At 34.4% G+C, this 72,089-nt stretch overlaps 1 long non-coding RNA gene across 1 annotated transcript; it reads left to right on the top strand.

The window, feature by feature from the left end:
• The first annotated feature begins 20,554 nt into the window (after nt 1-20,554).
• LOC141500429 (uncharacterized) lies at nt 20,555-62,061 on the top strand. The gene is made up of 3 exons (XR_012471924.1): nt 20,555-20,628; nt 58,809-58,865; nt 61,873-62,061. It is a non-coding gene; the product is annotated as an uncharacterized LOC141500429 (long non-coding RNA).
• The last annotated feature ends 10,028 nt before the right edge of the window (nt 62,062-72,089 follow it).

The following is a 72,089-nucleotide window of genomic DNA, read 5'->3' as shown; positions in this document are numbered from 1 at the left end:
TTGTACTTATCCCTTTCCTTTTCTCTTATTCCTCTTCACCAAAGTTTTATTACCTTTCCCTTTTGACTTGTCTTTTAAAAAATTAACTTTCAGTTTATTTTCATTTATATCTTCCCTTCCTTTTTATCAGTCCTTTCCTCCTTTATCTTTCCCTTTCCAGTCCTCCCCCCAATTCCCTTTAGATTAAATTAGATTTTTAAACCCATGTGGAAATGTATTTTATCCTCTCATTGGGCTAAATCTATTGAATAGAATTTACTCCAAAAAATGTGAAAATATCAAACAAATGCTTTTTAAAATATCCAACTGACTGCTGTAAGCCTGTCATGTCACACCCTGGACTTGGTTTTAATGGGTTAGGAATTTGTTATCATTAGAAATTCTGCCAAGTTCTTAAGAAGTTTTTTATAACTATCTGTTATTTTATGACCTTTCAACATTGATGAATAATATTGATTTTATTCTTTTTTTTTTGGTTTTTTTTTTTGCAAGGCAAATGGGGTTAAGTGGCTTGCCCAAGGCCACACAGCTAGGTAATTATTAAGTATCTGAGACTGGATTTGAACCCAGGTACTCCTGACTCCAAGGCCAGTGCTTTATCCACTACGCCACCTAGCCACCCCTGGTAGGATGCTGTCTTGACCTGCCATGTACTTTTGATCTTATTGCTGTTGAAGACCAGCTATCTGTCACAGGTGATGGGAAAAGCACACCCAAAATATAGAGAATAGTGATACAATTAATTTAAGTATAGAAGTGAGGAGAAAGGGTAAAGTTTTGGGGAAAAGGCAAGCTCCAAGATGACTAGGTTGAGTTTGCAGTTACCACAGGATTATCTGATGGACCTGTCAAGTCATCAGGCAGAAATGATGGACCAGTGTGGTACTGGGTTTAGGGGTAGAGCTGTAAATTTGGGAATCAATGCCAGCCAATTTTCTAATGATTTGATATTTTGGGGTTGAAAAATAGAGCCAAGAGTATGAATTGTCATGTTCTCTCTGACAACATTTTTGGACCAAATGTACTTTTGCTTTAATATGTTTCTATCTTTAACCCGTTATCTTCTATTTTTATTTTATTTAGTATTTCATTTTTCCCAGTTAGATGCAAATTTTTAACATTTGTTTAAGTAATCTTTGAGTTCCAAATTCTCTCCCATATGAGAAGACAAACAATTCAATATACCTTTACATATGTAGTCATGTAAAACATTTCCAAAATAATCATGTTGTGAAATAAAATATAGAACCCCCCCCCCCAAATCTTAATAAGAATAAAGAAAGTTAAGAAAAGTATGCTTCTGTCCGTATTCAGACACCATCGGTTCTTTCTCTGGGGATGGATGGCATTTTTTTAAAATCATAAGTACTTCAGAGTTGTCTTAGATCATTGAGAATGGTCAATATTTAAGATTTTTACAGTTGATCATCTCATAATATTATTGTTACTTTGTACACAGTACATTTAGCTTTGTATCAGTGTATCTAAGTCTTTCCAATTTTTTCCGAGAGCATCATGTTCATCATTTTTTATAGAAAAATAGTATTATATCATAATTGCATAGCACAATTTTGTGAAATTTTAATTTAAATTAGTTAATTTAATGTATTTTTATTTTAACTAATTTTATTTAAATTGATTAATTTTATGTTTATTTTTAAATTAATTTCAACTAAATAACAAGTAAACTTATTTAGATATTTCTTTTTTATCTTTGATGTTGATGTCTTATTCACAGGCATCAATACAAATAGTTAAAAAATGAAAATTTAAGTAAATATATATTTCTTAACCTCTCTAAACCTCAAGTTTTTTTCATCTTAACGAGGAAATTATAATATGCCTACTTTTATAGATTTATTCTGTTTTAAATGGGATCTTATACACAAAACATTTCAATCCAATTAAACTATATAATATCTAAAGGATGTTATATATATATTTAATATATAATATAATGAAATATATATATATATATATAAATATATATTTTTAAGGATATCCATTAAATCCCTCAAAATCAACAGCTGTGAAAGTGGAGTCAGGATGGTTGAGTAAAGGAAGGGATTCTCCTGAACTCTTTAGCTATTTATAAAGACTAAAACTGGAGTTAGCTGTGACATGTACCAATTAATTAAATACCCTTCCAAAAACATAACAGTACTTTTACAAAGGGTTGAGTTATAATTCTTTTTTCATTAAAATATTTTGAACATTCATGAAAAAATTGAGTTTTAAATTATTTCCTTTCCTTTATCCCTTCTCTCATTCATTGAGAAGGTAAGTAGTTTGATAGCCATCATGCATGTGAAGTTCTCCATTTCTATATTAGCCATATTGCAAAAAAGGAAAAAATATAAAGAAAGTGAAAAACAATATGCTTTAAGCTGTACTCAGAGCTCATATATTTTCTCTTTGAATGTTGATAACATATTTTATCACAGGTCCATTGAATATTGTCTTAGATCATTATGTTGAACATATCAGCTAAATCTTTCCCATTTGATCATTATTATAATATTATTGTTACTGTGTTATGATCTCCTGGTTGTGCTCACTTCATTTTATACCAGTTCAGATAAGTCTTTCTAGGTTTTTCTGAAATTATTGCACTCATCATTTTTTATAATACAATAGTAATCCATTACAATGATATATCACAATTTGTTCAGCATTTTTTAATCAATTGGCCTCCTGACAATTTACAATTCTTTGTTGTTATAAAAAGGATTGCTATAAACATTCCTTTTTCTTTGATCTCTTCAATATATAAACTTAGTAACAGAACTGACAAATGGTAGGCCCAGTTGGATAGCTTTTTGGGAATAGTTTCATATTGTTCTCCAGAATTATACTTTTTAAAACACAACAGACACTATTGCAATAGAAAAATTTATCTCAGATATGTTTTGTATTAATGTGGTGTCAAATTTAAATTCTCACAAATCTCTGTGTTTTTATTTTCTCATATGTGAAATAAAGCTAATAATATATATACTAACAACCTCATAGACTTATTGTAAGAAAAGTTTATAATATGAAAAATTTATATTGTCTTCATTCAGCTAACCAATCAAGTAAACAATCAAGTACCTAGTTCTAAGGATAGCTGACTTTTAATAAATATTTATGGCATGATTGCTCAAGATCACATAGCCAACACATAAAATATCTGAGAATAGAATCCAAATCTGATGGGTCTTCTTTTGAGGTGACTCTTTCCACTTCACCATGTTGCCCCCCTGCTTTATAAGGGCCAATTTTTATTTAGCATATGCAAAACATGAGGTTCAATAAATTGAAAAGGATTTACTAGGCTTAACAGTATGAAAAATCCTCAATGAATAGAGACTTGGAAAATGTTGAGAAAATGGTTTAGGTATTCAGAAGTGTCATGTACCTACCTTCCAGTTCTCCTTTATGTGTTGTCTTATCCATTACAGTATAAACCCCTTAAGTATAGACACAATGTAAGATGTTTGGGGGAGTGCAATGAAAGTCTGAATCTGGGCAAGAAAAGGTGAAAGCTTAACAGAGCTTCGGGGTTCTACCTATAGAGTTTAAGATTTTGGTGTGGAGTAGGTGGAGATGATGCCTGAATGGAGAAGGAATAATATGTAGAGGGATCAGTTATACTTGGGAAGGTTATTTTAGTAACCATTAAGCAGATGAACTAGAATTGAGACAGACTGGAAGAAAGAAAGAAAGAAAAAGAGATAGATGGGAAAGATTCTTTAGAAGAAGAGCTAATAGAATTTGAGAAATGTTTGGATATGAATGAAAGATATAGAATTGAAAGATGAGTCTAAGGTTTTGAATATAGTTATCTGGGAAGTTGGTAATACCTTCAACAGAGACAGGAAAGGTAGAAAAGGGGTAAGTTTAGATGAGAACTGAATTCTGTTGAGTTTGATCCAGAAAGATATCTAAAATGTTTTTAATGAAGGTGGAACTGCTCTGTTTATTCAGTATTTATTGAAAAAACTGATAGATAAGCACACTTTACTGGGTTAGGTTAAAATATAGGAATAGTTACTGAAGTTAATTTCACTCTAGGAAGGTAGACAAACACACAAACAAATCAGTATAATATTGGGCAGACTGAGAAATCATATTAAGAAGAGTATAAATTACTGTAGGTATTCAAAAAAGAAAATGATCTTTTAAACTAAGGTGATCTGAGAAGGCTTCATAGAGGAACTAGTCTTCCACAGAATCATAGAATTTGGAAGGAATCTCAGTAATCAAATTCAATCTTAATCTAAAATATGAATACCACATTCTTTTGTTGCTCAGTTGGACAGTAATTTCTGACTCTTTGTGACCCCCTGAATCATAGCATACTTTTATCCTCCACTATCTCTTGAAGTCTATCTAGGTTTATGTTAATTGTGTTTATGGATGCTATTCATCCATCTCATCCTATGCCTTATTTTTTTTTTGCCTTCAGTCTTTAAGAACCCCAATAAATGGCATTCATCCTCTTTGAAAATTTCAAATGAGTGCTAACCCACTACTTAAATCAGCCCATTCTACTTTTGGACAGCTCCAAACTAATTTATGAAGTTTCTCCTTATATTAAGTCTAAAACTAGAAACTTCAACCCATTGATCCTAGTTATTCCCTTAGGGATCAAAAAGAATAATTTTAATTCATCTTCAGTGATTTAGCTGGAATTGGGAAGGGAATCAAGGCAGGGAAATTGCTTTGTAGATTATTATAAAATATACCTTTTGATAAATGAAAATAAAGATCATAGTCTTTTCAAAACTTGTTTGTTAGATACATAGTTCTTTCAACTAATACCTTTAAAGAATGATTTCTAGTCCTGTTTATTATCTTTTTCATTCTCCTCTGGAAGTTTTCCTGTTTCTTAATACTTCATAAATGTAATGCACAGAATTGGGCAATATATTATAGATTTGGTCCAGCAGGCTAAGTACAGTAAATTCCCTTCTTTTGAATATTTTGCTTCTATCATTGCAGATTAATATTGCATTAACTTTTTTCTTCAATGTCATAACACTGCATTAAAATTAGCCTGTAGTCTATTGTAATTCCTAGATGTTAATGCTTTGGGTATAAGTGTTGATAGTATGTAGGTCTCTAAGTGAGGATCAGTCTAGTTAAGTTCACAGAAATTCATCTTCCTATTGTTAGCTATTTTAATTTTAAATTTTATTCAGCTGTTACAAATTTGATTATTCATTAATAAAATATGAAGATTTCAGTCTATAGAGGAGAGAATCCTATACCAAAATTATTATGGATCTTAGAAATATTGAGGTAAGCACATATTTTGTTAATTTCAAATCACTCTTTTGGCTTATTGAAGACATCTTAGTATTTCAATTCTGTTATTTAATATTAGCTATACTGTTTTATGTGACTCACTAAGTTGATAAACATTGAATCTATTTATTAATTCAAGCCACTGATAGAAAAGACACAAACATTTCTTTTGAACATTTTGGACAAAACATGGCCAAAACAATGCCTTATGATAGTCTACTAGAGATGCCCAGAGAATTGACATCTATTTATTAATCATCATTTTTGGAGGTCTTTCTTTGTATTAAAAATGTTCTGAGTCTTTCTTTGAAGTTTTTTTGAAAGATAAGGAGAGTTTTGATAAGTGGATGGAAGGAGAGTGGGCATTCATGTGAATGCAATTGCATGGACAGAATTATAGAGATATGAAAGGCAGAGGTATGATCAAAGAAGAAAGAATTATACAGTTTGACTGAAGGAAAGGTTCATATTTCAAAGCAATGGAAGATAAAGCAGGGAATGAAGGATGGGTGTAGAAAATGGAGGATCTTGAACAACATGCTAAGAAAATCAGTTAATTCTTTTGGAAATGGGAAATTTTCAAAGGCTTCTAAATACAGGAAAATATAATAAAAATGTTACTTCATGAAGGTGATTCTGGTGATGGTATGTACAGTGATTTGACTGGATTTGAGAAAAGGAAGGAGGCAGGGAAGCCACTTTGTTGGTTATTATAAAAGTTGAGATGTTAGGAAATGATAAGCTGAACAAATGTAGCAACAATGAAAATGGAAGAAATGGATGGATATGGTCAATAGAAAAAATAATCAGAAATATTTGGTGACTAATAGAATGAAAGAGGGGTGAGAGGGAGGGATCAAAGCTAATTTTGAGGTTTTTCACATGACTAGTAGAAAAATGATGCTCTCAGTAGAAATGGGTAATTTAGGTGGAAGAATTATATAGGGGCCTGGGAATGAATAGGGAAAATGATAGTGAACTCTGGTGGTGAATAATTATCTGTATGTGTTTGGTTATAGCTGTAGGGTTATGGTTTAGATTCTACACAAAATATGTGTGACGGCTAAGCCTAACATCAGAAGTGTGTGCTGTGATTTGTGATTATTTAATCTAGATGCATAGTTGGTCTAAAATTTTTACTGAGGAAAAAATCAATGTCATTCCTTACAGGAGCAGACCAGAGTGGTTCATCAGCTGTATTGCTTTTCAGTTATTCATTTCTAGGAGACTTTATGGAAGGAATGCATCTGAAAGGCCATAATATTCTAGGTTCTCTTTCTAGAGACAGTGAGGCAGATATAGATCTCTGGAGACTGTATCTGGTGTATGTGGTGTATTATATGCTGTTTTAAACTATTATAACAGTTTCCCTTCATCCAATTAATACTAGTTGATGAAATAAAGTCTACCCATTACACTGTCTTAGCTCATTTGAGAACCTACCTGCCCTGACAATTTACCTATCATTAGGAATACAGAATTTCCATTATTGATTATTCAATGTACTTCCAAAATTATTTTTTTGGGGATGAAAATGTCTATGCTTCATCTTAGCCCAAATGAAATAAAAAAAGTTAGATTTCTGGGGACCAAGGAATTTCATCTGCATTTGACTCATAGGGAACTGAGAAATGGCAGGAACTTAAAAATTGTAACTTTCCATGTGGCTTGTGCTCACTGAAAAAGAATCTCTTGGCTAATTTGGAGGAAAGAATGTTTAAATAAGGAAGTTAGAAGTGAATCAAAAATAGCATTTGAGCATGAGAAGTCTGAAATGCCCACTTCCTTTAATTATGTAACGTCTTCTGTTGACTATAAAGTATTGTAAACATGTATTATCATTGTCAGTTACATTGTGCAGTCTTAGGCTGATGGTTTAGGAGATTCTCCATATTTGGCCCCAATTTCTGCAGCTGTGGAAATACTAAGTAACAATAAGTGGGGAAATGAAAACTAACTTTCATTGTCTCTCTCTTTCTTTCTTCCTCTTTCTTTTCTTTCTTCCTCTTTCTTTTTCTCTCTCTTTTTTCTTTCCTCTCTTCCTCCCTCCCTCCCTCCTTCCTTCCTTCCTTCCTTCCTTCCTTCGTTCCTTCGTTCCTTCGTTCCTTCGTTCCTTCCTTCCTTCCTTCCTTCCTTCCTTCCTTCCTTCCTTCCTTTTCTTCCTTCCTCTCTTTCTTCCTCTTTCTTTGTTTCTTTCTCTCTTCCTCTCTTCCTTCCTCCCTCCCCCTCTTCCTTCTTTCCTCCCTCCCCTCCTCCCCTTCCTTCCCCTCCCTCCCCTCCCCTCCTCCCCCTTCCCTCCCTTCCTTCCCCTCCCCTCCCTCCTTTCCCCTTCCCTCCTCTTCCTTCTCTTTCCTTCCCCTCCCCTCTCCTTCCCTTCCATTCCCTTCCCAGTTATCCTAGGATCAACCCAGCTAAGTTTGGAGAAGCTCATTATTTTGGTTGTCATGGAATGCTGATTTTTTTGGGGTCCTAGAACAAATACCCAACTATGGTTTACTAAGCCATAGAAGAATTGTGATTTGTATGGGTAGAGGGAAGACCCCATATTGATGATATTACAGATTCTTGAAGTATTTAAGTAAACAGGTTATACAGGGTTTGCTCTTTTGAAGAATTACATCAGGTAGGTGATGCAGTAGATACTGTTTCCCATACACTGGTATTCAAAGAACATTTTGGTGAAAAAAAAAACAACAACCCAGACTTCTAATAGGTTTTTTCCTATTAAGACATTATACTTATGTGCATGTGACATCCCATCAATCATTATTTCTCCTAAGAATCTTGTGCTTCCTTGAAAATTTTACTCTGAAGCATTTTTTTCCCCTAAAGAATGTACATATCTTGGTCAACTGCAGTCATTTCAGGTAAGTTTTGAGCTACTTGTATTTTATGGTTGCACCAAATCTCCTCTAATTTATAAGACATTCCTTCACACTCCCACAAAGATGTTTTCTCATTTTTGAGTACTCACAGAGCAAAGAGGATGTCACAAAAATGGGTATAGCATCTTAATAATAACTTCATTTGGAGTGAGTGATTTATTTATGTATTCAATTAAAAACTACCCTTAGTATAAAATTTAACTATCCCTTTCCATTAGAAAGGCACAATTTCGGGGCAGCTAGGTGGCATAGTGGATAAAGCACCAGCCTTGGAGTCAGGAGTACCTGGGTTCAAATCCGGCCTCAGACACTTAGTAATTACCTAGCTGTGTGGCCTTGGGCAAGCCACTTAACCCCACTTGCCTTGCAAAAACCTAAAAAAAAAAAAAAAAGAAAAAAAAGAAAGGCAAATTTCATGTAGGTTTTGGTTTTTCTTTATTTCTCATATCTTTTCCTTGGTTCTATTCTATTTGCTTTAAACAATTACAATATTTATATATCTCTTTGACCTTTGAGGACCTAGATAAGTTCATTTCCATTTTTATTGAGTTTTCTATAGAAAAAAGATTGGAATCATTTTTAAATGGAAGCATCTTTTCCAATTTGGCCGTAATTTACAATGAAAGCTATTTTTTTCATGCTTATTAAAGTTCTGTGTTTAGGATTGCATAGAATAGAATGAAACATTTCTAGCCAATATTAAGTAGAACATGAATATTTTACTTCTATTATCATCTTGTATATATGCTTTAAATTTGAGGCCCAAATTACAGTACTATTCTGTGTTTTGGTTATGTTCTTATCCTTCATTATTGAAGACCAAAATGACATCACTATATTAGATTACAGTGTATCCAACTGTGGCTGATCAGACCAATCAATATGAGCTCAGGTCCTGCACAAATAGTCCAAGTGAGCACATTATGTAACTCGTATTTCCTTTGAGCTGCTTCAATTCTGCCTTATTCACAAATGTAGCATCCAGTATCTCCCATGCTGCACGATCAATTCTAAAGTTCTTAAGAGAGACCTTCAAGGTGTCCTCATATTGCTTCTTCTGACCCACTTAAGAGTGCTTGCCTTGTATGAATTTTCCATAAAATAGTAACAATGTACCAAATGCATTGCAGTTGCATTTAGTTGCATTTTCTGTAGTAATGTTTGAATGCTTGGAAGTTTTAACTCAAGAAAGGACCTCAGTGTCTGGAATCTTCTCCTGTCTGGTGATCTTCAGCATGTTCCTAAGACAATTTAAATGGAAATGATTCAGTTTCCTGATGTGGTTCTTAGACTGTCCAGGTTTCACAAGCATATAGCACTGAGGTCAATACAATGACTCTGTAGGACTTCAGTTTGGTGATTAGTCCAATACCTCTACTCTCCCACTCTTTTATTTGGAGCTTCTCAAATACTGAACTAGCTCTGGGTATGCATATGTCAATCTTATTGTCAATGTGTACCTCCCTGGAAATGACACTGCCAAGGTAAATGAATTTATGCATGGTATTCAAAACTTATTCTTTGCTGCAAGCAATAATTTCACCTATGCATAGTGTGGTGCTGATTGATGGAGCACTTGTATTTTCTTGTTATTGTTAGATCAAAATTAGCACAAGCAACAAAGAATTGATCCATACTTTGTGGCATCTCAGCTCTAGAGAGTGCATTGAGTGAGCAATCATTGCAAACAGAAGACCATGCACCAACACTGCCTCCACTTTGGTCTTGGCTTGTAGCCTTTTCAAGTTGGAGAATACCATCAGTGCAGTAGATGACCTTGAGATCATGTTTATCCTTAGTGAAGGCATTTGATGACATAATTGAAAACATAATGCTAAAAAGCATGGGAACAAAGATACATTACATCCTAGTTTCACTCCATTGGTGAATGGGAAATACCAAGAACATCATCCACTATCCAGAACCCAGGCAAGCATTTCATAAAAAAACTGATATATAATAACAATAACAATAACAATAACAATAACAACAACAACAACAACAACAACAACAATAATAATAATAATAATAATAATAATAATAATAATAATAAACTTTTCTGGGCAACCAAATTTTGACATGATTTTCTGTAAGCCTCATGACTTATGGTATCATAGGCTTTGGTCAGATTTACAAATGTTGTATACAGACCTCTGTTCTACTCCTGCTTTTTTTCCTGGAGATGTCAGGCAGTAAACACCATATTGACTATTCCTTGACCCTTTTGAAGCCATACTTGGCTCTTAGGGAGGTGACCATATTTCAAGTGAAAGATCAACCTATTTAGGAGGACTATAACAAGAATCTTACCAGCAATGACTAAAAGAGATATACTCTGTGATAGTCACAAGATAATCTATACCCTTTACCTTTATTGAGATGGATGATGGAACCATCCTTGAATTCTTGGGGGGTTAACCTCTTCATGCCATATAACCTGGAAAATTTCAATCAGCTTTTGGATATTCTTTTATCTCTATGCTGTATATACTGTCATCATCAGCCATGGTTTTCTGCTGAGTCACTACCATACCCTAGTTAATATTTTATCTATGTATTCTTGAAGATCTGCAGATGATAACCTGGCCTGATAGCTCTCTTTAGCAATATATCCCTGAAACTTCTATGATTACTTTTTTTTAATGAAAGTCAGTTTTAATTTGAGGGATATAATTCTTCTCAGGAGTTCAGTGATCAAGGACAATCCTAAGAGAACTGTTATGAAAAATAATTAGTTAGTAAGAGATATTAGACCAATATCCAGTTCTCTTGGTTCTCATTCCTATTATTATAGCTACTAAATCCATTATCTCCTATCACTTGATTTCAACTGTTGAATTGAAAAAATGCTAATGAAATGCTTTGATTATATATATTATAATAAGAATCATTTTTTTTGGTGATTCTCCTTGTGAAATTACTTTTATTATAAAGCAATGAATTTCTAGGACTATGTCATGTAGTTAGTTAAAAATTCCTTTTTTGTTTGGAATACTTAGGCTAAATTTGGAGAAAAATGATAATCTAATATTTTTTCAGGTTAATTTGTGAATTTATATGCCTGTTTAATTCCAAAATCAAATAGACTGTCATTTGACTTCATGGTTAATACTTCAAACTAATTTCAGTGGGAATGTCTGTCTTTTGATTATATTATTTGATTATAATATTGATTATATTATATTGATTATTATATTATAATATTATAATATTATAATATTGATTATATTATATAAGTCTAACTACAAAAGTATTTGCTAATAATTATCTAGAGTATGACAGGCAATCAGCTCATCAAGCATTAAATTTCTATGAAGACCTGATATAAGTTCTGGAGAAATAATTTTCAAATCTTATTTCACTTAGACTTTCTTTTAAAATATTTTAAAATTTCATGAAGGTTAGTTAAAAGGATAGATGGCATTCCCATCACATTTGTATATGACACAAAAATAGGAGGGCTGATATAGTGGAAGGCAGAGTCAAGATCCAAAATGATTTTGACAGACTAAAGGACTGGGCTGAATCTAATATGATACTGTTGATGTGGTTAAATATAAAGACCGAAATTAGGTTCAAGTAATTTATTTCCTATATAAGATGATGAGATGCTTAGATAGCAGTTTATCTGAAGAAATTATAGTCTAATTAGACTATAATCCAGTAGGAATATATGGTGTCAGATGGAAATCTCAAATGCTGAAACTATACCCATGCCATTAAAAGAGGTACTTTTGTCAGGAAAAAGGTGATGACCCATCTGGAATATTGTACTAACTTTTAATACAATTTAGAGTGTGGCCCACATTTAAAGAAGAAACTGGTAAGCCAGAGAATGTCCAGAAAAGGCAACTGAAATCTTGAATCTGCAAACTATGAAAATCAGCTTAAGGGACAAGGGATATTTAGCATGGAGAAGAAAAAAATTCAAGGAAAACATAATAGCCATGAGGGTTGAGCTTTCAAGGGTCCTATGGTGGCAGTTTGATCAAAAATTTTTGTTGACTATAGGTGCTACAGTTATATTTTTTAAAAACTCAGAAATGAAAGTTCTTGTCATCAAAGTCTATGACATTTTCAAATTGTCTAATATCAAAAATGAATTTGATTGTATCAATGGAAATGACATTAAAGAACAGGCATTACCATTCACTTTGCTATTGCAGTTTAAGGATCATGGAACCTTCTCATTTAACTTGTAATTTGAAATCTTCCACATGTTTTTTTCTCCCTGATAAGAACACGAACTCCTTGAGAAGAGCGAGATCATCTTGCTTTTCTCTTTGTATGCTCAACATTTAGCCCATTGCTTTTTACATGCACTTACTATGAACTGAAAATACTTCATTCATTCATTCATTCCACTTATTCAAGTATTATAAAAGATGTCATGCATAAGAGGAATTAGACTTGTTTTATTTGGCCATAGAAAGCAGAATCAGGCAAAAGCTGGGGTTGTGGAAGTTACAAAGAGATAAATTTATGTTGTATACCAGGAAAAATTTACCATAACATTTAGAGGTATCCAAAAGTGGATAGGGCCAATGCAGGAGATAGTGGATTCCCTTTCAATGGAGATCCATTAGCAAAGCCTGGATAATCATTTGATGAATTTATTATAATAAAAATTCTCTTCATTTTGGGTTGAATGTGATTACCAAGTCAGAACTTCTCACACTGATATATTTATATCAACTGCTGGATAGAATCCACAGTTGCTATGGTAGCTAAGGACAATAGTGTTAATTATGGGCAATCCTGTTACAGAACAGATAATGTCATTAAGCAGTCTAGAGGACCTGAATACAAATTCAACTTTAAGCATTTGCTGTGTGACCCTGGGCAAGTCACTTAATCTTGTATGCCTCAATTTTCTCCTCTGTAAACTGAATTGGAGTAGAAATGGCAAACTACTCCAATATCTTTGCCAAGAAAACTCCAAATGGAGACATGGAGAGTCATATATGAATGAAATGACTCAACAAAAAAAGTATTAGTAATATCTTTCCTTATAAATATAATTCAAGAAAAGTTGGACATCTAGACTTACTTACACATTGCTATACTGCAAACCCAAGATCCACAAATGCAAATTGAAATTTTCCTGATTTTGCTCAATACCCTGTTGCTTATGAAGAACTAAATACAGCACTCTTTGCTGAACCATTTTCCCTGCTCTCTTCTAGTTCAATTAGAATAATGGACAACTGGCAAGTTAGTATAGGTAGGAGTAGGGGAGTATTAGAATATACTGTAAGAAAAGCCTTACAACTGATATTTAAATGTGATTCTTATGTTAAAGTAATAATGAGATTCAAAATATCTAGGTATTATCCATAGGGCTATTTTTCTGTCACTTTTTTTATTTGTGACAAGGTTTAAATGACTAAAAGACAAGCAATGTTGACAACTCTTTGGAATGGGACACACCAAAAAAGTACATAAATCCCATCAATGTCCCTAATCTGCAGTTAACTAACATGTACTTTTCTTCCCTTGCAATGATATTATTTCCTATTATTTCCTAGCACTCCGAAAAATACTGGCTTCAGAAATGAGTAGGTCATTTTGGACTGAAAGCGGAAGAAACACAGAAACACAGTAGAAGTAGTGACTCAAAACTAAATAAACAAATGGAAGAACACACTCATTGGAACACACAGGGTGTATGAGGTAATGGAGAACACATTTCCTGAAAAACATAGTCAATGGGACCTGAGTGTTGTAATCTGAACCATAGATACCTGATTTAAATTGTTTTTGTTGGAATTTCTGTATTCCAAGTTTTTGTATACCTTTACTTTGATAGATCCATGATTTCATCAGTGTGGTTTGTTCCTCCATCAACACACATTGTAACTCTTCTTAATCCCTTAATGGTTTCCATGGCAAAAAAGAAAATTCATTTCAGAATTACTGATGACCCACCTCTGGTATGATCCTTTCCTCTCTTAATTAGCTTGGGCTGTGTGAGAGTCTAGTCCCATGCAAAACCTTTTCCAGTGTAGCATTTTAGACTCTCCAGAGCTTTTTTTTTTCCCACTGGTAAAGCCTATTAGAACCTGTTTTGCTTCTATGACAGAAGGGGTATCAAAGCAGGGATTCAATTAAAGTTAGTAAAAGTAGATATATTTATATTTAAACATATATATTATGAAATATTATCACATGTGATGTCACTACCAAATTTTAAATGTGTATGTAATTAGATACCTTTGACATTAGGTGGTGCATAAGAAGAGTATCTTAGTTTAAGATAAGAACTTTCCTTTAATGTGACTAGTCTCTTGGTCATTGAGCATTTATTAAGTGCCTGAAATCTGCTAAGTACTAGAGAGACTAAGAATGGCAAAAATAGTCCCTATCCTTGAGTAGCTCACAATTTAATGGAAGAACTAACATGCAAGCAATTATGTACCCAGGCTAAATGCAAATTTCTTTGGAGAGAGAAGGCACTAGAATTAAGAAAGTTTGGAAAATGTTTCTAAAAGATGTTAGTATTTTAGTTGTAACTTGAAGGAAGTCAGGGAATCCGGAAGATAGAAAAGGGAAGAGAGAACATTGCAGAAATGGAGGCAAGCCAGAGAAAATTCCCAGAATGAGAGATTTTGTATTTTATACTGGAGGGGAAGCCACTGGAGTTTATTGCTATTTTTCATTGCAAGTTTCTTTTTTAGAGTTAGCTTTTATGCCCAGAAGCAATTTTGATCAGTTTTGTCTTTTTTAGTTATTTCTACCTCATATCTGCTTCTGATAAAATCATAGATATTTTGTTTATTAATAATCGATATTAATTGCTCATTATTTCAAAAACTTAATCCATGCCTAATTCTTGGTGGTGCAACATTCATATCATAGTCTTCAGCTGCATCTGTTTCCTAAGGTTGATCCTGGCCTCTCCTTCTCTTGCTTTCCCTTTCCTATTGTTCTCCCTTTACATTTAATCATTTTGCATTTATTTACTTTATGTTCATTCCATGTATATTTATATGTGTTTGGGTATTCCCCATTAAAATTCAGTCCTCTTGAGGCAGTGTAGTGGATAGAGCACCAGCCCTGGAGTCAGGAGACCCTGAGTTCAAATGCAACCTCAGATACTAAATAATTACCTAGCTGTGTGACCTTGGGGCAAGTCATTTAACTCCACCTGCCCATTGCAAATTTTGTATTTTTTTATATTCCCAGTGCCTAGCATGTTGCCTGGAACATAGATGATGCTTAATAAATTCTTGTTGATTGACTGATCATATGTGCAAGAACACCCCCCCCCAAAAAAAAAATAGAGGTCCTATCCTCAAAGAATTTAGTGGAAAGAGCACTGGATTTTGAGTTATAGAACTCAAATACTATCTCTTAGTTTTGGTAGTTGTGCAGTTTTGGGCACCTCACAGCCTGTTTAGGTTTCACTTTTCTCATCTATAAAATGAGGTGTTTAGATCAGACAAAATACAATCCCAAACTTGCTGCTTCACTACTCGATAAATTCCAGTGATTTTCTTTTACCTTCAGGATCAAATAGAAAGTGCTCAACTTGACATTCAAAAACTGTTATAACCTAAGTACCTTTGAAGTTCTTATACCTTCCTAGCTAACATATAGTTTTCAATGGTCTCCTGGTTGTTCTGTTCTACGAATAGCAAAAATATGCTCAGCATATTTTCTCTGGCTCTCCCTCTTAATCTTCATCTAGTGACTTCCCTGACTTCCTTTATGTCTTAACTAAAATATCATGTTTTACTGGAATCCTTCTCCAATTCCTCTTACTTCCAGAGCCATCCTTCTGTTAATTATTTAGTATTTATCCTATAAGAGAGCTTGCTTTGTATATAATTGTTTGCATGTTGTCTCCCTTATTAGGATATAAGCACTTTGAGAGCAGGGACTGTCTTTTGCCTTTTTTTTTTTAATCCCTGGCATTTAACTCATATTTATTGATCAGTTGAGGTGGTATCTGACTCTAGTTCTATGATCTTTCTTATGAGTTATGGTTCTATAATCTAGTAGTTAATGTTCATTTTTTGGATTCTTTAATATTTCAGTTTATGAATCAGTTAATAGTCTTCCTTTTTCCTCTTTTTCCCCCTCCTGGATTTCCACCCCTTATCTCCTCACCTCTTTCAGCATTACTTTGTCTCCACTCTTTAGAATGTAATCTTTTTAAAGGAAAGAACTATTTTTCTTTTTGTTTATATTCAAATTCCCAGCCCTTAACACAATGCCTGAAATCTCAAAAGTGCATAATAAATCATTATTAACTTAATATTGCAATTTGTTCATACCTTTTTATTCCCATTTTTTTGTTTTTTCAAGTCAATGATGTTAGGTGACTTGTCCAAGGTCACACAGCTAGGTAATTAAGTGTCTGCGGCTAAATCTGAACTCAAGTTCTAATGCTCTATCCACTGTGCCACCTAGTTGCCCCTATACCTTTTCATTCTTGATGATTCTTGTTCATATTCTTCCATAAATCCTCTGCAGAAAAAATACCCAAAGTGCTAGAAGTCTTCCAGCTTTTTTGTTCATTTTTAAAAACATTTTGAAGGCACCCAGAGGTACACTTGCAGTGTCTTTCTATTATCCATTATTTGGGCCCCATAGTTGAGCCAAATTTTGTCATCATCCATTTTTTTTTAAAATAATTTTTTAAGACAATGGGGTTATGTTACTTGCCCAAGGTCACACAACTAGACAATCATTAAGTGACATATTGGATTTCAAGTCAAGTCCTTTTGACTCCAGGGCCTGTGCTCTATCTACTACGCCACCTAGTTGCACCCCCCCCCCATTTCTTTAATTTTATTTTTTTATTAACAAATTTTTCCTTAATGACACAGGACAATTTTTATTTCATGTTGAAGAAAATTTAAAAAAACTCATGATTCATAATCTCAATTTAATAAAGCTCAAGAATTCTTTTAATAAACCATTTTAATAACATTTTAATCTTTTAATAAACATTCAAAAGGTGACAGTTTTATTTCTTCTTTATATGTATTACCTCAATTTTTTTGCTTATTTTTTTCTATAACTAGCATTTAGTATATGATATAATAGTAGTGATAGTCATAATTTGCTTTGTCTGTTCTTATTAGAAAGTTCTTTAATATTTCTCCATTATAGAAAATGGCAGTTTCTTGCTTTTGACAGATATTATGTATCAAATTAAAGAAAGATACATTCCCCCCCAGGGTTTTTAATTTTGGCATTAAAAGGATATTATAGCTTGTTAAAAAATTTTTGTTGCATCTATTGAAATAATCATGAATATTTTTGTTTTTATTTTTAATATGGTATATTATATTTATAGTTTTTCCAGGATTGAACCCTAAATACATGGAATTAATCAGATTTGGGCATAATGTATAGTCTAACCTTGTCATAGAATACAGTCATCTAACCTTATCCCTGAATACTCTTAGATTAGTTCCAGGAAAAAAAAGGGAAAAAAAGAAAGAGGGTCCCAGAAATTCTGTAAATTATATTTTTAATCTAGCCTAATGGACTGATTTTTTTCCCTTGAGTAGTAATGGGAGCTAAATAGTTTGGTAGTATCAATGAAAAGCATTCTTAAGGATGGAATGAAGCGATATCCTTACATTATTTCTTGAATTAGTACATTGTTGTCAATTTGCTATAATTTAATTGAACTATGTATCTCTTCATTGATATTCACTTCTCCTTCAGCTTTGCTTAGAAATTGTGGTATTCTAAAGTTTGCAACCATAAAACATCTTTGGGAGAGTATTTAAATTAAAAATAAGAGTGTTGACACCATGGATCATCTTAGTATAGTTAAAAAGTATGGTGCAATTTCTTAAATACAATCTAAATTAGTCTTTTCTTGCCTACTCAGTATTGATATATTAACCCATTGGAATGGCTTTTCACTTGCACAGACTACTCTAAACATAAGGCATTTTAAGTTCATTGATTTTTTGCTCAAATGACTTTTCTCATTTTTGAGCTATCATGAATTTCTTGTTGTTAGGATCAGATGTGAATTTTAAGTGCTTTGCATAGTGCTTGGCATATAGTAAATAGTTTTTTTTTTAAAGTGTATAAATAAAAAATATACAAATGCTAGCTATCATCATCACCATAATCATTAGCAGCTGTAGCAACAGGATTTCATTGAAGAGACCTTTGAGTTTTTTGGCAAATTTTGAAAATTTACTTTATTTTTTATTTATGAAATAAAATGCACATTTCCATAACATCGTATAATTAAAATGATGATTGTACATGAAACTGCAAGTATATTACAAACAACTTGCTATTCCTTTTAAATGAAAAATAATGTAAATTTATTTTTCTCTTTTTTCCTTCCTACCCTAGATATGTCTACCATCAGAACATGTATATACATTATATATGTAAAATTATTTTATACAAACTTCTATTTATCAATCCTTTCTCTGGCAGATAATAACTTTCTTCATATTTCCTTTATAGGCAAATGGATATTTATAGTAGTTAAAATGACTTATTCACTCAGAATTTTTCTTAAAACAATATTGCTATCTCTGTATACAATGTTCTCTTGGTTCTGCTCATTTTGCTCTTTTTTATTTTTTGCAAGCCTTTCCATGTTTTTCTAAGATAATTGAGCTCATCGTTTCTTATAGTATTTCATCATAGCCTTATATCACATGCCAGTTTGTTGCCAGTAAATCATGTTCTGGTATTTTTCCCAGTATTGCTGAAATTCTGGGGTGTCTCACTGATAAGGGAGAGGAAACTAAGTATAAAGCCCAAGAGCTTCCTGCAGCATTCAGACATCACCAGAAGTCCTGTTTCCTATTGAATAGGCCAAGGGATGAAACAGTTCTGGAAAAGGCAGAGAAAGGGATGTCTTTGCACAGTGCTTCCCTCACTGTAACAAACATAATTGTGCAAGCCATGCCATTCTGTATAAGATGACACGGTCCTCTTCGATTACAAAAGATAAACACTATTATTAGTCGAGCAATCCAGACTGAGTTCTTCAACGCCATTAGTAGTCAACTATGAATCTCTTGTCTTCTGTTCTCTAAATTTTTTCATGGTTCAGTATTCTTAATTTTTTTTTCTGGGCTCTACCCAGTGAATAACTAGGAAGTTGAACACTAATGAAATAAGTACACAATTTTGCTCGAGTAAGAAATTAATGGAATTATAAAGCATTTAGACTATACAAGAAATTTTTAGTAAGCTGAGAATAAGACTATGGATTTTCAGGAGGAAATTCCTAACTTAATACAAATTTATGCCCATCAGAATGAATTAATTAAAATAATAATCCCTACATATTTTTGAAAGGAAGATGAAAATGGATTTTTCTGTGCAATACTTTTCAGAGAGAGAGAGACAGAGAGAGAGAGAGAGACAGAGACAGAGACAGAGACAGAGACACAGAGACAGAGACACAGAGAAAGACAGATACACACAGAGAAAAAAGAGACAGGCAGAGAGAAGGAGAGAGAGAGAGAGAGAGAGAGAGAGAGAGAGAGAGAGAGAGAGAGAGAGACTGAGAGAGAGACAGAGAGACAGAGAGACAGACAGAAATAGAGAGACAAAGCGACAAAGACAAAGTCAGAGGCAGAAATCAAAACCGACAGCAGCAGAGACAGAAAGACAGCCACAGAGATAGAAGAGCAAAAATAAACAGACAAAGAAAGAAATAAGAGAGGAGAGAGAGAGGAAACATAAAAAAAGGAAATGAGGGGATAAAAAAGAGAGGAAAGGAGAATGATGATGAAAGACTGAGGAAAGTACATGAAGGGTAGGGAAGGAAAAAGACAGCAGGGGAGAAAAAAGTAAAATTTCTTTAGCTTTAATCAGAAGAGAAGAGGGGAAAGTGAAGACAAAAATCTTTGAAGACCTGAGTCTTAAAGCCCTGTATACTTTACCAAAAGTTGTCACACCCTCCTCTTCACATTATTTCTTGCTATCATCCAGACCTGCTCATCTCTGCCCACTTGAGGGTTGTAAGCAATATCCTATTTCTTGCATTTCAAGTTCTGCCATATATAAAGGTCAGTGGACAGCTTTCCCTATCACTTTTCTTAGTAAACTTTAAATCAATGGGATTCAGGTCTAGTCATAATAGAAAATGTTTTTGCTATCAATCCTGACCCATTAGGAACTACTTTTTCCTTAGATCTAATGTTCTTGCTGTAACCATGTAAAAGTGAAGTAGTTTCCTCTGCCCCAACTCCCAATGAAATGGAAGGAAAAAATATCAATTGTTAACTTAAGATATTGCTAAGGATGATGAACACTTACACTTCTAATATTCCCTTAAACTACTCTAGAATCCAAGCCTTTATTTGGAAGTTCTACCCAGAACTTCAGTCACTAGAACCACTTTCTGAATTTCTCCAATGATATCATTCATCCCTATTTCCTAGAAAGAAGAGAAGAAGAAGATTCTAGAAATGGATAATATTCAGTATTCTGCATAAAAATCCAGGTTTGTTTTATTTAATAAAGGAAATTATTTCAATATTAATCACAGTCCAATTTATTTGGGGGGCAGGAAGTTATTAATAGTTGAAAGTAAATTTATATTTTCTTTTTGAAATAGTCTCTTCCCAAACATTTGCTATTGTTCACTGATTCTCATTATAGTTTCACAATTTGGCATTTTTTCATTTTACAAGCAATAGGAAAACAGAACTATTCACTTTGTATTTACCTCTTATCATTCATAAGTTCTTTTATGTTTATTTTTGTATGTAATAGGAAACTTGCCAAGAACAAATTCATTGATTTGCTGCTACTTTTATTGTTACATTTGTTAATGCATTTTATGGAAATGGTAGTTGTAGCAGTCCTCTCAAGTCATCTATTAGAGTAAATTTTTTCATGTCTGGAAGATGTTTGATTATGGGGTTGCATTTTATCTGCAACACTGGAACTGGGTTTGGTCCTTTGGAAGGTTAACAGGTATCCAACAGAAGTTAAAAAATGCAGTAGTAATTCAAAATGGTGAAATATGTCCCAAACATTGAATTATTTTTAGAAAACCTTTGAAGTAGTCTTTGCTACTCTAAATAAGGCTATACAAAACTGGAAATTAGTTATAATGGAATAGAGTAATTTATGCTAAAATAAAATCATTACAAGATACACTATTTCTCCTATTCTTTGAATTTGAAGTTTCTTTTGGTGATTGTTCCCTGAATTAGGGAAGCAGGGGAGTTAAACCATGGAAGCAGGAAGGCTACTAACTTAGATAGTTTCAATGATCAGTCTTAATAAAGCAAAAATATAAGTTAATCAATAAATAAACATTTGTGAAAGGCTTACTATGTGCTAAGCACCACCTTAATCCCTGGGGACAAAAAAGATAATTCTTTCCTAAAAAGAGTTTATAATCTATGTTAGGAGCTTACAATCTAATAGTTGTAAAAATTAGCCTAGACCTCTGTCCTAACATTTTCCTAAACTAAGTCTTATTCTGTGAGTGTGGAGCTTAGTGGGTTGATTAGAGAAAATTAGAGCAATATCAGAAGGGTAAGATAATTACTGTAGAACAACCATGAAGAATTGTGGAGTCTGTATATCTGCATGATTTTCCTTGTTTGTATTTGCATTCTCTCATGTTGCATATATCCCTTGAAAAATAGGTTTTGATTTCCTACAGTAGAGTTTCCTTCCATGGTATCGTCATCTGTGACATATTCCTTAACTTTTGTGACTTTCCTCGACTCAGAGGAGGCATCTCTAGGCACTGTATTCTGTTGGTAAATCTGCAGTCTTTCTTCATTTCCCTGGTCCAACTCTTCTTCATAAGTGTCCTTGACCTCCTTGCTATTTTCAACAGCCCCTCATATCAGGTGTCTCTTGCCTCATAGTTGATGCCACTGAAAAATTCTGTTTCTCTGCTTGCTTTTCTATGATAGACACTACCTACCAACAATTTACTTGGATCATCTCATTGTTCTCAGCATAGTTTTCCTTTAACATTTATTTCTATTGCAGTAGATGATACTTCCTTTAAGGGAACCTACTCAGTCCAGTCTTGGACTATGTGGAACCAGACTCAAAAGGAACTTTTTCCAGCTCAATAAGCATACTTTCATTACTTTTATTCTTAGGCTTTTTTTTTAGTAATCAGTGTCTGTACTATACAAATCTCACATTATAGACATAATAGTAGATAGGTAAATATAGGAAGACTGTTGACTTGTACCTTCCAAGAAAGTTTTTTCTAAGATTCTCATATAGATTTGTAATGTGGTGGAGCTGCTGTCTTCCTTTTTTTCTGCTAGGAAGCATGCATCATACTTCTTGTTCATTTCAGGATCTTGGTCTAAATTTGAGGTTGTGGAGAACTCTGCACATTTATTCTTCTTTACATCCTCCTTTTTTATCTTGGGAAGACATTTGAATGGGTTATTCAAATTACCTTAGAAATAATTTCCCAAATGGATCCAAAAAGTTTACTTGATTTTTGAGGGGAGGTCACAGTCCTTTGCCACTGACCTTTGTTGTTACTTTCAGATCCTTAGATGCCAATAAATCTTTAAGTTGTTGTTTTCAAAGGGTATTTTTAAATGGAGGCAATTTAGAAATGGAAATAATTATTATTGCTCACTATCCCCAAATAAATAGAACTTAGTTTATAGCATTTATTTCAATTTAATTATCTTCAGACTTGATATCTTCACCTGATCTGGTTGGAGAGATAATTTACAAATAAGAACAGAGCTGAATTTATATTAAGTTTTGCAAAAACATAAGGATTAAATATGACTTATTAAGAGAACTCTTTCTTCCTCAGTTTTATTGTATCCCTTCTATCTATTGATTCTTGAATATGGTTTAACTTTTAAGAACATATATATATATATATACATATATATATATGTTTGACTACTCTCATATTTAAGATCTGTAGACATTTAAATGTTATTTCAGGTTGGCCTTATGGGATTATTGTAGCATGATTGTGTCACCATCAACTAATATATGGTTCTCTTCTTTGCAATTTTGCTAAATCAATTTTATTAGTTCACCAATGGATAATCTGATTTAAATAAATCATACTAATAAAAGACTGACAAGATAAAATGTCATTTTGTTAATATTTCATAGAATTTATTATAGAATAAATTACAATGCCTCTTTGCATGTGGCATTATCCCTTTCTGGGTGAGAATTTTACTCAGGAAAACAAAATACACAGCTAAGTATTTCTTGGTAAACTGTAAGTAAGAAAAAAATCATTAATAACAAGTCAAATTAGCTATCACTTGTTAAGATATTCTTGGACTAGGTTTCAAATAGTGGAGACTTTAAATGAGATTTTTTTAAAAAAAAGAAACTGGGAAAAATGAATTTAATTCGTCAATAGGCATTGGGTTGCTCATTATACCAACAGTCTCAGGATATAGAGGCAACATTGAAACAACATATTATTTAATTGTTAGAGAATAAGTATTAATTCAATGAAACAATATCAGCACACACACCTTTTCTCACAGAATAACTTGGAAATGAGTTTTCCTTAAGAGTTCTGTTCTGTTCTATAGACTATTGTTCTATAAGAAATCATGAGGGATGGGATTTCAGAAAAGCCTGGAAAGATTTCATGAATTGATGCTGACTGAGATGAGCAGAGCCAGAAGAACATTATGCACACTAACAACAACATGGAGTAATTATCAACCATGATGGGCTTACTTATTCAATCAGGGTAATAATCAGGGACAATAGTAGGAGATTTGTGATGGAGAATACCATCTGTATCCAGAGAAGGAACTGTGGAGGCTAAATGAAGAACAAAGCTTATTATCTTCAATTTTTAAAAGTTGTCTTATGAACTATGTGATTCTGTTATTTAATGTTTTCTTTCTTCCTTTTGAATCTGATTTTTCTCTCACAATACATTCAATTACTTTCTATGCTTATCATGGATGTACATATAAAGCCTATGTCAGATTTTTCCTGGGGGATGGGAGGGAGGGAGGGAGAAAAATTGTAAAATTCAATACTAGTAAAAAGAAATTATGGGTTAGAAACTCCCATTGCTTATAATTGGAAAACAAAATATAATATAATTATATAAATATTATAAATTATATCAATATATAATTTAAAAATTATATTAGTGAATATTAGGAAGTCAATAAAATATATAAATTATATTAAAATATAATAAAAATGAAATAAAAAAGTTATGTTCACACATGGGAAGATTCAATTTGGTTTTCCTCTGTGTTCAACTGTATTTTAGAGAAGTTCTGAGGATGAAAACTTCAGTGAAAAGTCATATCAGACTCTAGTATCATTTCTTCTTTTGCTTGTCTCCCCTAGAGTGAGCCTGGTCTTCAATCTGCCTCTCTCCATGTCATGCCAAATTAGATAATTTCTCCTATAGATTTGAAATTTGTGACCTGCTCTACATAGACTAAATTATTGTTTCTTCCTCTAATATTCAACAAGGAGAGGGAATGAGAAAATGACCCTTTTAGCTGCTAGATGCATTGAGTTCCTCCTACACCTGAGCCAAATGGGATGAGTGGAGGTCAGAAGGGAGCTGTATATAGATTAGTCCCACAGGATCAACTACATTAATATAGTTAGGTATGCTATTCATCTTCATTCTAGGTCATTAAAACTGGACCACCTCCTTTCTTGGATGGCATCTGGGAAATGATATTTAATCTCCTCTGACTCCTTTTCAAGTCGTAATACAGTTTACAACCTTCCTGTTTAGATTTGTAGTCATTAGTATGTTCTAGTTTCCAAGATAAACTACAATCTTGCATTTGTGGCATTTTCTGTTGGTGTTTAATGAAATATAAGGACACCCAAGCCTCATTAACAGTCCATTTACTAATAGTCTTTTTGGGTGGGTTACTTCTGTAATGAGATAATTTCATGTGTGTTATAAATCTGCTTTGTGTTGAGTCATTAACTTCAGTTTTAGGGAGTATTTTTTTTTAACATTTTACTCAAATTCTGGGGATTAAAGTCCATGAATAAAATGTTAATCTCTCTTTTAGGAAAGACCTCTCTCTTTTCTTCTTATTGTGTCTCTTTCATCTTTTAAATGATGAGTCAAAATACATCACCTCCCAAAAGAATAGAACATGATTTCCTATGCAGAAATATTTGTATTTACCAGTATAAACTGATAGGAATATTTGCAAAAATCTTGCAGGCAGGGAATGAGTGTTAATATTTTACACTTATACTCCTATGCCTGTTATAATATTAACAAATATTAGGCACTCAATAGAGTTGATATTTTTATTATATATCTACTTCCACGAGTCATTTATTATTTTTATTATCTTATTTTGTAACTGTGATTAGAAGGCAAGTATGTCAGAGTAGATAGAGAACAAATCTCCAGGGAGGACCTAGGTTTATGTCCCAGCTCTTAACCCATAATAACTATGTGACCCTGGGCAACTCAATTAATTCTAAATAATTTAGGTGACTCTTTAAGGTTATAAATTACAGAGAAAATAGTAATATGTATTACTCAGGAAAATTTCTTCACCTGGGAGTTTTTCCCATGCTAATGAAATCACAGATCCAGTTGCTATCCCTAATTATAACCAATTTATTGAAAGAGATGATTAAAAAATCTAGGGTCTTATGCTTTTATACTAATTTCATCTAGTGATTTTTTTAGCAGTAGCAGAAGTACTCTGACAATCAGGGAGATGTTGAGGATTCATAATTGAAAGCCATTCTAAGTTTCTAAACTTCCAACTCAAATAGTTTTTCTAGTGTGTGCATAGATCTATTCAATTTTAAGTTCTCTTCCTTGGCCCTTACAATTAAATAAGCACCTACACTTTAGAGAGATTGAACCTTGTGTTTCCTGAGAATATAATAGCTTGGGTGGCCACTTTGGCTGCGATGTATATGTGTGTTTGTGTTTGTATTTGTGTGACCTTCCTCAAAGAAGTTAGTGACTCATTTTATCTGAATGATAAAAAACTGAGTATAACTAAGGGGGAAAATTTAGCTTCTCTAGGAGTTCAATAAATGTCAGTTAGGGCAAGTCATATTTTTTTGCCTTGAAATAAAGTCTATTGTTTGTGAGTAGTGCCAAAGTCTAGTCAAGAGCAGGGTAGCCAAAAATGAAACCTCCTATTTCCATTTATCTCTTCAGTTCTTCCTTCCATCCATGCCACTGGAAAAAATTGCACTTTTGATGAATACTGAGATTTAAACAACATAAGCTTTTAATAAATCATTGTTGTATTGCATGGTGAATGAAGGAAAATTGGTGGTATTTAGTGTTATTTTGTTTACATATGTGTATTGTTATAGGGAAGAACATGCAGGATTTTTCATTTGGACAAATAATTTTTAAAATTAATTTTTAAGCATTTTTTTCTTTAAAGCATCTAACTACAAATCTATTTAGTTGAATAAAGCTTTCATCCTTTCAGGTTAATGTCAGATATCAGGCCTTCCACCATATGCTCAAAAACTAGTTTGACAAGAATGGAAAAAGATGGTATGCAAGATCAAAGCTTTCTTATTAATTTGTTACAAATTGCTGTATTAATAGCTCTTTCCCCAATTAGGTATGCTTTCCCTGCAGCTGAGATGAAGGTGAGAGAAATTAGGTGAAGATCCTGTGGAGTGGAAATGTTAAACAGCCTATTTAAGTCTAAAGAGTGACAGAATCCAAGAGTGACAGAACCAAGGAAACATCTAGGGGCTTAAAATATGGCAGTGGTAGTTTAATAGAAGAGTGGCCATTTACTTGTGAAACTGGCCCTTTTTGCCCACCTGTGATTGGATATTTCTTTAATTCAAGTAAAATAGGGAAAAGTAAAAATAGGGAAATAAGATAAATAGAAGGAAGAGACAGAAAAAATGAAGTCATTAAAGCTTTTATAAACAATCATGTTAAGTTTTTTAGGGAAACTATTATCATTAGTGTTGTACTGAACATAATACTTTTAAAATATCAACATGCTAAGAATTTATGAAAAGATTCTATGAGAACTTAGGAAGATGGAAAAATCATTCTACCATCAAGTTTTGTCAAATATTAGAGAATTCAGATGCACAAGAAACTTTTTTACATTATGGATCTCTTTGGAAGTCTGGAATCTCTTCTCGGGGCCATTATTTTATTTTACTTGTTTCAGGATAATATTTTTAAATGCATAAAACAAATAGAAGTACAAAGAAAACCAATTATATTGAAACACAAGTATTAAATCAAAAAGGTTCCTGACCCTCAGGTTCAAAATGCCTACCTATTATTTATAGCCTTGATAAACATTATTTGGAGCTGAACTAAATTCTGTAAAAGATGGGTTTGTCATGTGTTCCAAGAAAATGGATTTAGCCATAAGAAAAGAAGTTTTTCCAAAGCATTTTATGATCCAGGCAAAAAAAAATCCTCTTTTGCCTTAAAAATTGATTTAATCCTCTTATTTTTCATTCTCATTCACAACTCTCATATCCAAATCAGTTGTCAAGTTATTTCAACTCCACTTGAATATTTCTTGCACCTATTCCATTCTTTCAACTTACTGCAAACACTTACTCAGATGCTCATCACTTTGAACCTTCACTACTTACAATAAACTTTCTTTAACTATCTAATTTAGATGGATTTTGCTATTTAGATTTCTCTCTGTGTATCGTTTTCCCTTTCCAGAGAGCCACCCATTATAACAAATAATTTTTTAAAAGGAGGAAGAGAAAATGATTCAAGAAAATTGATTAGTATGTTGAAAATATCTAATATTATATATGTTTCATGAACACACTACTTCTCTAAAGGATTAGGACTTGTGTTCTGAAATCTTGTGTATTTTCTAATTTTCTAATATTCATTTTTTAGTCTTATAATTGTTCTTTCCATGGTTCAAGCCATTGTATAAATTATTTTTCTTCCTCTGATCATTTTATATCAGTTCATGTGTTTCAAAATATCTTTGTATTCATAATGGTTCATGTATCTTCCTATATAATAATATTTTATTGCTTTGAAATACCAGAATTCATGTAGCCATTCTACATAATGGGAATATAGTTGATTTCAGTTCTTTGTTACCACAAATATAGATAGATAGATAGATAGATAGATAGATAGATAGATAGATAGATAGATGTATAAGAGCCTTGTTTTTGTTGATGAATTCCTCAAGTTATCTGCGTAGCAATGAAATCTCTGGGCCAAAAGGTATGGACATTTTAGTCACTTTATTTTGATAATTCCAAATTGATTTTCAGAATTGCTATTCTCATTCACAGCTCTATCAAAACATGTATTAGTGTGCCAATCTTTCTATAATTTCATAAACGATGATTATCTGCATCCTTTTTCATATTTGACAACTTGTTGGGCCTCAAGTTGTTTTGATTTTCTTACTTTTCTTATTATTAGTGATTTGGAGCCTTTTATATGGTAGCTAATAATTTGCAATTCTTTTAAGACTTATTCATGTCAGGGGCACCTAGGTGGCACAATGAATAGAGCACTGGCCCTGGAGTCAGGAGGACCTGAGTTCAAATCCAACCTCAGACCCTTAATAATTACCTAGCTGTATGATTTGGGCAAGTCATTAACCCCATTGCCTTGCAAAAAATACCCCATTTAAAATAAAAGTATTCATATCAACTAATCACTTATCTTTTGGAGAGTAACTTTACATTTTAAATATTTGTATTAATTGTCAGTCCATAAATATATATTAAGCACCAACTATGTATCAGGTAACTATGCTGGAGAATCAAATTAAGGCAAAGAGAGTTCCTACTCTTGAGGAGGTAGCAGTCTAATAGGAGAGACAACATGCAAAAAAACTATAATAAAATTATATATTTATATATATATATACATATACAGATTAAATTGGAAATTATCAGCAGAAGGAAGGCATAAAATTAAAAAAGGGTTAAGAAAGGCTTCTTGTAGAAGATATTATTTCATTGTCTCTCTTGATATATATATATATATATATATATATATATATATATATAGTAGATATTCTGGATAAATCTCAAAGATACTATATGTAAAGATTTTTTTAAAACATTTCTCAAAACTTCTTATTCTAGATGCAATATGTGTGTGTGTATATATTTATAGTGCAGAAGTTTTTCATTTTCACATAATCCAAGTTATCTAATTTATCTTTTATAATTGTTCCTATTCTTGCCTAATTATGAATTCACTTCCTATTTTTAGCTCTGAAAGATATATGATTAACTATTCTAAGTTTTATGCTATGAATTTTAATATCAAGTTTAAACATATCTATTTCAGATTTATTATGCAATATGGTGAAAGATATACATCTAATCTTAACATCTTCAGACTGCTTTTCAATTTTTCCCATCAGTTTTTATTATTAGAGAATGCTTTTCTAAGTAATTTATATTTTTGTTTTATTCAACAATAGATTATTTATTTCAGTGTATCCAATTCTCCATTGTTTAATTTGTCAAATTATTCTACAGTTCTGTTTCTTAACTAGTACTAAATGGGTTTGGTTTTTATGATTCGCAATAGATTATAATTATGTTCCCGTATACAATCTCTCTTTCCATTCAATTCTCTACATAGCTGTCTGATTCACATTCTTAAAGTGTAAGTTTGTATGCTACAGGGACTTCCTAATTCCTTTAGGTTAAAATATAAACTCCCTAAAAATTCTTGCTCCAATCTATATTTTGAATTTGATTACATATAGTAATGCTACATTACTTCTACTTTCTCAGGAAACTATGTGATGTATTTCAAGTCTCTGGTTTGGAATAAAAGTACCTTGGTTTGAATTCAGTCCTGTAACATGTTACCTATGTGATTTTGGAAAAATCGCTTAACCTTGCTAAGGCTCAGATTCCTTATCTGTAAAATGAAGGAGTTTTTACTATATCTTGAATATCCCTTCCACTTGTGCATTTGTGATCCTAAAAAAATTTCTTCCAAGTTTCAATGTCTTGAATACTGTTCTCTATTGTTAAAACCCCAGCTTTTCTCTCACTATGGTTTTGCACAGATTATCCCTATGCCACCCCCCCCACTTTCTTGGAGTCTTTAAGACCACCTTTTTTGGGAGGTATCCAGGTTTTAGTGCTTCTTGATGACAGGGGCTTCCTTTTATAACATCATCATTTTAAAAGTGGAAGGCTCCCTGTGGCCCATGAGTCCTCTTATTTTACAAAAAAAGGAATCTGAGACATTGAGAAATAAAGTGATTTTCTTGGGGGTCAAATAGCTAGAAAGCATCTAATGTGGTATTTGAATCCAGGACTTTTTGACTCCAAATCCAATACTCTAGCTACTATTTTGTACTGCTTTTCCATTATTATATTTGTTTCTTTGATGCTTAGCATGTTGAATTGGTTAATAAATGCATAAATTTCTCTTAGGAATAGTAGAAGAAAAGGCACGGAAATGAAAATGCATAAAGAAAATTTGGGAAACGTAAGTTCAGTTTTGTCAAAGTACAGACAAAGTAAGAGATTAGACTTCAAAGGGAGGTTGTAGTTGGTGAATGGTATTAAATGTCAAAATCTTGGGCTTAATCTGGAACTAGTGTTAATCATTATAGTTTTATAAAGGAAAGGAATTCATAACAAAAGCAGTTAGTAGGATGAATTGAACAGAGAAGAGACTAATTGCAGAAGCTTACTGTAATTGTCCATGTAAGACCTGGGAGAGAATTGAAAGGATGGAAAGGAAGAATCCGATGCAAGAGACATTGAAGAAATATAATTGTGCAATTAGTCAGATATGGTGAAGGAATGAAAAAGAAAAGTTGAAAAATCCCTGCAAGATTTTGATACTGAATTCCTCTGTAGATAATGGTTTTAATAGCAGAAAGAAGCATTAGGAGAAGCAGTTGGTTGAATGTTGAATTTATATATATGTATGTATGTACGTATTAGCCACAATGGTAAATTAAATAAAAAAAAACAGAAATATTAGTAGTTCAGAGTTTGTTACTCATTGTAATAATATCTTTGTGACTTTGACAAAGTCATTCAGTCTCTACAGGTCAAATTTTCTTGTTCATATATTGAGGAAATTGTTCTAAATTATTTCTGTATCTATGAATTTGAGGGTTTGACAACCTAGTAGATTGGATATGTCCCCTAGTATAGTACAGTGTCATGGAAGAGTTGAGGACCTTTTTTGATACTGTCAGAGAAAAGCATGGCTAAAATAAAATGTGAATTGGTCATGTGGGGAGAGAAAGGAATGTCAAGATTGAAAGTGGGAGAATTCTTTATGCCTCCTTGTAGTCATATAGCAAGCAGTCTGAAACAATTAGGGGTTTACAAATAGTCCCAAAATAGTGATACAAGGAAAACTTGAGTGTAGTGAGGTGTGTCTGATGAGTTCTAAATGTAGGCTTTAAAGGAAGAGGTGAGAGATTCTTTCTTTCTTTTTTTTTGCAAGGCAATGGGGTTAAGTGACTTGCCCAAGGTCACAGCTAGGTAATCATTAAGTGTCTGAGGCTGAATTTGAACTCAGGTCCTCCTGACTCCAGGGCCAGTGCTCTATCCACTGCACCACCTAGCTGCCCTGAGAGATTGTTTCTTAGGGTGAATGTAGATACAGATATGACTATATAAATGAATATATACAAAGTTGACTTATAACAAAGACAAATAAGAAACAGAAAGCACTTTAACAGGGCATAGGTTTCTGATTAATTTTTGCATCTTATTTTTATGTTTGATGATGGCTTAAAATATGGGTTCTTAACCTTTTTATGCCATAGACCAAAATACTTAAGGTTATAAAAGTAACCAATTATATTGAAATATAGTCATAAAATATTTTATTAAAAAACCTTATGGACTATAACCCTGTCTTAAACACTGGTCTATTTCATCATGATGTTTTTGGGAAAGCTATTTTGTGAAAAAAATGTATATATAAATTTGCTTAGCAATCAATGTTTATGAGAGGAATTCTATCAAAGTTTTTAGCTAGCCAATAAGAAAAATAAATGTTATTTAATGGTAACTAATACTATTGCAATAATATCTAATAGTGGTAGTTCAATTTTTTCATAATACCTTGTACATTAATTTAACTTTATAAATAATGCCTGGAATATCACAAATAACAGGAAAATAGAAAGTACTATCAATTAAAAGTTAAATTAGAGAAAATTACTGTTGCAAGGAACAAAAGTTTTGAATTTGAATGAAAAATTAGCCTTGCATAATAGTAAAAGGTTTTTTATGGAGAATACGTAGATAGGGAATATTCTGTGTTTGGTTTAGTTAATACCTATCTGCTTAATCATTGTCTATTTGATTTTTTTTCTTCTGATGTAATTTCGTCTAATGACTAAAGTACATTTTTCTTGTTAAACAGACAATTTCAAAGAATAAAGGGTGGGGTTGCAAGAGATAAAAAAAAAAGATGACCAAGTTGATATATGAAGAAACAAAAAGATATAGGAAAATATCAACATGTATTACACAATCACTAAAAATTTGTCAGCAAATGTAAGGCCTTCTTAAATTGACAATAATGCAACTGAAATAGATAACAGAAGAAAGGGAGGCCATACTATTCAGCCCAACATATTTATTGACACTTGTTTCCTGGAAGAAAACCGTGAGTGGCAAGACCTTAAAGTGAATAAAAAACTGTCCAAATTACAATCAAATGAAAAAATTTTGGAGTGGAATATTTTTAGTCCCCTAAATTTAACCATCTGGAATTATTTGTTAAGCACCATAGTATTAAATCTTTTGAAATAGAGAATTTGCTTTTTAATGGGAAATCTGTATTTGATTGTAAAGATAGAACATTGTGTCCTTGGCTTAGCTATTCATGAGCTGTATCCTTAGCATATAGTAAAGACATAAATTCCAGTAAATTTTTTTCAGGAGTGAAGAATTGAAGGCATACATACATATAAATTGAGGCATAGGGATAATGTGATCTTTTTTATTTTAATGAACTGTGCATAAATGACATCATTAAACTCATTTTGCCACTAGGATACTATAAAGATAGAATGTTAAAAAATGAAAGCACTTTTAAAATAAGTAATAAAATTAAAATTAATGGTAAGTCATTCAATTATGTCATACAAATGATCTAGCAGCAAGTTTTCAGAATGGAAGTGTCATTTGGGATGATTATTGACTTTGCCTTTTTTTTCATTAGTAGTTTGTGTGAAAAAATGATGCTCTACCCTTAAGACAATTGTTTGGCAGTTAGAAGTCCTACTTATTGAATTGAAAAAGGTTATTAGCAATGGTAAAAATGTTTTCATACTTTTAAAACAGATATATGTGAAAAGGATTAATTTTTATTAGGTGACAGAAATTTATTTTAGGATACATGACAGAATGAATGCCTATGATGCCTTAAATAATACACTTTTAATAAAACATGCTTCAGAACATAAAAATACACTCATTTAAAATATTCTAATAAATTAATTATTCATAAATTGTCACTTTCCTCATATACTACAGTGTTCTAAAATAATGCCTTTCATACACAAGACACAATATATATTTGCTGATTAATTAAAAACTTCAGTAATATAGTCAACTCAAACATATAACATGGAAAAAACTCTTCAATTTATTTATTCTTATTTTTAAAAGTTTTGAAAAATTAATTTAAATATTTAAAAGAATAACTAAAAGTCTAAGGTTGAAGCTGTAATGAGGGGAAAATAAGAAAAGATAATTCATAGTTCTCTCTGTGATTCTTGAGTGAATTGCATTAAAAAAATAACTTAGAGGGGAATGGTAACATTTCAGTGACTGTAATACATTTTCCCATCAAAAAAAATTTGGATTGCAGTCTCAATAGATATCTTTAAAAAATGGTGTCATAATTATCAAATTCTTTATTTTTATTACCAGTTAGAAATTTGAATAGAGTGTATTATATCATGAAAAATCGGGTTTGTTGCATTAAAAACTGTGTATGTATATGTGTATTTGTGTGTGTGTGTGTGTGAGAGAGAGAGAGAGAGAGAGAGAGAGAGAGAGAGAGAGAGAGAGAGGAGGCAGACAAATGGATGGCTCAGTGGATAGAATGCTGGAACTGGAGTCACATCCAGTGTCACTTTTTGTGTGACCATTTTCAAGTTACTTAACTTCTGTTTGACTTAATCCTTTGGAGAAAGAGATGGCAAACCACTCCAGAATCTTTGCCAGGAAAATCCCATATTATTTTGTTATCATCCATGGAGTCAAGAAGAGCTGTACATGACTGAATTACTGAATAACAACTGTGTGTTTGTATGTGTGTATATGTCTTTATTTGTTGTCTTTCAGTCCCAGAGGGCCAAAATAACATCACTATGTTGGGGTCAAGGTACAATGTATTCAGCTGTGATTGATCAAACCAATATGAGCTTGGAAGCCTCTATCACAGATCAGGTTCATGTGACCATTTGGAGCGGTGAGTGATGATGTCCTAAATTTCACATCTCATGAGCTTACAATCTTTGAGCTTACAGTTCTGCTTTGTTCAAGCAGTACAGTGCCTTCTTTGATGTGGGCACATCATGCTGGGAGTTCCTGTGCCAGTGTTTCCCATGTCTCAAATCAAATCCAAGTTCTTCAGAGAGACCTTAGAGTATCTTTGTATCCCTTCTTCTGAACTCCATGTGAGCACTTTCCTTGTACGAACTCTCCATTAAACAGTCTTTTAGGCAAGCATAGATTTAGCATTTGGACAGTGTAGCCAGACCTTCAGACTGTATTCTCTGCAGTAGAGTTTGAATACTTGGTATTTAGATCAAGAAAAGATTTTGGTGTAGAGTACTTTATCTTTCCAGCTGACCTTTGAAATCTTTTAAGACAATTCATATGAAAGTAATTCAGTTTCCTGGAATGGTGCTGGTAGACTCTCCAGGTTTCACAGACATACAACAATGAGGTTAGTACAATGGCTTTGTAGACCTTTATTTTCCTTTGACTCCTCCCAAAAAGTGAGCTAGTTCTGACAATGCATGTGTCAATCTCATTTATATGAGCATCTCTGGAAAACATCATGTCAATGTAAGCAAATTTAGCATTCAAAATTTCTCCATTTCCTGCAACTGATGGTTCCATATATGGATGGCATGATGCTAGCTAGGAAAGAACTTGTATTTTCTAGGTGTTGTCAGGTGAAAGTTCGCAGAAGCAGCAGAAAATCAATCCTTACTTTGTTGAATTTCAGCCTTAGAGGTTGCATTGAGTGCTTGTAAAAGGTTATTTATCAACTTTCTTTCCACTTTAGTTTTGAGCAGTTAGTTTTGTCTTTTCTTTTTTCTTCCTTTTTTTTTTTTTAGATCTTATGTAAGTCAATGGGGTTAAGTGGCTTGCCCAAGGCCACACGGCTAGGTAATTATTAAGTGTCTGAGGTCAGATTTGAACTCAGGTTCTCCTGACTCCAGGACCAGTGCTCTATCCACTGTGCCACCTAGCCCCCCCCCCCCCCCCCCGTTCTTTTCTTTTTTGACAAGGCAATTGGGCTTAAGTGACTAGCCCAGGTTCACAACTAGTAACTGGCAAATATCTTTGGCCAGATTTGAACTCAGGGTCTCTTGATTTCAGGGCTTTTCCTCTATTCTCTGCTGCCCCTTGTAGCCTTTTCAAGTTACATAATTTTGCCACAATTTCCCACAATCCCTTATGACAGTATTAAAGGTGAAGAATGTCAGTCACCTTCAGTATGTGGAGTTTGCACATGCTTATGCACCACATTAAATCCAGTAGGTCTGAAGGATGAAGAAATGTTTTTGCAAGAGAACTCAGCAGGTATCATATCCAAGAAAGCATCTCTGTGTGAAACAAAACTGGCAAATGAAGGCCAAATTTTCTGGAGTGACTACAATGATAGGGAGTGACTTCAAGCTGGCATAGTTTTTTCAATCAAAACTAATCTAGTCAAGAAACCTGCATGCCCCCTAAAAGAAGTGAAGGACAGGTTCATGACAATGCAATTGCCACTTACAGGAAAGTACCATGCCATCACTAACACTGTCTATGCTCCACCATAATAAATTCTGATGAAATCAAAGAAAAATTTTTAAAGATTTAGAGACCCTCCTCATCAATGTGCTGAAAGAAGACAAGTTTATATTTCTGGTTGAATTTAATGCACAGACTATCAGATGTGGTAGGGAGTCCTTGGCAGGAATGGAATTGGAAATATCAATAACAGTGATCACTTGCTCCTGAAGACTTGTGCACCTCATGACCTCCGCATCACCACACTGTCTTTCTAAAGCAATAAATGCATGGTGCAATAAATTCCACCTGAATACAATAAAACTTCATGGATTCACCCTTATACCAAACATTGGTAACTCATAGAATATGCCATTTTAAAGAGAAGAGACAAATGGAATCAGAGTGATAAAGGTTATGTGTCATGCTGAGTGCTGGACATTTGCATTTAACAAAAGTGGTGTCCCAAAGGCAGAAGAATTAATGCCCAACTAACACATTATTGGCAACAGTGGAACAGAAAAGAAGTTGGTAACTTTCATAGATTTGGTGCACAATATTGCATATACTCATCTGGGCCAGAAGACTCTCAAACATTAACACTGGTGTAAAATGAAAATGATGCTTAAGTTCAGAACCTACTAAACAAACAAACAAACAAACAGAAAAACCAAAAACTTCACAAAGCTTGCCAGAAGGATAGATCATCCATCTCTATGGCAGCATTTAACTCCAACAAAAAGTAAAATGCAAGTGAAATATAGAGAGATGCAAAATTCTTGGCTCAGAATGTAGGCAGATGAAATTTAGCTTGATGCTGATTAGTAACAATTCAAAGACATTTTTTGATGCCCTGATGTATGGACCAAAAACCAGCAGTGCATCTCAACTACTCCATACTGATGGAGCCACACTGATTGATAAGATCAGGATCTTGGAGAAGTGGGCTTAACACTTCCAAAGAATTCTCAACAGATTGTCATCAACCAGTGCTGAAAGCCACTGACCATATAGCTCAGGCTGAAGTCTGTAGCCAAATTTCCAACTGAAAAAAAGAGATTTAAAATATTGTTAGACTCCTCTTCTGTGGCAAAGTGCCTGGTGCTAATTCTATTCCAGCTGTGATTTATAGGGGGGGGGGATGGGGTTCACTGATCATGCAAAATCTGACTGAAATCTTCTGGGTTATATGGAAATAGGAAGTTATCCCCCAGAAGTTCAAGGATCATCCGTTGTATATCTCTATAAAGGGAAAGGAGATAGATTATACTGAGACAATTACAGGGTGGTCTTTCACTTAGTTATTGCTGGCAAGATTCTTACCAGAGTCCTCCTTAATAGAATAATCTTTCACCTGGAAGATGGTCATCTATTTGAGTCAATGTAGTTTCAGAAAAGGCTGAGGAATGGTCAATATGGTGTTTGCTGCCCAGCAACTCTGGGAGAAATGTCAGGAGCAAAACAGTTATCTGTACACAACATTCATCCATTTGACAATCACATATACACACATGTGGACAGTTAAGCAATGCAATAGATAGAGCATCCTGAAATAATCTAAATTATATATTTACAAGAAAAGAGTGAGAAAGTTATAGAAGCATGAAATTTCATAGGGGCATGAAAATTATACAATCTAAGAGTTGGAAGGACTTAAAAGACCATCCTATCCAAACCATAAGCGACCTGAGGTAGCCTCTACAATAGTGGTATTAAATTCAAATAGAAAGGTAGGCCATTTAGGTTGCATATTGACAGTTTTAAATGATATATTATCTATGTTTTGTCTTATCTACTTTGTAAATTTTTAACAATTACATTTTAATTTAATTTAGGCTGTACTTGGGAGTGGTGTGGACCCCCAATCTAGAAAATCTGTGGCAAAGGGTATCTATTTGGTTTATTTGGAAACTTCTAATGAAGGAGTACCATTACATCTTAGGTACTTTAATTTAATTTTACTCTGATTAGGAAACTTTTTTCTTATGACAACCCAATATATATATAATTTTGGTACTTCTACCCTTTGCTCTTAGTTTTGTCTTCTGGTAATAAATAATGCCAATCTAAGTTTTCCACTTAGCTACCCTTCAAATATTTGAAGATAATAATCCAGTACTCCCTACTTTCCAAGTCTTCTTTACTTCATGAAAAACATACTCACTTCCTTTAACTATTTCCCTTTCAAGATGTTTACCAACTCTACATAGAGTTTAAGGATTTTTCCATTACAGAAATCTAGGATACTTGTCTACAGTTTGCAGACTACATTCTTTCTCATTCACTTTCTTTCTTCCTTCCTTTCTTCCTTCCTTCCTTTCTTTCTTTCTTTCTTTCTTTCTTTCTTTCTTTCTTTCTTTCTTTCTTTCTTTCTTTCTTTCTTTCTTTCTTTCTTTCTCTTATTGTTAAATTTATTTTTTTATTCTCATTTTGTACAAATGTTTTTTTACATTAATAAAATATTCTTTTTTACAAGTAAACAAAATACCCCTCCCCCCATGAATATAGATAGCCTTGCTTGGCCGAAAAAAGTAAAGGGGAGAGAAAAAAATTAAAATTAAAAAAAATAATAGTAATAATTGTAGGTATGGCCAGGTGGCGCAATGGACGAAGCACCAGCCCTGGAGCCACGAGCACCCAAGTCCATATCCAGCCTCGTAAACCCAATAATCACCCAGCCATGTGACATGCAAGCCACCCGATCCCCACTGCCCTGCAAAAACCAAAAAGAAGGGAAAAAAGACCCAAAATAAAATAAAATAGTAAGAATAGTAGGGGTGGCTGGGTGGCAGACAAAGCATTGGGCCTTGAGCCAGGAGCACCTGCTATGTGGCCCCAGGCAGGTCACCCAACCCCACTTGCCCTGCACCCTCCCCCAAATAATAATAACAAAAAATGTGCTTCAGTCTTTGTTCCAACACTAACAACTCTGTCACAGGTGGATCTCATTCTTTATGATAAGTCCATCACAAAAGTTATTTCCATATTTTTCCACCGTTGCCATTGCTGATCGCAACTCCCTCCTTTCTTATTTCTCCACTACCATGTACTATATTTTCTCTCTCCTTTCACTCTGACTCTGCTGTAGGGTTGCTGAGTGGCGCAGCAGACAGATCACTGGTCTTGGGGCCAAGAAGCCCTGAGCCCCCATACCACCCCTTAGGCCCAGAATCCACCTAGCCCTATGGTCCTGGGCAGGCCATCCAATCCCAGCCCCTTGCAAGAAGTAAAAAAGAAAATGTGTTATATCTGACCACTCTCCCACCACGGTCCATCCTCTCCTCCTTTATTCACATCCCTACCCCTTCCCCCTGCTCCCCCCTCCTTCTTACTCCAGATGTCTATACCCCATTGAGTATATATGCTGTTTCCTCTCCTAGCCATCTCTGATGAGAGCAAAGGATCCTTCATTCCCCCTTGCCTCCACCCTTCCATATCATTGCAATAGCTCATTGTAATAAAAAAATCTTATTATGTGAAATATCTTGGACTATTCCCCCCTCTCCTTTTTCTTTCTCCCATTCCATTCCCCTTTTTTTCTACTGACTCCATTTTTACACCATATTTTATCTTCGGATTTAGCTTTCTCCTGTGCTTCAACTATAAAAGCTCCCTCTACCTGCTCTATTAACTGAGAAGGTTCATATGAGTATAATCAGTGTCATTTTTCTATGCAGGAATACATGCAGTTCATCCTCATTAAGTCCCTCATATTTCCCCCCTCTCCTCTAATCTCCATGCTTCACCTGAGTCCTGTATCTGAAGATCAAACCTTCTTTTCAGGTTTGGACATTCCAAAAGGAACATTTGAAATTCCCCTGGTTCATTGAAAGTCCATCTTTTTCCCTGGAAGAAGACATTCAGCCTTGCTGGGTAGTTGATTCTTGGCTGCATTCTAAGCTCTTTTGCCTTCTGGTATATTATATTCCAAGTCCTACGAGCTTCCAATGTAGTTGCTACTAAGTCCTGTGTGATCCTGACTGCAGCGCCACGATATTTGAACTGTGTCCTTCTGGCTGCTTGTAATATTTTCTCTTTGACTTGGGAGTTTTGGAACTTGGCTATAATATTCCTGGGGGGGTGGTTTTTTGGGATCACTTTCTCGGGGGGGGGGTGATTGGTGGATTCTCTCCATTTCTATTTTGCCCTCTGCTTCTAGAATATCAGGGCAATTTTCCTGTAGTAATTCTTTGAAAATGATGTCAAGGCTCTTTTCCTGATCATGACTTTCAGGTATTCCAATAATTTTTAAATTATCTTTCCTAAGTCTGTTTTCCATATCAGTTGTTTTTTCAATGAGATGTTTCACATTTTCTTCTAATTTTTCATTTTTTTGGTTTTTAAGTATTGATTCCTGATTTCTGGTAAATTCATCAATCTCCCTGAATTCTATTCTTTGTCTGAAGGATTTGTTCTCCTCAGAGAATTTTCTTATCTCTTTTTCCATCTGGCCAATTTTGCTTTTTAAAGCATTCTTCTCTCAATAACTTTTTGAACTGTTTTATCCATTTAACCTAAGCTGGTTTTTAGCATGCTATTTTCTTCAGCATTTTTTTGGATTTCCTTGACTAAGCTGCTGACTTCATTTTCATGTTTTTCCTGCATCTCTCTCCTTTCTTTTCCCAGTTTTTCTTCCAACTCCCTCATTTGCTTTTCAAAGTCTTTTTTGAGCTCTGTCATAGCCTGAGCCAAATTTCTGATTTTCTTGGAGTCTTTAGATGCAGGAGCTTGTGTTTCCTCATCTTCAGACTGAGTATTTTGATCCTTCTTGGGCTCATTTGCAAAATATTTCTCAATAGTCTTCCTCTTATTTCTCTGCTTGCTCATTTTCCCAGCCTGGGCATGGTTTTGGGGGTGCTTCCTGAGCTTTTGGGACACTCCCACAAGGGTCTCAGTGTGTGAGGCTCTGTCCTCCCTCCTGATCTGTGAATGACCATAAGCGTCCCCCTCTGCCACGGGCCGAGGTGGGGGGGGGCCCTGTTGTTCTATGGGGGGCCTAGACTAGGATCAGGATCTGAATGTGGTCAGAGCCCCAGAGTCCTGTTCCAGAGGCAGAGGACAGAGCTTGCAGTCTCTCTCTCTCTTCACTCCCCTCCCTCAGCTCAATGGGCTCATGCCCTGGGGGCTCCTGCTTACCAGCTCTGCCTGCTTCTGTTTTGGGTCTGGGCTGCCAAAAGACCAAGCTGCTGGCTGTGTGCCCTGAGGGCTGGGCTCCACATGCTGGCTCTGACAGAGGTCCCCCGCTGTTCCCCCAATTTGTGCCGGTGCTCCCCGGGGTGCAGCTCAGGAGACTCCCCCACTGCTGTGAGCCGTGGCTCCCAGCGCCCTGGGGCTGCCTCCAGGAGGCTGAAGTTCTTTGGCTCTGGCTGGCCACCCCTCTGGCAGGTCCCCTCTCCAACCTCAGGGAGCAGTGCCTTTCTGCTCTTTTCTAGGTTACCTTGAGTAGGAGAACTGCCTCACTGGGTCCCTTTGTGGGTTCTGTCTCTCGAAAGTTTAGTTAGAGTCCTTAGCTTATGAGTTTTATCAGAGAGCTCCTAAGACTGGATCCCTTCTTGTTGCCATCTTGGCTCCACACTCAAAAATCTCTTTCTTTCTTTCTTTCTTTCTTTCTTTCTTTCTTTTCTTTCTTTCTTTCTTTCTTTTCTTTCTTTCTTTCTTTCTTTCTTTCTTCCTTCCTTCCTTCCTTCCTTCCTTCCTTCCTTCCTTCCTTCCTTCCTTCCTTCCTTCCTTCCTTTCTTTCTTCCTTTCTTTCTTTCTTTCTTTCTTTCTTTCTTTCTTTCTTTCTTTCTTTCTTTCTTTCTTTCTTTCTTTCTTTCTCTCTTTCTCTCTTTCTTTCTCTCTTTCTCTCTCTCTTTCTTTCTTTCTTTCTTTCTTTTTCTTTCTTTTCTTTCTTTCTTTCTGTGTCTTTGTCTCTCTTTTTTTCCTTTATTGAAATTTCATTTTATTTTTTTCCATTTACATACAAAGATAGTTTTTAACATTGGAACAATTACAAGTTTGTGAGTTGCACATTTTTCTACCACTCTCCCTTCTCTCTTTGTTCTCTATCATGGTGAACAAACTGGTAAAAGTTGTATAATTGTGTCTAATATAATTCATATTAGTCATGTTTTGAAAGAGGAATTAGAATCCAGGAGGAAAAAACCATGAGAAAGAAAGGAAAAACTTAATAGAAATTAAAAAAAAAATGAACATTGTATACTTTGCTCTGCATACAGAATCCATGGTTTATTCTCTGGATGTGGATGTCATTTTCTTTAACAGATCTCTCAGGATTGTCCTTGATCATTGAATTCTCAAGAGGAGCTGTGTCTATCATACATAGTTAATCATCTTATAATATTCCAGTTAATGTACACAATATTATCTTGGTTCTGCTCACTTCACTCAGCAGCAGATCCTGCAAGTCTTTCCATGCTTTTCTAAAGTCTGACTGCTCATGATTTCTTACAGAACAATAATACTTCATTACATTCATTTACCATAACTGTTCAGTCATTCCCAAATAATGGGTATTCTCTCAATTTACAATTCTTTTACCATTACAAAAAGAACTGCTACAAATATTTTTGATCATGTGGGACTTTTTCCATTTTTTATGATATCTATGGGATATAGACCTAGTAATGGAATTGCTGGATCCAATGGTAGGCACAATTTTATTGCCTTTTGGGCTTAGTTCCAAATTTCTCTCCAGAATATCTAGGTCAATTCACAACTTCATCAAGAGTATATATTAATGTTGTAATTTCTCCATCCTCTCCAATATTGATCATTTTTCTTTTTTGTAATTTTAGCTAATTGATAATTTGTATTAATTTACATTTCTCTTAGCAATAGTGATTTGGAGCATTTTTTTCACATAACTATAAATAACTTAAACTTCTTCATCTGAAAACTTCCTTATAAAACTTTGACCATTTATCAATTGGGTAATGATTTATATATTTGAGACATGAGTCTTTTATCAGAAACACTAACTGTGAAAATTGTTTACCGGCCTTCTGCATTCCTTCTAATCTTGGATGCATTGGCTTTATTTGTACAAAACCCTCTTAATTTAATATAGTCAAAGTCATTCATTTTGCCATTTTTAATGTCTTCTAGTTTTTCTTTGGTCATAAACTTCTCTCTCTGTAGATATAACAGAGATTATTGTTTGCTCTCTTAATTGGTCTGTTGTATTACTCTTTATGCTTAAATTCTGTACTCATTTACACTTTATTTTTGACATAGGGTGTGAGTTGAAGGTCTTTGTCTCATTTTTGTCATATTATTTTCCAGTTTTCCCATCAGTTTTTGTTGAATATTGAATTCTTATCCCAGAAACTAGTGTCTTTGGGTATATTGATCAGTAGATTACTTTAGTCAATTACTACTTTTCTTTTGTTTCTATTCTATCCATTCTTCCATTTCTCTGTTTCTTAGCTGGTATCAGACAGTTTTGATGACTGCTGCTTTACAATATAGTTTTAGATCTGGTACAGGTAGGGCTCCTTCCTTTATATTTTTTTTCATCAATACCCTTGATAGTCTAGACATTTTGTTGCTTCATCTGAATTTTGTTCCATAAAACTCTGTAGCTCTAGTTTTGTAAAATAGTTTTTTTTTAATTTGATTGGTATGGTACTGCATAGGTAATTTAATTGAGATAGAATTGTCATTTTTATTATATTAGCTCAGCCTAAGCACAGGCACTTGACATTTTTCCAGTTGTTTAGTTCTGACTTTGTGTGAAAAGTAATTTGTAATTGTATTCATATAGTTTCTGAATTTCTCTTGGGATGTAGATTCCCAAGAATTTTATGTTGTTTACAGTTACTTTAAATAGAATTTCTCTTTCTATTTTTTGCTCTTTGGTTTTATTAATCAAATAAAGAGATGTTGATGATTTATGTGGGTTTATTTTATATATCCTGTTATTTTGGTACTTCCACCCTTTGCTCTCATATTACTTTGCTGATGTTGTTAATTGTTTCAAGTAGTTTTTAGTTGAATTTCTAATACTCTCTGAGTGAAAGCTTTATTTCTTCCTTGCCTTTTCTAATTACTTCAATTTCTTTTTTTATCTCATAATGTTAAAGCTACCATTTCTAATATATATTGAACAATAGTGCTACTAACGGGGATCCTTGTTTTACCTCTGATCTCATTGGAAATGCTACAAGTTTATCCCCACTTCATAAAATGCTTGCTGTTGTTCTTAGATACTGGAATGTAGGGTGTGTTCAAGGAGGACTACCTTGGTGTGAGGGTTGCAGAGCACTCTTCAGGGCTGCTTTCCACCTTTGATGTCCACCTGAGCCACCTAACTCTGCCCTGGCACTCCAAGAAGCTAAACTGGTTCAGCAGACAAGCTAAACAGGTTGAGGGTAATTGAGGGAGTCTCAAACTCATCAGTGTGTGTGTGTGTGTGAGTGGGGTGGGGGTGAGTGGGGTGACTCCCCAAGCATGTGCAGTCTTCCAATGGTAGAATAGGTGAAGGAGAACAATTCTTTCCAACAGTCATGAATCCAGTTGAAGCAAGTACTGTGGAGAGCCTAGACATTGGTTAGACATTGAAGATGCTAAGGTCATATACTGCATCTAAAGTTATCTTTTTTTTTAAGATTTTTCATGGCAGTGGGTTTAAGTGGCTTGCCCAAGGCCTATCTATTGCTTCAGCATTCCCAATTGAGCTGGGGTTGGGACCCTTAATACAGACTTGCTGACATGCTGACTTACTGGGCCTGGATCTGAACTGCTCTGTGACTAAGAGCCTCCCAATGGCTTTCCCACTTTGTGGCCTATGCTGGACTATACTTCCCCTTTACTCAGAAGAGATAGACCATTACTAAGTTCCTCCATGATATCTTGAGTTGAGAACTTGTTTCATTTCTTTTGGTGAAATCTGTATAGGGGCTTCATTTAAGTTCATTTTGGGGAAAACCTCCAGGAACTTCCTAACTTTGTGCCACCATCTTGGTTCCTCCCCAGAAGTCCCCCTCTTTTTATTTTGTAAATTAGGACATTTAACTATTTTTCTCTTTCACCAAGATTTTTTTAGAGATCATTAACAATGGCTTTGGAATCACATTGCCAGTTCTTTCTGTGTCTATTTCATTTAGATGTAGTGATTAATAATCCTTGAAAGCATTCAGATATTCTCTTGGTATCTCTTTATTTTTCTTTTTTTTTTTCTTAGGTTTTATTTTTTTTGCAAGGCAAATGGGGTTAAGTGGCTTGACCAAGGCCACACAGCTAGGTAATTATTAAGTGTCTGAGACTGGATTTGAACTCAGGTACTCTTGACTCCAGGGATGGTGCTTTATCCACTGCACCACCTAGCCGCCCCTCATTATTTTTCTTGAATTTCAACTCACAATTAACTATTTTTATTCAATCTTCTCTAGTCCAAAGGTCACTCTCCTTCAGAGATTAAGCATAAACAATAGAGTTAAGTAGTTTAGTTCTTTTTATCTATTACTCTTATCCTACCCAATCTAAGAAATGATCCTATCCTTTATGATTCTCTTTTTTTCCCCTAAATAGCTAATAATAAGATATTTTCTTGACTTAGGCAAATAAAATTCTTTGCCTTAACAGGGAAAATAACACACCTAAGGACATCATTCACCCTCTCCTTTCTATATGAATACTATTGATCTTTTATTGTTTAATTCAAATCTTACCATTTCCCTCCCGGTTCACATAGATCATAGACTCAGATAAATAGAATATTAGAGCTGAATGAGCCTTTAAAGATTATTTAGTCCCAAATCCATCATTTTAGGAAAATGGAAACTGAAAGATAATATAACTAGTAAATAATGAATTAAACCCAGATTTTCTTATTCCAAATGAACTCTTCAATGTACTTTGCACACCTCATTGTAATCTCTCCTTCCTCTAAACATTGCTACAGCACTCATAACCTTTATTACTATTTGCCACTTATCAAATAATACTTTAAATTATCATTTCTTCTTTAATGCATGCATTTCTGGGCTCAGTAATAAGATCATAAATTACTTGAGAGTAGAAGACTATCCTATCCTCCGTGTGTGTGTGTGTGTGTGTGTGTGTGTGTGTGTGTGTGTGTATGTATGTGTGCATCCTTTAAAATGATAAGGATAGATTGATGTATATAAAACAGTAGGTCCTATTATATTGATTTGGTTGATTTTGAGATGGAATGAAGAAATAAAATGAAATAATATCCAGGGTATATTGAAGTCTATCATTGCACAGTATTCAAAGAGCTATTTAGTCATTCTCTCTGTTTGCTATGGACATTGCCTAACCAGATCTGAGAAACATTAGTATGATAAATTCAAATATCCATAGTGTAACTTTAGAAGTTCTTTTGTATGGAGATCAGATTGGAAATTTTGTATCTCAAAGTTTTTATTCACCACAGTACTTATGGAAATACTTTTTAGAAGAGGCATATGAATCAAAATTAGAAAGGGTAGAGTCAAATGAAAAACAAAAATACAGCATGGACTAGAAATGTTCAAAATTTAAACCCAATGTTTCAAATAATATAACATTTTCTTGCAAGAAAATGATTTTTCATTATGTTCTGTTTTTCATATTTTTCATATAATATGGCCTCCATCCTCCCATTTGTATTGAACATGATCTCTCCAAGGACATCAATAATTTCTTAATTGACAAACCTAAAAGTATAGTCTTAGTTCATGTACTATTTGATCTTTCTGCAACATATAATATTGCCCCTTCATCAAAGGTCTGCTTTCAATTGGCTTACATGACATTACTCTCTCTTACTCTCTGACAAATTCTTCACGGATTCATCTGCTTCCTCCAGCCTTCTTTGACTCTCTTTTGTTCTCTTTCTATACCTGTTCCATTGGTAAACTCATCTACTACAGTGGTATCAATGATCACATTGAAGTAGATGACTTCCAAATGTATTTATTCATTGGTTATCTCTTTTGAGCTTCAATATGTCTGCTCAAAACCCCTCTATAGCATCATTCATCCTTTTTCTATTCTCTTTGGCAGATATTGCCTTTTGTATTACCTGGTTTCTTGATCTCCTATAGTAACCTATTCCACAACTCTGCTTCTGTTTCCCTGTTTCTTTTCCTTATCCTCTCCCTTCTCCTTTGTTATTTTCACTTTTTTCTTTATTTTTGAATTTTTTTCTTCAATGACTACAAACATGTGTGGGTATGCTTTATAATTCAAAAACTGTCATTTATCCTTTCATCTCCCTATTTGTTATCTTCTTCCCCCTTCAACTAGTCACTGTAAAATTCCTAGAAAGTATAATCTATACTCACTATTGCAAGTTAGGACCCTGTGCTGTCAAGGCTCACCCTTGGAATGTTAAATGGAAATCTATATAGAGCTGAAAAGACATATCCAATGCTACAAACTATCAGTGTCCTCAAGTGATGTCATTATGCTTCCCTTGACTGGTTCTTATTAGGCATTGTGGAACTCTTCAGGGTGTCACATTATTTCTCCTGGATATACTCTCTCCACTTTTTGTTGGATTACATTTCCTGGGGATGACTGCTGGTCCATGTTTATTCAGCTACTACCATCTGTTGGGCTACAATTCTTCAGAACTTTTTTGTGGCTCTCTGTTCTCATTTACTAATGTCCACTTCTATTTCCCCAAAAAGGTGAGAACCTAATTTTCTTTGAGTGCATAGCCATGGCTATGGGTCAACCATATTCAGGCACAAAGTTATAAAAAGTCAGAAGAATACACCATCTGTCCAAGATTGTTTACTCTTTTTATTGCCTTTTCTGTGTTCTCATTTGAGATTCTTGATCCCAGACAACTCTGTGACCTAGGGTTAGAAAATTCCTTGTAACTCCCATTATAGTTATGATTATGAGCCTCTGATCCTGACAGTTATTTCAAGATCTCTTCCACAGGAAGAAAAATGAAGTCCACAATACTTGCAACCAGGATAGTACTGTTGCCAATATCTTTTTTGGCATGCAAATGAAACTAAGTGATACATGAATTTAAAGGCCAGTTGAAGCATCTGGGCTACATTTGTGTATTTATTTATTATGGATATCTGCCTGTCACAACGCTGCTGATTTTTGTATTATATTCTGACTGGAGTAAAACTTCAATATCTTTAAATTTACTCTTGTGGACTTGTAGTATTTCCTCAAATGGATTGTAAGTTCCTTGAAGGCAGAAACTATGCCAATTTAAATTTTTCAATTCCTAGCACTTAGTACAATGGATGTGTGTTAAATATAATTTTGTGGCTAGAATTATAGTGTCAAAAAATTTGAGAGGTAGAAGGGACTTAAGAAATCAAAAAAAGGGGTGGCTAGGTGGCGCAGTGGATAAAGCACCGGCCCTGGAGTCAGAAGTACCTGGGTTCAAATCCAGTCTCAGACACTTAGTAATTACCTAGCTGTGTGACCTTGGGCAAGCCACTTAACCCTGTTTGCCTTGCAAAAATCTAAAAAGAAAAAGAAAGCTTCTCAGTAGAGAGGCATGTAGGATCAAAGATTATAAAATGCAGGGATATTAAAAGGGAAAGTTAATAATAACAGATATTTATATAATGCTTTAAAGTTTATAAGCATTACATTTTCTTATTTGAGGAAATAAGATCAGAAAAGAGACATGAAAACTGGAATTTGAGAAAGTTTAAAAAGTTGAGATTCAGTGTAATGACATAATATGATGGCAAAGATAATCAAGTGAAGAATGTATTAAAAGATAAATGGAAATGTATATTAAAAATAATAAAATCTAGGGGTGGCTAGGTGGCGTAGTGGATAAAGCACTGGCCCTGGAGTCAGGAGTACCTGGGTTCAAATGCGGTCTCAGACACTTAATAATTACCTAGCTGTGTGGCCTTGAGCAAGCCACTTAACCCCATTGCCTTGCAAAAAAATCTAAAAAAATACAAATAAAATCTGAAGGAAGAACAGATGCAAAAAAAAAAAAAAGAATAAAGCCCCCAAAATGGAAAATGTGAGAGCAGCTACAATGAAATGATGGAGTACATGTGAGTAAGAAACACAAGAAAGATTAAAAAATGTTTATTTTTCTTAACCTTAATGACACCAAAGGACCTTACTGCTTTCTTAGACTATTTTTTTCAAAAATTTTGATTTCTTTTCAGTTCCACATGACCTTTGCTTGTAACCACCTTTTACCCTAATTACTATTACTTTCACATATTAGTCATTTTGAAAGCTCTCTAATGCAAAAAAAATGAGCTCAGATGTCACAGGGGACCTTTGAATGAATGATCAAATACATTTACATAGCAGAGGAAATAGAGAACTCAGCATGGTTTTTAAAAAATCTGTGTATAGATAACATGTATCCTAATCTCCCTATTAGGGCATTTATTTTAAATGGTTAGGGAGAAAGCCTGTATTAAAACTACATCAGTTTGACTGAAGTACATTAAAACAATGAGATTTATCTGCATGGATCGTGCAAATTTGTTATGTTGAATAAATAATTAGCTAGTGAATTAACCCTGATATGAAGTAACAACAACAACAACAATAGCTATCATTTATGCAACATATTTTCAAAATCATTTCACATAAAATTGTGATATGGCCTTGTGATGAAAAAAATTTGGTTCACAACACTGGGTTTATAAAATATTTTTGGTGGGTAAATTGAAAATCATTCTGCTTAAAAAAATACTCTCTAAATGTCACATTTGCCTAATTGCTTGAAGAATTTCAGGGATGGGTTATCTACTAACCCATAAGCAGAAGGATAATATGTAAATTTTCCACTTGAGATGAAAATAGTTGAGGAAGGGGGTGGTGCAGAATATTACCTGGGTTGTGGGGTAGAGTCTGACAGAGCACACAGAGGGAATTTGGGTAGGTTCATTGTACTCTGTCTTTTATTTAGTCCAAGGGAAAGGTCTTGAGTGGATAGGTATCTATATCTGGACTCAGGAAATTCATGAGCTACAAGCTGGCCTTCCACATTTACTGTCTGTGAGATCCTAGTCAAGCCACTTAACTTCTGTTTGCCTCAGTTTTTCATTTGTAAAATAATGATAATAATGTCATCTTAATCTCTGCTTTGTTGGTATGATAAAAGGGGGGGATTATATTTCTAAAGTATAAGCATCTTGCAAGTATTAAATATGTATTTATATTATATTGCATATAATAAAATGAAATATATTACATACACATAATATATACATATATATATATATATATATTTACACTTATGGTTTAGATATGGAGATGCAATCTCTATTTATCCAGTGTCATCCCTAGGGACAAAAGTCTGGTGCCATGACCTAGGAATGACTCTACTTAGCTCTAATTGTTAGGCAATTTCCCTTTACATTCAGCTCCTCTACAAGTTTCTAGGATCATAAGACAAAAGAATTAAAGTCATGGGTTTTAGAAGCTTTTGAATCCAGCTCTGTTATTTTGCAGATGAGAAAACTAAGGCAAATAGAAAGCATGATTTGTACAATGCCACATAGCTATGAAATATCTGAGGGGAAATTTGATTCAGTGTTCTTCCCATTATATCTCCATTCCAGTTATTGCTCTTAGTTCTTGTCTCTAGGGCCCAGCAGAAGAAGTCTAACCCCAATTTCATTAGTTCTTTGAATACTTGGACATAGCTATCTTCTTCTTTTAAAAGGTAGTAATTTAATTCAGATTTGAAGTAAGCCATGTGAAAAAGCTAGTGAGAAGGGTAAAAATTCCTCACATGTTGAACAGCCAGGGAAAACAGATATGAGATATAGACTTTTGTATGAGGAATAGCAAGATTATAGAGAGAGAGATTTCTAGCACATAAATGCATCAAATTTTTTTGACCAACTGGTTGATTAATTACTAACAACAATGAGGAATGAAAGTAGGAGCCTATAAACTTGGAGAGAGTGTTCACCACACTTTTTTAATTTTCTTTTTTTGTTGTTAAGGCAATTGGTATTAAGTGACTTGCCCAAAGTCATACAGCTAGTAAGTATCTGATTCCAAATTTGAACTCAGGTTCTCCTAAATCCATGGGCCAGAACTCTATCCACTACTCCATCTAGCTGCACCCCCCCCCCTTCAGAGCTTAGTAAATATTTTATTGATTGATTTTTCTGGGATTCAATAGGATGCTTTAAAAATCTTAGTCTTGTAAAAATGAGAACTGTTGTGATTGTTTCTCCAGACCACTAATTAGTAACTGAACTGTACTTCACAGTTTTAGCTTTTAATAGAGCATTTGTACCCTGTGCAAGGACTCCCCTCTATTACATAACCTTCATAGAATATAAGAGGGACTAGGCCTTCCATGGAATTACTGAGGTCATGCAGGGCACCTATGCTGCCTATAATATATCCTTTTTATATTTACACATATTAAATTACTTCCTTTCCTTCAAAACATAACTCAGATAAAATTACTTAAATGAAATCTTACCAGGTTCTCCTAGCTAAAATTTTATAACATTTTGGTTCTCTCTTTTGTATTTACAACATTCTACCTAATGTCATATTTATTTCATATGTTTCTTATCCTTTGCGGACTCTTGAGAGCAGAGGCTGTGCTGTTTTTGTGCTTATTTTCATATTCTTATACCTTAACAACAGATATGCTGCCTCCAGTCCCAACTCTTCCCAATGAGACCTGAATCAGATTAAAGTATAATTGGGAAATAATTAACAAAATAAATTTAAAATGCAATAAAATATATTTTAAACTATCAATATGCAAGCTTCAGGTATCCTTATGTATGCATTAGTGTTCAAAGGTCATTATTTGCTTTATAACACCACCTGTTTAACAGTTTTACACTAATGTCTTATTGTGGTGTGGTGATGACTCTGGGATTTTGAAAGTTATGCCAGTCTAATTTTTTCTGATGAGTTTTATCATGATGGAGGTACCCAGATTGGAGAAGTTGAGTACTTCTCTATGGTGTCATCTACAGACTGATCCCACTTTCTGAGGATTAGTTCAAGATGAAAAGGATTGTCAGCAGTAGCCTGGCCACCTCATCATTATTACTTGACCATGGAAACATGTAGCAAGGAGAAATACAAAATGCCTCTCAAACCTAGCTAATCCCTCTCAGGTTTTGCCACAAGCAGTGACAGAAGAAATAAAAGAGTGGGTCAGATAGTAGTGAGAGAGAGTGTTTTTAGATTACCTAGAAACTTTAACTTAGGCTTTCACATTTTGCCGTTGGTCTTCAATTTTTATAGTTGTGTCTGCCTCTTCATGACTCCATTTTGGACTTTCTTGTCAAAGATGCTGTAGCAGTTTGCCATTTCCTTCTCCAGCTGCTTTTACAGATTGAGGACCTGAGGCAAAATATATCAAATGACTTGACCAGAGTCATAAAGCTAGTAAATGTCTAAGTCCAGAATTGAACTCAGAAATATGAGACTTTCTGACTTCAGGTCCTGTGCTTTATTCACTGTGTCACCTATCTGTCCCATGATTTTCTTATAGTCTGTGCATAATAAATACATTTTTTGCTTTGCTGGTCAAAATGCCAGAATTGTTACTAATGGCTTCTATAAACAGCAATCAAAGTCACAATTCAAATAATTATTAAGTCTAGAGTGGGAAAAGCCCTTTTCCACAGATATTGTTAATAGCACCTACTTATTGATTCATCAGCATTTAAGTGTCAACATGAAAGACTTATCCACATGTCTTTCAAATGTATATTTTTTGTGTCTAATAAATACATAACATATATACAAGTTGACACAAAAAGTTTATTTTCTCAATATTTTATAAAATACTATTACATTCTTGCTTTCTCAGTGTAGGAAGGAAATATGAAAGCAAATTTGAAAATAAAATGGAATTTTTAAAAACTATATATATATATATATATATATATATATATGAATGTGTGAAGTTGACTCCCAGCTAAGAAAAACTTGCTTTCACATTTACATCTATTCTAATAGCAAAAAGAATTGTTAAAAGTTATATTGGGGAAGAAAAGATTGAATAAGGAGTAAGACTGCCACCTGGGATGGACTGCATGGGGATAATTGTTTAACTCTTATTTTGCTTCTGTTTTTTTCAGCAAGGAAAAATAATCCTGGACTGGAAAGGAAAGCACAAAAATAGCTCATAGGAAGTTGATACTAAGGAAGAGACATAGATAAAAAGTCACACAGGTCAGATGAATAGACCTGGGCATCAAAAAACTGGCAGATGTGATTGCTAAGTCACTGTCTGTGACCTTTAAAAGATCAGATACAAGGGCAGAGATATTTCAGGATCAGAGAAGACTAAATGTCTTTATTTTTTTAATGAAAGAAAATTCTCTGGATAAGAGAAGATGGTGAAATAAGGGTAATACAACTGAATTTTCATCTATAGCTATTCCACAAAGATCTCAATGATAAACCAGAAAGAGCAGCAAATGGGGAAATCCAACCAAAAACATGGCTCATTTTTTTTCATTTTTTCCTAGGTCAACAAGGAGATATAAATAAAGAGGCCTATGGACACTGGGAGTATTACAGACATTCCTCCTCTTTTCCTCATCTCACTTATTCAGATGTCTTCCCTGACTATATCTTTTTTTACTGGTCACATTAGGAGGTAGAACTACTTGCCAACTTTAACCCCTTTATCTGTACAAATAAACCCATTCCATTCCATCTTCTCTAGTACTTTGCCTTTTCTGTCATCTCATCAATATTTCCCTTTCTATTGCCTACTTCCTTATCACCTAGAACTATACATACATATATATATATATATATATACACATATATCCCCATTCCTCAGAAAACCTTCAATATCCATCTATTCTCATACCCTATCTTTCCTTCCTTTTGTGACTTAACTCCATGGGAAAACTGTCTACAACTCTCTTCCCACTCTCTTTTTAAATTTTTTTTTTTACTCTGGCTTCTGATCTCATAATCCAAACAAATTTATTCTCTCCAGTGTTGCTAATAATTTCTTAATTGTCCAATCTAATGGATTTTTCTCAACCCTCATCCTTCTGGATTTCTAAATAGGTCAGCCTTAGACACTAATCATCTTTCTCTTCTTGATTTTCTCCCTCTTATCTCTAAGTTTTCCTGACACTATTGCCTCCTGATATTCCTTCTACTTGCCCAACTGCCCTTTCTCAGTCTCCTTTGTTGAATATTGATACCTATCATTCCAAATAATGATGCATGCCTCTCTAGGTTTTGTCCTGGGTCTTCTTTATAGACATTTCACATGGTGATTTCATCAGTTCCTATGTATTCAGTTATAATCTCTATGCTAATGATTCTCAAATTACAAAGCCAATTCTAACCTCTCTATTGAACTCTAGATTTGCAACTCAACCTGCCTATTAGATATCTTGAACTAGATGTACTATTAACATCTGAAAGCATATGGCATGAACTCGTTTCTCCCCTTATCAAAACCTCCCCTCTTCCTAACTTATTTTACTGAAAGCACTGCCTCCCTTCTAGCTCACAAAATAGGTATCTTCCTTGAATTTTCACTTTCTTACTCCCTAAAATCAATCTGTTCTGAATTCCTGTAGATATTACCTTTGAAATATCTGATGTATACATTCTCTCATTGTCTTCTCTGAAACTGGCATTACCCAAGTGCAAAATCTCATTAATCATGCCTAAACTTCTTCTCCTATATGGATTGGTTGATCTCTCTAATTCAAAAATCTCCTTGTTCTAATTCATCCTCTATTCAGTTGTCAAACTGATCTTCCCAGAGCACAAGACTGACCATGTCATCCTCCTATCCAACAAACTCCAGTGGCTTTCTATGATGTCCAGAATCAAATGTAAAACCCTCTGTTTAGATTTTAGAGCCCTCCTTCATTACTTTTTCCCTTCCTACCTTTGGAGTCCTTGGAAAGCAGGATCAATCTGTGGCTAGCACCATGGAGAGGTACTCAATATTTTCAATTTAGTAATCTTCTGAAGGCTTTTCATCAAGATAAAACCCATCAGAGATTACTATACTGAAATAGCCTTCAAGAACACAGTCACTTCCACAGCACAATGAGGCATCAGTGTAAGACTTCAGAATGGGATATACCAAAGAGCAAATAATAATCTTCGGATATTTATGTATATATAAGAATACATAGGGGCAGCTAGGTGGCGCAGTGGATAGATCACCGGCCTTGGAGTCAGGAGTACCTGAGTTCAAATCTGGCCTCAGACACTTAATAATTACCTAGCTGTGTGGGCTTGGGCAAGCCAGTTTAACCCCATTTGCCTTGCAAAAAAAAAAACCCTAAAAAAAAAGAATACCTATAGACTACATATTGATTTAGTTTTTAAATGTAACAGTTTAAAAAAAAAGATATTGCATTTCTAAATTTATTTCATTAATTACTTCCCAATTACATTTTAATCTAGTTCAGGGTTCATCAAGAAGAATTGGGGCAACAAATTTATGTTAAGAAATAAGTATATGGTGGTAAATACAAAATTAACAATCCCTACTCTCAAATTCTCAATTGATAAGATATATACAAAATAAATATGAGATTGGGTAGAATGTGGTAAGTGCAAAAAAGGAGATCCAAAATATTATGATAAAATTTCAACTGGGAGGACCTTGGAAGGAAGAGATGCATTTCAACAGGTGAAAAAGAACATGTATTATATAGGTTGCACAGGAGCCCTGCATGACCTCACTAATTCTATGTAGTGACTATTTCACTTATATTCTTTTTTTTTTAGGTTTTTGCAAGGCAAATGGGGTTAAGTGGCTTGCCCAAGGCCACACAGCTAGGTAATTATTAAGTGTCTGAGGCCGGATTTGAACCCAGGTACTACTGACTCCAAGGCCGGTGCTTTATCCACTATGTCACCTAGCCGCCCCTATTTCACTTATATTCTATGAAGGATATATTATAATATAGTGGTAAATACTCTTTCCAAGCTTATAGATTCTTTGTTTCAATCTCTGTTGATCTTTTTAATCAGTCTGGCTGTTAGTCAAAAAGCAAATATGATCCTATAGATATAGGAAATGGTAAAAATAGCTACTGTCATCAAGGAGTTCGCATTATAATTGATGAAACAACACACAAACAACTATGTACCTTCAATCTCAAAAGGAATGCATTAGTAGAAGCAGGGGTGGGAAGAGGTAGAGTTAGTAAAGAAGCCTGGAGTTGAACTGAGTATTAAAGGAAGCCTGGAAAGTTAAAAGATGGAAATGAAGAACACCTCCATGCAGGCTTGGAAGTAGCCAGTAAAAAGGTTGGAGAAGAACCAGGATAGAGTGGTATCCTGAAAGCTAAGAGGAGATAAGATCCAAAAAGACAGGATCTTAAGAGTTGTTAAGAGGATATGGACTGAGAAAACATCATTAGATCTGATAATTAAAAGATTATTGTGGGGTGGCTAGGTGGCACAGTAGATAGAGTACCTGGAGTCAGGAGTACCTGGGTTCAAATCCGGCCTCAGACACTTAATAATTACCTAGCTGTGTGGGCTTGGGCAAGCCACTTAACCCCATTGCCTTGCAAAAAGAAAAGATTATTGGTAACTCTGAAGAATTTCAGTTGGAAGATAAGATCAGAAGTCAGATCGAGGAAGGATGAGAAGTGGAGAGAATGTGGAAGAACCTAATGTGGATGATTTTTTCAAGAGGTTGATTTTAGAAGAAAGGAATATTAGACAAAAGTAGTAAAGGTAGTGGGAACAAGTGAGATTTTTTTTTCAAATGATATTAGAAGCCATATCAAGAAAAGATAAGAATGAAAAAAGGAGCACATAGAAGCATCTAGTGTGGATGGTTTTCTCAAGGGGTTATTGTACAAGAAAGGAATATTAGAAGATAGACAGTAGATGTAGTTATTTTTTAAGATTGGGGAATATAGCATGCTTTGAAGCATCAGGGGGAGAGAGAGAGAGAGAGAGAGAGAGAGAGAGAGAGAGAGAGAGGGGAGAGAGAGAGAGAGAGTGAGAGAGGGGGGGAGAGAGAGAGAGAGAGAGAGAGTGAGAGAGAGAGAGAGAGAGAGAGAGAGAGAGAGAATGAGAGAGAGAGAGAGAGAGAGAGAGAGAGAGAGAGAGAGAGAGAGAGAGAGTGGGAGAGAGGATGATAGGATGATAGTGGGGGCAATTTGCTGCAGAAGATGCAACGGGATGAGATCAAAGATACACTTCAAAGTTTTTGCCTTGGCAAAGAAGGACTCTTCACTTATTTATTCAAGAGAAAAGTGGACAGGGAGATAGAAAGGAGATGTAGTAATGAGAGAAGAGGAAGAAGAGAAAAAAGGAACTCTTGGCAAATGGTCTCAGTTTTTTTCAGTGAAGTATGAAGCAAAGTCCTGAGCAGAGAGGATTGGGGCAAGGAGTGTTATGGGAGGATGGAGGAGGGTTGAAAATGTTTAGTGATGAGTAGGATGGTATCTTGGTTAGATAGATGTAAAAGTATTGCCCTATTTCAGTAAGAGTCCAATTGAGATTAGTCAGTAAAATAGCATTTATTAAGGGCCTACTCTGTGACAGGCACTGTGCTAAAGCACTGAGCATACAGAAGGTAAAAATCAGTTCCTGCTTTCAAGGAACTTAATCTGAGGAAGGGGGTGGTGTCAGTGAGACAATATACAAACAGTTATATACAAACTAGACATATATGCACAAACTATATATGTACATTTCTATACATATATGGAAAGAGAGAGAGAGAGAGTTTAAGTTGATAATTACTTAACATAAGTTTTCACTGCAATCAATCAGTCACCATTTTGTGATTTTTCTCAAACTTTATTCAGCAACACATGAATAGGAGTCCAAGGTTGGGAACAAGATGGCATAGAGTCAAGGATTTGAGGATAGCAATAGTTTTGTGTGCACCAAGTAGTTGATTTACCAAGGAGCTGAGGTAGGGAATGAAAGAGAGTATAGCCATTGTAGAGATTGATAGTTGGAGAAAGAAGCAAGTGTGAAGTTATGGACAGCAAACAATGGTAGGGATCATAAGGTAAAGAGAAATAACGAATGGTAAGAGATTATGATCAGATAAAAGAATTTTAGAGTTCATAAATATGAAAGTGCAATGGCAAGATCAAGTGTATGAACATTTCTTTATGTAACTGAAGTACAGTTGAGGAGTAGGTCATGGGAACTGTCTGGACTGAGGAAACCAGATATTAGGGTGATTGAGGGAACATCAATATGTATGTTCAAGTTCCCAAAGTGCGAAGGCAGGAGTTGTGGTTGAAAGACTGTGAACCAGGTACAGTACTCAGTGAGGAAGTATGGTCACTATTTTGGAAATTGATAAACAATAGCCACTGGAATATATTCTAAGTTTATTAAATGGGAATAATAATACTTGTACCATCTACTTCAGAGTTTATTATGTGAAATAAAATGTGTGCGTAACACATTGCAAATCAGAAGTCACAATATAAATGTAGGTTATGAGCAACACCATGGAACATTGAAAAAACACCAGAATTAGCAGATCTTTGTTAAAGTCCAGTTTGGTGATTTACTATTTGACTTTGGACTTTGATCTAGAACCATTACTATTCCTAAGGCTCTTGGGTTCATGGTCCTAGGCTGTTTCCATTATAATTTGAGCGAAGATGAAGGTCAAGGTCATGGTAGTTTGATTTTTCTGGCTTATCTATCTGTCTTAGGGTTCCTTGCTTGTTTAGCTAGACTGGCTTGCCTAACCAGTATGTAGGAGTTGATTAGTAGTTGGTATAGATGGTTGACGCCTTCTCAACATTTTCACTTTGAATAATCCTATAGGCATCAAAGAATGAAGTTGGTGACCAGCAATTCAACAATGAGGATGAGCTTGTTCAAGTAAGGAAATCCAGTCTTTCCTCAGAGTCCCTGGTATAGAGAACATTTACTAGTATTTCCCTACAAAAATTGTGCCTGTTCCTTAGGTGAAAGTGATGGACAAGGTGGAGAAAAGGGGGTGGAAGGAATACAAACTCTGCCAGAAGGGGCAGCAGTGGCTAAACCCCTATAATGTTAATATTATTACATTTTATTTTCAATTTCCTGTTAATAAATTCTATTTAGTGAATGTGCCAAGTAAATGATTTCTTTGGGGACTATACTGAGAGGAAAGCAAGATTGGGTTCCAAATGGTGGAGGTATGAGCCAGAGAAATTTATGAGGTTTTGTAAAGAAATTATATCATGCTCCTAAGTTGGAAAGCAAGACCTAGAAATCATGAAAAAGTCATTGTGAGGTCATCTGTACAAGAGCACTTTGAGAGAACTACTGCTGCTGATACCTCAAGTACCATTTGGTGTCTTGCACAGAGGAGCCCTATGGGACACTGTGGAAAACCATTCCAACCCTTTATATTGTACACTGTCACCATAATACTCAATCTGTCTTTAGGTGGGTGGGTGGGGCAATACTTCATTTGAGATTTGGTTCTTTGATATTTCAACTTTGGTCAAAATTTTAAAAAATTATACTGAACAATACTTTAAAATTTTGATTTTTTTTATTCACTGGAATAATTTGCTTTCTAATTTAGCATTTAATCTATTTCCTCCCTTTAGCATTCCCTTTCTTCTGGCTAACTCAGTGATTGTTTCCTATAGGAGATCAAATGCATGAAATATATAAGATGTGAAAGCTTAGATATGTCTCCACTCCAAATGTTCATATGAACTATTTGTGCCTGACTTGTGGGAGAGGTTTTCAAGCTCTTTTTGGTCTGATCAGGCACAATCAAACGCACTGTACTTTGACTCCAACAAAGATGTCATTTTGGTCCTCTCTGAGAATGAAGGACAACAGCAGGTTTCTATAACTCTGTGTGATTATCTCTAGTTGTATTGTTGGTTGTTAAATTTTGCTCCTTAGAGCTATTGTTTGCAGTCTGTTATTGATCTATTGTTGTCCAATTGCACGTACATTTTATCTATTATATTGCTATTGTCCATATTATTTACATTTATGGGTATGCTTTACTAAAGATTGTTGCTGCATGTATTGTGTGTTTATGTTCTTACAATTTTTTATTGCTTTTCTCACTACAATTCTAATTAAAATTTGAGCAAAATGGAGATTGTATAGTAATGAGCATAGAAATACATAGCTATAGTTTAATTCTAGTTATGGACTAATAAAATAAACTGAAGACACTATAGAAGAATTGGAGTTTTCTATAGCTTTTTGAAAATGTGAAGCCATCATTAACAAGTATGTGTTAGCATTAAAAACCCAGTATATTTTATGGAAATATGTTGAAAATAATCATTCCAAAGTTTCTGAGATTAGGGTTAGGGAAGACTACTTGGACTCTAATCATTAAACTTCCTTTAAAGATACATTTTTATTTAGGCAGTTTGAAACTATAATTATCAGAGATTTGTCTTTAGATATAATGGAACAATTCATTGACAAATGTGTAAAAAATAGAACCCACAGATGGAATTGGGTTTTGAATTTTCTCAAAACATGGATATTACTAGTCTAAGTTAATAAATTTATTAGTAACAGAGCCATCTTTCTTGGGGAGAACAACAAAAATCTTGCATTTTACTAAGCATTTTAAATTTTGTTTAGGATAGCATTAGCAAGTAATGGTTGTAGAAAAAAGCTAACTTGCTGGAAAACAATATAGGACCAGTTTTAGGACTAAGCAAAGTCTGAAGGTTGCACATTTTGAAGTCACATGATTAGAATTTGAACTTGGCAGTAGTGAGGCAGTTCAGTTCGTGTAGAGTAAGATTCTGATGGTTATTTTTAAAAGTTAGTCAATAAACATTTATTAAGTCTTTTGCATCAGGTACTAATGTAAGTGCTAGAAGAACATATATAAGCAGAAAGAAAAATAATTCCTTCCTTTGGGAGATTTAATACTAAAGGTTGGGGTAATGATGTAAATGGAAGCTCTAAACTTGCTGTAAGGTGAAGAGAGAGACTGCAATAGAAAGTTCTATAGAGGTATGTCAGCAGTGCAGCCTGCACAACAGTCAAGACATGGTTGGCCTGAGTTTCTTCTTTTAAAGTCTGAGAGGAACCCACCAACTAGAAGTAGAGGTCTATGGAGTGGACAGGGTATTTCTGATGTGAGAAGTACACCATGGGTGCAGTGAACTTCCAGGATGAAGAGATCTCTTTGGAATGTTAACAAAGTCCTGTGAAGATGAGTCAGTAGTATAGAAAAATAAAGACATATTCTTAATTTTTTATATACATGGATGGTTTGGACAGCTAGGTGACTCAGTGGATAGAGTGTCCAAACTGGAGTCAGGAAGACTATCTTCCTGAGTTCAAATATGGTCTTATACACTGGCTGAGTGACTCTGGGTAAGTCACTTAAGCCTGTGTTCCTGTTTCCTCATTTGTAAAATGAATTGGTCAAAGATATGGCAAACACTCCCCTGTCTTTTCCAAGAAAACCTCAAATGGAGTAATGAAGAGTCAGACATGACTGAAATAAATGAACAACTACGAAAATAGATAATTTACTACAGGTGCTTTATTATCTTTTATAAAATTTGAAATTCTTGTCTTTGAAATGAATTGTCATCACAAAGATCATTTCAAGTGGGCCTGAACAATAATCTCCTGACTTATTTTTTGACCAGTGTCAAGCTGGATACTATCTGCCAGATATGGATACAACATTAACCACTTTAAATTTAGCATGCAGTGTGTCACAGGGAAACTAACATAATGAAGATATTTGACCAAAAAAGACCAAAGTTGTAGTGAATCTGTTTGGAAAGGGAGATAAGTCCTAATAAGATGGAAATACAGAATCTTAATTTTGTAACTTCCTTCAGAGTGTACCTTATTTATGTTCAAAGAACCTTTTTTTTTTCTTTTGCTTCAGTTGTCTTTGGATGACTCATCAGTAGACACCACTGCAAGGCAGAAAAAACAGCAAGATATGAGAGAAATAAAAAATCAATGAAGCACCTGTGATGGATTCCATTTTGCTTGTTTCCCCAGAAGGCACCTTACTATTGAAACAATCACTAATGTTGGAACTCTGCAATAGAATGCTATACTGAATTGTAAATGATCTCCCATGTGATGCTTGGAAGTAGTTATTTTCTTTCTATCTATGGCCATACAGGTATCCTAAGATGACTTTGGATTTCTAGGTCAAGAGAGAAGTAAAATACCCAAACTATCATTTAGAAATAGATGCCACTTTGAAGGGTAAAGTCTGTTATTTATTTTGTTTGTGGGAAACTCATACTGCTTACTTACTTGGAACATATAATCACCAGGGAGCCATTGAAACTGTTGTGTCCTAACACATTTTTCTTGGAAATAGCAGAAAGGATATAAATAATACTTGGTAATAAAAGACCATTTTACTAGAGGATCTCCAAAATTTCTTCCATCTCTAGATCTATGATGGTATGACTGTGAGTGATACATAAAATTTGAGTCCTTCTTTTTGATTCTATAACGCCCCAAATTAAAAAACTCCTTTACTCTGAAAACATGCACTGATATGAAATTCTTTTTCTTCAGAAACTAGATGATGAGCCATAGATATTTTGTGGTTTCATTTCACCACATGACCAAAACATGTACTGATGGAAGGAAAGATTTTAAAGGGAATTGGACAAATAGTGCTGCATTACCAAAATCTGATAAGCTAATCACATTGGAATATTTCAGCCCTTGTATTGGCAATGATTCTGAAATGTGAAGCTGACAGGCTTCATAGTATTGAAAAGCTAAAAACCATAAATGAATTCCTTGTATAGATTTTATATTTTGTATATACAGGTATCTATCTATCTGTCTGTCTTTCTATCTGTCTGCCTGTCTCTATTTTCCCCCAATAGAATGTAAGCACCTTGAGGGTAGGAATTGTTTCACTTTTTTTTCTTATATCCTTTACAAAGTTTTCCTTTGATACCAGGTTGTAGCCAAGATGTGACCTTGGGGCCTTGAAGGCTAAGTGACTGAAACATAAGCTATGGTCAGTTCTACATGGTAAAAATTCTGGCCCAGATTGAGTTTGTTTTTTAAGGATTTATCAAGGTAATCAGAGAGGCTAATTACCCATAGGTGGTCACATGAAATTTATTTAGCCAGATCAATGAAAGAAAGTAGAATAAATATAAAATAATCACGAGTTGGATGTTGTCTCCTTCCTTTTCTTGAGTGATGGTAGCATGAAAGTGGTCAGATGATAAATATCATATAGATTTTAGAAAGCAGAAAATTTTAATTTAACTACTAATAATTATGACTTTGAAATTCCTGTCCAATGACCTGAGTAAACATGTTTCTGGAGGTTGAATCATATCAAATTTGACACTCATGCTATAAATAAAATCAGAACAAAGAAAGAATTTTCAACTCAATGACTGTTCAGATACTCCTTGGAGAAGCATACAAAGATCACATAACTATAGATTACATAGCTTCACTGCCTCTATGTCACACTTTCTTTGAGAAAGAATTGGCACACACTGTGAATGACAAGTTCCAAACAGCACCATAAAGAATGAAACACATTTTAACAGACAGGAAAGAACTATAGATGTAGGGAGTAATCCTGAAGTCATCTATCTATGTATAGGCCGATAACTCGATTGTTTAGACCTAAGATCTGAATTAGGGAAGAAAATAATGGGGAAAAAGAAAAGAAACACAATTTGAAACAATTTGATTCCATTCTATTTAACTTAGTAACTGAAAACAAAAAATAGGAAATGAATACTAACCTTGGCTATAATGGAAAAAATGATATAGAGGCCAAAAGAGCCAGCACCTTAGTCATGAAACTTCTGAGTTGCTTACCAAATGTTTGTCAAAGGCAATACCATATTCAAATATAAGCTTATTTATTGTACCTTATAAAAAGTATGATGAAGTTCTAAGCATTATCAGCTTATTAAACAGAGAGAAGAAATAGAGGGCAAAACCATTTTTCCTTTTTTTTGTTTATTTATTTTTTATTATTACAATAATCTTGTTGTGAGAGCAAACATAAACTCCCCTCCCCCTCCCAAAAAGATGAGAAATTTCAAGAATACTGAGAGAAGAAAAAATGTACTTCAATCTGTGTTGAGATTCCAATGACTCTGTCTCTGGGATGAATTGCCTTCTTTATCATGAGTCCACCAAAGAAATTGTTTCAATATTTTCCCTACAATTACTATTACTCACTATATTTCCCTACACTCTATTCCTTCCCACTCTCATTTATTCTATTCTCTCTCTCCTCTCACCATGTCCCTGTTTAAAAGTGTGTTGTATCTGAACACCCTCCGCCATGATCTTCCCTTTCTTCTATCACCTATTCCCCCCCTTCCCTCCCCCCATTCCCCCTTATTCCAACCCCTTACTCTCATTTTTACTTAGGGTAAGAAAGATTTCTATACCTTATTAAGTATGTATGATATTTCCTCTCTGAGTAATTTCTGATGGGAATGAAAGCTCATTCATTCCCCCTCACCTTCCCCCATTCCATTCCATTCCATTGACAAGGCTTTTTCTTGACTGTTATGTGAAATATATTAGCCCCCTTCCTCCTCTTTCCTTTATCATCCATTGACTCCATCTTTTTACTATACTGTACTATTATATTCCACTCCTTCCTGTGCCCTATCTATATATGCTCCTTCTAACAGCTCTTACAAATGAGAAAGTTAATATGAGTTATCAATATCTTCTTCCCATGCAGGAATACAAGCAGTTCAACATCATTAAGTTCTTCATAGTTAGTCCTTCTTGTCTGCCCTTTCTATGGTTCACCTGAGTCCTATACTTGAAGATCAAACTTTCTGTTCAGCTCTGGTTGCTTCAATAGGACAGTTTGAAAGTCCCCTGTTTCATTGAAAGGCCACCTTTTCCCTTGAAAGGGGATGTTCAGTTTTGCTGGGTAGTTGATTCTTGATTTTAAACCAAGATCTTTTGCCCTCTGGAATATCACATTCCCAGATCTATGAGCTCTTAATGTAGATGCTGCCAGATCCTGTGTAATCCTGACTATATAGCCATGGTAGTTGAATAGTTTGTTTCGGTAAGCTTTTAGAATTTTCTCTTTGACTTGGGAGTTTTGGGATTTGACTATAATATTCCTGGAAGTTTTCCTTTTGGGATATCTTTCAGGAGGTGATTGGTGAATTCCCTCAATTTCTATTTTACCCTCTGCTTCTAGAATCTCAGGGCAATTTTGCTGTATTATTATTATTTTTTTTAGCTTTTTGCAAGGCAAATGGTGTTAAGTGGCTTGCCCAAGGCCACACAGCTAGGTAATTATTAAGTGTCTGAGACCAGATTTGAACCCAGGTATTCCTGACTCCAGGGCCAGTGCTTTATTGACTATGCCACCTAGCCGCCCCTGTATTATTTCTTGAAAAGTGAAGTCTAGCCTCTTTTCCTGGTTGTGACATTCAGCCTGATAATTTTTAAATTATCTCTTCTGAATCTGTTTTCAAGGTCGGTTATTTTTCCAATGAGATATTTCACATTTTCTTCTAATTTTTTTTGGTACAGTTTTATTTCTTCCTCATTGCTCACAAATTCATTAGCTTCCTTTAGTTCCATTCTGCATTTGAAAGAGTTATTTTTGACAGAGATCTTTTTTTTAATCTTCTTTTTTAGCTGGCCAATTCTGCTTTTTTAAGGCATTCTTCTCATTTGCCTTTTGTGTTGCTTTTCGCATTTGTCCTAAACTGATTTTTAACATATCATTTTCTTCCTTATGTTTTTGTATTTCTTTCACCAAGCTGCTCATGATTTATCTGCATCACTTACATTTCTCCTCCCAATTTTTCCTCTACTTCCCTTAACTGCTTTTCAAAGCCTTTTGTGAGCTCTTCTATAGCCCGAGCCCATTTTCTATTTCTCTTGGAGGTTTTGGGTACAGAAACTTTGATTTTGTAATCTTCTGAATCTTCCATGGGACCAAAGTAATTTTCTATGGTCATATTCTTTTTTTTTTCTTTTGTTTGCTCATTTCCTCAGTCCATGACTTCCCAGGCTTTGGGGATTTTGGGGACAAGCTGTAGGGACTTTAATTCCTCCAAGGTCTTCTGAGAGACTTTGACAACTCTCTTGCCTGTGCTTTGGTATGTGGATGACCATAGGCCCTCCCCTCTGCCCTGGAGCTGTGAAGAGAGTCCCTGCTTTGCTATGGTGGTATGGGAGCCCAAACTGCAACCTGGATTTGGGTGTGGGCAAACAGCTGAGTCCTTCCCCAGGGAGAGCAGAGAGACCTTTGCACTCTCTCTCTCAACCCCCCTTACCATCTGTGGGCTGAACTCTGTAAGTGCAGTCTATCTTTCCTGAATCCCACTGCAGATTCTCACTGCTGGACTGCTCTCACTGCTCAGCTCTCACTGTGGTATAGCAGAGTTCTCTCACCACCCCTTCAAGCTGTTCCTGGTGATCCCTAGGCCAGGAGGTCTGGAAACCACCTCCTCTGCCATGGACCCAGGTACCCCCCCCCCCCAGGGATCTAAGCACCCTGCTGAGCTGCATTGCACTGTGGCTGCATCTGTGGCTGCACTAGCAGTGGCTTTGACACTCAGTCCTGGTGAAACAGACTTTTCCCAAGGAACTTCTAAGTTGTCTTGGATTGGAAAATCATATCACTCAGTCTTTCTGTGGGTTCTGCCCCTCTAAATTTTGGCTAGAATCATAATATGATGGCTTTTGGAGTTTATTGGGGAACAACTTTCTGGGAATTCCTGCCTTCATGCTGCCATCTTGGCTCTGCCCCTGGGCAAAACCAATTTAAAGAAAATGCGGTATGATATCAAACTAACCAAATTATTCTAAGGACATTTAAGTTACAAATTGAAGGAAAACTACAAACAGAAGAAAAATAAAAATATTTAAAAATCAATATGACAATGTTTTCAATAGTCAAAGGGATCAAATTATAATATTTCGATTTTTACATCTCCAACACAGATATAGTTACAGGAAATATAGAAATGAGAGTAAAAAGAGAATAATGATTATAAAATCATCTGGATTCGACAAAGGCAATATAGAGGAGATTAGTGTTGTAGGTAATGTAATTTTGTGGGTATCAAGAAACATAAATAGAGGAAAAGGTGTTTAAAAAAGAATACATCTCAGACCTCATTAATATAAAAAATGAAAACTGAGTAAAAATCAACTACTACTGATCTGAATGCCTAATCTCTTATCTATACAAAATTTTTCTGAGAATTTTGATGAATTAATCAGAAATGAGTAGGTTTTGACAAGCAATACTCAATAACTTTGCAATTAACCAGAGATATAGAGAATACAAGAGCTCATTGTATTTATTGTTTTTTGATTATTAAAAAGGATTTGATGCAATTAAGCAAAACACTACCTTACAGGCTTTTTATAAGATGTCTTCTGTACATACATCAAGAATCTTGAAAGATGTAGCAAGAGACTTAAACCCTGTGTAGTTACCCTCTGATAATAAATATCAGGAAAGGAATAAAACAATATTCTCATCAGTGGTGTTCACCATTGTGATGAAAAATATCTAGTTCAGAGTTCAGGTTTAAGAGAGATTTTCCTCTTTTTTTCTGAGTATTTGACAATATTTTTAATTTCACCAAGTCAAAGAATGTTTCAGTTTCCTAGAAGAGATCTATAACCACTTATAAATGTTTGGTTTAATTATCCATTCTATTGATCATATTCGAACTTGAATTTGGATACATAACATATATTGCTTTTCCATCAGTATTTTTGTTTGTAACAGAGAGAATAGAAAAGAGATTTCTTGCTCCAGAGTTGAAAGGGGGATGTTTGATTGCCTCCAGGAAACTACAAAACTCTGTTACTGATCCCAAGTTCCTACGTAAGTAAAACTTTTTTTTTTAGTATTAACATTCTTCTGATGTTATTGTATAGCGTATATATGTAAAATTCAAGTATTTATGTAGAATTTAAAATGAATGCCTCACAGAGAGTAATGCACAAGTTTGTAGTTAGTATATATATATATATATATACATATATATATATATTTATACATACATATATGTCATATCATATAATATATAACCAGTGGGGAACTCTGATGATGAACAGGAGCAAAACATGTAATCAAAGACTCATATATAGAAGAGGTGAACTGATCACATGGAAAGATTGATGGATAATGGGTGAACATCCAGAGTTTCTATTCATACTCTCATGATATTAGTAGAAAATAAGGTCTCTTTTAACATATTGGGTACTATGAATATTTTCTTGTATATTTTGCCGCTACTGTTTCTGTCTTTGACCTTCTTAGAATATATAGTGGATTATCTGGTCTAAATTTATTAATAATTTATCTATTTATTTGACTACAATTGCAAATTGCTCTCTGTATTGATTAAACCAGTTTATAGGTCCACCAATAATGTTAATATATTTTTCTACAACTTCTAATGTAGAGTATTTCCATATAAGTGTTTTATAAAAATTATATTTTTAGGGGCAGCTAGGTGGCATAGTGGATAAAGCACCGGCCCTGGAGTCAGGAGTACCTGGGTTCAAATCCGATCTCAGACACTTATTAATTACCTAGCCGTGTGGCCTTGGGCAAGCCACTTAACCTCATTTGCCCTGCAAAAAACCTAAAAAATAAATAAAAATGATATTTTTATTTATCTTGGAAGGCAAGGTAAGCATATCACTTAGAAAACCTTATTGCTGTAGTGGGTAGTTTCAGAGGACCTGAATATAAAACCTAGTCCTGCAATTTACTGCCCATGTGTCAGTTTCCTCAAAGGAGATTATTTCAGTCAAACTCCAGGCTTTAAAGTCTAAGGTCCTGCCATTCTCTAAGCGATAAGTAATCAAAGGACATGAATAAACATTTCTCAAAAGAAGAATCATAATTCATTAAGCAGCCATGTGAAAAAATGTATCAAATCAACAAATAAGAGAAATGCAAATTAAGAAAATTCTGACATTTCATTTTAGATTTATTTGAATGGAAAAGTTGATAAGAGATGAGAGTAGTTCAAATGAAAGATATGCTTAGGCATTGTTGATTTTCAAATAAATTTGTCTTACTGTTTTGGGAAATAAATAAGTTATATAAAGTTACTCAAATGATCATTCTTTGAACCAGCAATCTCATCGCTAGAAATATATTCCATGTAGGTCAATAAAAAAAGAAATATACAACAAAAAATTCATACTGACATTTTTTTTTTTGTGGTAGCAAAGACCTGGGAAAAAAGTAAGTACCCATAAAATTGGAAATGGCTAAACAAAATGTAGTTCATGAACTTAGTGAAATATTATGGTGCTACCAGAAACAATGAACATGAATACAGAGAAACATGGAAAGACTTTTCCTTTAAAAATAAAACAAAAAACAAAACAAAGCAAAACATTGTATCAATTTGGTCCCTATAGTGCTTAAGTTTAAATTTGGGGTTCTTGAGCAAGGGGAGTTTGTAGTTTCTGTTAATTGTAAATAAAAGAGCTGCCCCAAAGAAGAACCGTTCTCAATTCTTTTTTTTTTTTAGATTTTTTTTGCAAGGCAAATGGGGTTAAGTGGCTTGCCCAAGGCCAAACGGCTAGGTATTTATTAAGTGTCTGAAGCCAGATTTGAACCTAGGTACTCCTGACTCCAGAGCCGGTGCTCTATCCACTGCGCCACCTAGCCGCCTCTTTTCTCAAGTCTTAATGTGTATTGTTTAGTGCTTCAGAAACTAAGAGAACTGTATTTCTAGAACTGTATTTCTATTCTTGGAACCAGCCCATTGACCATGAAAGGTACTGCTTCTGTATTAGACTTTGGCCAGCTGGACAAAGGGGCTTACAGCAACTCTGCCCCTTCAGTGGCTTTGGAGCAATTGGTCAGAAAGGCTGTCCTTGGGATGATCTGATTCACCTGAGTGATATCTCCCAAAAGGCATTCTCCTCAGGCCCTTAAGTCCGGAGCCTGTAAGCATGAAACATCTGTGGTCTCCTACCACATGTTGTGGTCACAGGCTGAGCTCCACAATTGCAAGCTAAGAAGAGCATATGTATTCCTTGTGTTATTATTGGCTCAGATGTTACTTTGGCTGCCTATAACAGTGCTCCTGTTTATCTGAATAAGATGTTCAAATTTTCCCTTTTTAGATAGGAATAGGGGGCAACATAGTCCATGGAGGGGCCTAGGGATACTGTTAGATGGGTTATTTCCCAGTAAACCCATTGTTGTTCACTGCCTTTACAAATAACATAATGAAATCAATTTGGTTTGAGTTTTTCTAATGATTTTGTTGTGACTAAAGAAGTGGAACCCATTTATGAAATACTTCTTGTTCAACAACAACTACAACAACAAAGTTTGTTGTAGTGAACTTTTACTGGAAAACAAAAATCACAGGGGAAAAAATATTGGCTCTTTCACTTCTGGTCTGCTAGAAGAGCATCTTGCGCAATGAATAAACCTGTGCCTTTTTTCCTGTCACCTGCTCTGCTCCTTGGCTTTGTTTCATCTTTTTTTTCCTTCTTAGGTGTTTGCTTTTTCTATTGAGCTGGAATTGTTCTTGGTGCCTTCCTCCCAGATTTGGGCTGACAAACCACAATGCCAGACGAGGAAAATATGTAAGAAGTTGCCTCAACCATTAGCGTAGGAAAAACTGATTGGAGTTATGAGCAGTATAAAACTGGTATTTATATAGTAAAGAGCAATGGAATGGTAAAATCTAATTAGCAACAAAGAAAATTTTCCATATGGTAGGAAGGAGCAAGTTCTAGTTGCTGGAGATGCTGCAAGGTTATTTTACATTTCAAAGTCTTTTTTTTAATTTGCCTATAGTTGTTAACGCAATTATTTTTCCAGACCCATCTAGGGAATAAACATTTTTGAATACAAAACATTGTGATGTCTGGCCACAGGAGTTAGTGATATTGATAAAAATCCACAAACAAATTAATCTATGTCTAATTTCTTTCCCTTTGATTGTTTTTGTTAGTCATTTTTTGCCTTAACTTTTGAACACCCTAGGAAATAGTGATATTTGTAACTGCATGAAACATCTAAGCTAATTTTAAACAGAAGGGCCCCACAAATTCACAACAAGGTCATGCTGAAAGAAATTATGATTGGAATAGAAACTAAAATGTGATCATTTGAAAAATATGTTCAAAATGTTCATTGCAGTGAGAGAAATAAGCAACAGATATACATTTGTATACTGATTAAAGAAACATAGGAGTTTCAGATCAAGTCAAAAATAGGATAAATTTGGATCTAGGAAGATCTATTCCTTCCTCCTTTTTTATGATAACATTGTCTTTGTGACTGAAAATCTTACATGACTTATAAGCAAAATGTGGGGAATTTTTCCTGTTGTCCAGTTCTTCTTCCCCAAAGTCTGATGTACATGAGAGTTTAAAGTAGAGACACTGCCATAATCTCCATCCTCCCCTAGTTCAATAGGGTGTGGGCTACTACCTTTAAATAATCAAAGTTTTATTTCCTTCTTAATAATGTGTCCTTTAGATTGGTCTTATTTCCCATCACCAAGACCATTGTCATCAATCAATTTTTTTTTTAAGAAAAAGTGTCTATACTTAATCATTTATTGAGAGCCAGCTATATATGTGTAAAACAAAGACTGTGGGTGTATACACCCACACACACACCCACACACCCACACACCCACACACACCCATATATATATATATATATATATATATATATGTATATACATACACACATACATATATATATAATATATATATATATATATATATATATATATATATTGGTATTATTTCCTATCACCAAGACCATTGTCATCAATCAATTTTTTTTAAGAAAAAGTGTCTATACTTAATCATTTATTGAGAGCCAGCTATATATGTGTAAAACAAAGACTGTGGGTGTATACACCCACACACACACCCACACACCCACACACCCACACACACCCACACACCCACACACCCACATATATATATATATATATATATATATATATATATATAAAACAAAGACTGTGGGTGTATACACACACACAAACACCCACACACACAAACACCCACACACACACACCCACACACACCCACACCCCCCATATATATATATATATATATATATATATATATATATATATA

The sequence above is a fragment of the Macrotis lagotis genome, chromosome X, assembly GCF_037893015.1.
Source record: "Macrotis lagotis isolate mMagLag1 chromosome X, bilby.v1.9.chrom.fasta, whole genome shotgun sequence".
NCBI classification, from domain to species: domain Eukaryota; kingdom Metazoa; phylum Chordata; class Mammalia; order Peramelemorphia; family Peramelidae; genus Macrotis; species Macrotis lagotis.
This window is presented reverse-complemented; position numbering and strand designations above follow the sequence as displayed.